This window comes from Pinus tabuliformis, chromosome 7, assembly GCF_031772625.1.
Source record: "Pinus tabuliformis cultivar Carrire ecotype Pingquan chromosome 7, CPIR1, whole genome shotgun sequence".
In the NCBI taxonomy this organism is placed as follows: Eukaryota; Viridiplantae; Streptophyta; class Pinopsida; order Pinales; family Pinaceae; genus Pinus; species Pinus tabuliformis.
Genome location: NC_142293.1, coordinates 1658460489 through 1658532577, shown reverse-complemented (window position 1 = coordinate 1658532577; position 72089 = coordinate 1658460489).

The window sequence follows — 72089 nt, the reverse complement described above, 5'->3', positions numbered from 1 at the left end:
CATCAAGATTGGGTAAATGTAATTAATATAAATAAATAATAAGAAATATGAACAGTCATTGGGAAATGAAGTGAATAGTCTCTCCCTCATGTGTATAATAAAGACCAACCTGAAGGAATAATATATGAATTAATTTGTGGAGTTACTATTTGGCCTGACACCGGTGATATAAATATTTCCTGATTCCAACCCTTGGATAAAAAAATATGGCCATTTAAATTTTTGGCCAATAACTTCTTGCCACATCATCAAGTTCTGCCATGTGGCATCCATTTGGTGCCCACATGGAACCCCATTTCACTGCCTTATTAGTATCCTAATTGTTCCATGTCGTATCTTTGTTTATATGGTGCCACCATGGCATGCCTATGTGGCATGTTGCCTCACCACATCATGGCACCACTGAACCTCCCCCCCTCCATAGCTTATGTTTTGAGAATTCCCCATCACACGAAATTTCACCTACTTTACACTTAGCACAAGGTGAGGCTGCCAAGCATTAACTTATAGGGCGAGATGGTAATTTTCTTGTCCTTTGCCAAATAAGAACTTTTGTCTCTTAGCCCTCACCCCTCAATGGTTTCCTTTGCCCTTGTCTTATGCTCGTCACCTTTGTACTAAGGCAAGACGAACTTTGTTAGCAATGCTTAATACGAAGTCATTTTTCCATCTTGGCACATTAATCTCATCTTGACGTCCCTAACTCTATTTGGAAATGCTCAAGGCCCTAGGCCCAAGATGACATCACCTTCTTTTTAGCTTAGGACAATAATCTTTGTTGTCATTTGTAGGAGGTATTTTTCAATCTCAAGGCTGTGGTCTCAACCCTTTCTTACTACCTCTCCTATTGAACCACCAAGATGGCATCAACATTGAGATGATGTGATGTTGACATCATCCTAACCACTCAAACTCCTCCAGTAGTGCCACATGTCACCTATTTTTTGCACACTTAACCCCACCAAAAAGCCACTGGCACATGCAACATGGAGGCCCTCTTGGACACCATTTCATCATTATCTCCACATCGTCGACTAGATGGTCTAGGTCCCACTAGGGTCTAGCCTTTGCGCAAACCCTAAAATTCCCATTGTAAAACAATTTAATGTTTCAAAGGTTTTACCATCCCTGAAGCCCAAGACAACAATTTTTTATTGTTGCCTAATGGCCTTGTCCTCTACCCTAGCCTCCATCTCTTGCTTGAATTCTTGTGCATGTAATAAAAAACTCCCAAGGTCCTTTCCATCTGACGGTTTTAGTGATCCAGGGAAACTAATGACCCATATTAGAATAAGGATCCCCCCCTTGACACATCACTTTTGAGGTGGGGCTAATGCCCTCACTTGTGGTTCCAATCCTCATTGCATGATATTTAAATCAACGATGGACATTCCTTCACATCAAATCGACGGAATGAGGGGGGGGTGACTCACCCCCCATGAAGTACAAAGAGAAGGAGGGCCCCTTGTCACTATTCCAACCTATCAAGGTTCTACTCTAGCCCTCAACCTGATATACATATATATATATATATATATATATATATATATATATATATATATATATATATATATATATATATATATATATATATATGTATCTATATATATATGTATATATGTATATATGTATATATATATATATATATATATGTATATATATATATATATATATATATATATATATATATATATAGATACATATATATATATATATATATATAGATACATATATATATATATATATATATATATATATATATATGTATGTATATGTATATATATATATATATATATATATATATATATATATATATATATATATATATATACATATACATACATATATATATATATATATATATATATATATATATATATATATATATATATATATATATATATATTGAGAAACCTTGATACTTAGTCATTCCACTGCCCCTCATGAACTTTGGTGCCACGCATTGGGGCTTATCTATGTGCATATATACAACTTGTGGCTTATCATCAACATGACTATCCCTCCTAAACTTAGTAACACCCATTCTCAACACTTTGAGAATTCTCGGGCTATCTCACCTGCACTTGTGATATATATATATATATATATAAAGCTACCTTTCATAAGCTTTACAATTATATACCAATTTTTGATGTTCAAGTCATTCAAACAAGAATTCAGTTACTAATAGAGATTTACCCATCTCTTTTAGATATAGGCTATTTAGATTGTTCTTAGGCTCATTTTCACACATAGATTTAAATATCTCTCAGGATTGGAAATCAATGAGATTCAAGCTCATAAGGAAAATATAGGAATCAATCATTCCACTGAGTTTACACAAGAAATCAACATTACATAATATTATAGGAAATCATAGTCCTTGGTATTAACATAAACATTTAATCAACACAAAAAACATATACATAATATTCAAATGCAAAAGACATAAGTGAACACTTATCTTAGGAAGAAGTCTAGCAACTGATATTGGGACTTCAACTCTCCACCCAACTTTAGGTTGCCTTGTATTTCAGTCTTTCTTGCAACTAATCACCCCTGATCCCAATTCAAACCTTGAGGAGGTATTCTAGAAAAGAACTGTCAACCGTCACTTACATATAGTGTTGGCTTAGTGGGTCCTGACCCAGGTTTAGAGTTAATTGCGCCAAACAAAACCCTACACTACTGGCCCTTTCAGCATCAACCTTCGTAGCGCAGGATGAAGTCTCACTTGAAGTAGTATGGGGGGATATTGGAACCAACTTCTACATCGAGATATCAGTGTGATGTCTTTAATTGCACTAGATCTACCTTCATGCAGATCTATAAGCCCCTAGGGCTCGGTGTTATAACTTCCTTTAAATAGCCTCTAAACCTTCGTGAAGGTCTACGATAGGTCTTTGTGGACCCTTAATTTTTGAATCATCCACTTATGTGCATCATAAAATAATCCTAGATCTAAGCTCGTGTGGATCTACTTAAGTATTTAATAAACATAACATAATGTATTATAATCTTCATGAAAGTACTTAACATGCATTGCATACAATTATTAGAACTTATCCCATAGAGTCACACATTAGTGGATCAATATTTCATAAAGATATTATTCAATAATAACATATATCGGAAACATAAATAACAGAAATAAATAGATAAAACACATGGATTCTTCAATAGTATTATTTATTGATCTTCAATATGTTATTACATACTCAAAACTACCCTACGCACTCAGCTGCAAAATCTACTTTAGGCCTCTGTGCACTCGGCTGCGGAGCATTTTTCCATCTATCTATATGCTCCTTACTTGCCCTTTTTCCTCTTTCAGACATAGACATGCCTTAGACTCTCTAAGACACACCTATTTATAGATTTTTACATACAATCACATTTCCACGGGCCAAGGGTGGAACTCAAGACCAACTCAAATTTCACATAAACAAGGGGCTAAAACCCCTTTGAATCCTAACTATCTACGCGCTATGCATCTGCAAATGATGGAGAATTTTCATCTTTTACCAAAATTTACATCAAAACTTGGGTTTTTTTACCCCAAAACTGACCCAGGGGACCCCATCCCAACAGGCCCCCAACAAAGGTCGTGACTCACCCTCGAGTCATTTGGCTAGCACTGCGATCTTGCTGTGAAGATCCCCCAGCTCCACCTACATGACTACGACTTCAGCAGAGCTCTGTGGAGCTACTTTCTTGACCTCTTCTACTATTTGCTCTGTAGTTGGTCCTTCTACGGCCAACTTCATCGTCTGTTGTGTCTGCTGCAAGCCTGCCATCTTTTCCCGAATGTTGTTGTGACTTGGTAAGCTTCCTCTAACCAAGGTCCCAACCTGTCCTTAAGCATGACCTCCTTCTTCTAGGCTGCTTCTACCTGTGCGACGAGTTGCTTCCCCTCCTGTAACTTGGCAAGGCGCTACGCTGGAGAAATTGAGTGTGCCATTGCCTGGACCTCATTATACTACTTTTGCAGCTCGTGAACCTCTGTGTTCAATATCTGCAGGTTTGGGTCTGCCTCCAAATTCATTACCAATTCCATTGCCTACTCAAATAAGGCTAAGAAGTCAATGACTGTAGCATCCAAAGTGGTCATCCCTTCTTTGATGTTGGCTCCAGGATCCTCCCTGATCTTGGGTGGAGTCGTAGGATGTAATTTAAGCTGCAGCTCTGTTATTTTCATGTTGAGTTCAAATTAAAATTGTCCAACTTCTGCCTTTACCTCACACATGCCAGCGACTAACTTCCTGATATTGGCTTCCAGTTGTGCATCCTCTGGAATGTGATGCTCTGACACTGTTTTTCATGCCTCTACAATCGCGGCCTCCAACCTGGAGCTCTGTGGCTGCAGTGTTTCCTTTTCCTTTAAAGCCTGTGTTTTATTAGAAAACATATTCTTGTTGTTCACCCTGTATTCACTGAGTAAATTGAGATCGCACTGCTCCCGAGCTCTCAATTCCTCTATCACCCCTACCTGCAACACATGAAGAAGCTCATTGGAGAGCGCTACAATTTTCAGCCCGATGTTCGTAAGGGTACTTAAGATGATGTAGTCATCGACCGACTCTGTCCGTAGGGACCCTTCTAGTAAAGCAACAGTTCAAACGCCCAAGGTCCTTACCAATTCCGCAACCTAACTCATCCCCGGTGCCAGGCTCACTTCTGATGCGCTCGCTTGACTCGCATCCACCTGTATCCTATTATCCTAGATCTGCAACTCACGTATATCCTTCTAGATGCTCCCTAGTGTCTGCATATACTGTATCTCGAACTATTGCAGCACTTCAGTTGTAGTGTCTCGTACTTTTTCGCCGATCTCATCGAGATCACTCTCCGTCAATACCATGGGATGACTCTACGAGTTATCTGATTTTTTGCTTTTTCCAGGGACGTTCACATTGCCCCTATCCACACTTCTTTAGTCAAAACGGGGTGTTTTGCCCCTCATATCCTCTCCCACCCTGTTCGAACTGTCCTTCCTCCTGAGTATAGGGCAAAGGGGATTTTCCACTTCACTCTGACTCGTGTTGTTCTTGCTCAGCACGCTCCTTAGCACCATGGTCCTTCTCCATCCTAGCCTTTTCTACGGCTTCCTTTTTCTGTTGCACGTCCAAATTTTGTGCAGCTTGCTTGGCTACATCCTCTCTTTTCTTTGTTGTTGAGCATTTTGTGCCCTTACTAGTTCAAACATCCAAGTCTGATGGGGCACGCCACTCTGCTGGCCATCGCTTGAGTACCTCCTGCATGTCTGTATATATGACCAAATATGGTAAATCATACCATTTATGCTACGGGTCCTTCCGTGCCTGAATCTAAACTTGGTGGAAGTTAGCCTTGAATGAGACATAAGCTGAAAATTGCTCGTAAAAGGTTGGGGACAACCTTGGGCTCTCATTGATGGCCATGCGGAGGCTTGATTCCATTAGAACCTAGAATATTTTGGTTTATGTGACCTGGCAGGGTCCTTTGTGGCCCATAGGGAGGGAAATTGCGTGGCCTCCAACAATCCTTCTTTCAAGAGAGGAAACTGGCTATCCTCCGGCAGCTCCCAAGCGACCAACACAATGGAGAGCAACAACCAATCATAATGAAATGGCTTGGTCTCATCCTGGACCTTGCGACAATTCGCGAGGAATTCACTGCACAGGTACCTTGACAGTTGAACTGCACACTCTTTGCGCATTGTATAGCTAGAGAAACCACATGCATTAGAACTTTTTCTGCGCGACATTTCGCCATTACCTTCTTGGCTACGATTTGTGTGGAAATTTGCACTGCAAATTCATTTATGGAAGTTATTGAGTATCCACCCGGCTTTTTCATGAGGGAAAATTCCTTCTTCATCTTGTCAGTCAAACCCTTTTCTCCTGTCTTTTCGCCAAACTCCTTGGCTAGATTCAAACCCTCATATGGCAAGTGTGTGATCCTGTGGATGAGAATGTCAATGATGGGTATAGACCCTCCTAGCCACAAGCACCCATCATGCACCAGAGTAAGTAATTTTCATACACAGGTTGTGTTGATAGTGGTGCGGTGATAATGGGGCACCCACAATAGGTTCAACAATCCTGAATTTTCCACTCCACAGATCCATTCCACCGTCTCTAGCTCAGTGACACCTATGTCCAAGTAGTAGACACGGTTCATATAGTTGGCTATCACTAGGTGAGGGAACCTATCATGATCTGCAAGGTCCCAATCTTCCATATTCATCAAGGGGATCCACGCAAGGCACAGACCTTCGAAGGGAACCTTCTCCGGCAGCAAGGTCATAGAAATGACAAACGTGTCTGAGTCTTGGTCCTTGGTGACCTTTTCCTTCCCCTTGTGTAGAGGGATATAGTCAGGTAACTTTGTAAGGGGCTCCATTTCCTCAGCGCCTATGTCCTCAGTGCCCTGTCCTTCCTCGGCCTCTAAATCAACAACCTACTTAAGCTACTTTTCTTTCTTCTCTTTTTGAGTTGCAGAATGTTTCCTGAGCAATTCACGCATTGGAACTAGCTTCTTCTATTTATCCTTCTTCAATTTCTAGTTTTCTCTAATAGGGGTAGGCTTTGTCCTAGGTGACCTCGACACCATCGGCACAAGAGCTGGAGCTTCCATACTCACTACCTCTAGAGCAGCTCCTTCAAATGCGACATCACCACCCATGTTGACAGTCTCTATAGGGCTTGGTCCTAGCATGGTTTCAAGGATGAATTTCTTATTCAACTTTGATCACTAGGAAAATGTAGGGCTCACAACCAAATCCTCAAAATACTTGTGGTTCATGGAAAATAGACAACATAACTCAAAGACTCTAAGGGTGCAAATTGTTCTCTATTGGGCTGGCATGCGTAATTTATAAGGGTTTTTAAATTCAAATCCAACTGTTCCCCTAAAAATTTGATCATTCATGTTGTTTTGGCAGCAGATCTTCAAATATTTTGGCCTTAAATGCCAACAACCCACTCCTCTTAAACTTCTTCTGGTTGTCAAATCATGAATAGTGACTCCAATGGTCACTTTTCTGTTGTGTTGCATGGTACCTCCCTCGATAGCATAGCTACCTGCGTGCAACTTCTTATACTACAACTTCACCATTTTCCATGCAACCCTTCTATCTCGTAGTCCTCCAACCCTGGCAGTGTAGTTTATAGTCCTGTGCTTCCTTGCAACTGCCTGAAGCACTAAGATTATACTACCACCATATAGTCATTGTGTCAAGTCCCCTGTACATGGATTCAATCGACTTCTATTCACCCTTCCTGGAAAAGGTTCTCCATTCAGCATTATGAGTTGAACTGCACCTCCATCTGTAATTTCTTTGATAATATATGGGCCCAGCCAGTGCATCTAAAATTTCTCCAGAAACTTAGTGAACTTACTCTTATATAAAAATACCAGATCATTTACCTTGAACGTGCACAACTTGATGTGTTGATCATGCCATGCCTTTTCACATTCTTCTTTACTTTTTGATGGAATCCAGCCAAGAATCATTCTTCTTCAATCTCCAGTAGTTGCGTGATTCATTCCTCCAAGGCTTCGCGATCTACCATACCTATGAAAGTTGCAATGCATAGGCTATGCCCTGTTAGTTGTTTACATGTAGTCTTGTACACCCATAGCACTATAGGTACGCGCACATCCCAAACGTTCTGTTGTGCATTGAAAATATTCGTCAGCGTGTTCTCCAAAATCTTATAAAAAGCCTCAACTGTTCCATTAGCCTGAGGATGATACGGTGTGCTCTTTTGTTGATAGACCTAGAACTCCTCTATCGACACATTGATTGTATCATTTAGGAAGTGTGTACCCCGATCACTCCTCAACGTTTTTGGGCAGCCAAATCTGCTTAACACATATTCAAACAAAAACCTTGCTATTGTAGCCCCTATGCTTTTGCCCATTTGGTTAGATACTCCATTGTGGTGATGATATAGCATGCACCTGTCTTCTTCCCTAGGGGATGAATTAGCCCAATGAAATCAAGTACCCATTTTTCAAATGGCTACAGTGACACTTGAGGATTAAGTTGCAACTCGTCCCTCCGCAATGGTATGCCCATTCATTGACATGCATTGCATGCCCTACAATATGCTTCAGAATCTTTATGCAAAGTAGGCCACCATAAACCTTCATGCAAAATCTTTTCTGTCGTCGTATTTCCTGCATAATGTCCTTCCACATCCCCTTCATGAGCTTTAGCGAGGATGCTAGTCTACTCAAAATATGGCACATATCGCCACAATATCTCATCTACACCCATATTATACAAATGTCCAGCAATCACTGAGAAATCCACCGTGCGCGCTACTAGTTCCTTCTTTTGCTGACTTGTATACCCGTCTAGTGTTGTCCCTTTAGTCAAAAAGTGAATAATATCTCCAAAGTGGTTATTTACTACGTGCACCATGAAGCGTTGCACATCGGGCAAGCCTTCCTCCAAATTAGTAGGCTCCTCTCCTATTTCGATTCATGATAGATGGTCAGGTCCTACATTCAACCTACCTGGCTTCATAATCACCTCAAAGTCATAGTCCTATAATAACAACAACCATCAACAAATCTTCCCCCCCCAACACAGGCTTATTGACCAAGTATTTCAAGGTAGAATGATATGTGTACATTTCAAAATGTCCCGCCAATAGATAGTGCTTGAATTTTTTAAGCACGTACACCATAGCCAATCCTTGACGCTTGGTTGTTGAGTAGTTCTTCTCGGCCTTCGATAATTTCTTGCTCACAAAGGCTATAGGGTGGTCCATTTCTCCTTCACCGGGTTGTGTTAGCACTGCACCCAACACAATGCATGAGGCATCGACATGTACATGGAATTCTTTCTTCCAATACGGGAAGACTTGCGATAGTGGTGCTCATCATGATCCACTGATTTGTAGAAGTCGCAGAACAACTGTTGTGGTGTCTGAATGAACTTTTGAAGAAAATGACAATTTTTCGTTATGTGTTTTCCGACTACCTAGAAAATTCTACACCATAGCGCAATCCCCATGCTCGGTCTTGCTGAGGCTTCTGGTCTCAAGGGATTCAGTCCCCCTCCTGTGATATAGTTCACAAATATGGGATAATGGTCTTTATCATGCCCTTGACTCTTACATTTCACACACCTGACTTCTTCGCACACCTCTGGCTAAGCCTCCTTATCCTTCTTCAAGCTCTACAATTCTAATCATAGGCTCTGTAACTAAGAATGGATTTGTTGTACCCCAAGGGTCGCATCCTACATAGGCGTCGCATGTAGCCTCATCGCGATTTCTAGGGCTTCTACCTGAGTCCCTATCTTTTGTTGTGATAGAGAAATTCTCATGTGGGGCAGAAGCAAGGTTATAAACCACTCACAATGTTGACCATCTATAAACTGCATATTAGCTTTGTGGATCACACATTTCACCCTTTGGTTTAGCTCCCAAGGTGTCTCATCAACCCTCATTGTGATCTCCTTAAACCCAACTACTGACTGTGAGTCAGACTTAGGCTTACTAAACTCTTTGTTTAAAGCAGCCTTGCTTTCTACTAGGGTTGCCACTGGATGATCAGAACAATACTTAATATACCACATTAGGGCACGATCCTGCAGAGTTGTAACTAACTGTGCTTTCTTTATGTTGTCATCAGTAATTTGCTTTATTGTCCATACAACATTCGTAACAAACCAAAATTGATCAATATCTTCACTCTCTATACCTTTGAAAATTGGCAAATTTCATTGTGTGCGACATGTTGAACAGAAGTGGTGGTGGTGGAGGTGTGGGCGAAGGTGCATGCGGTGGAGGTGGAGGTGGGGATGGAGTGGATGGTTGATGTGTCTGCAGAAAACCCTGTCTTATCAATTGAACAACACTCCACAGTGAAGCATATATCTCTCCCTCCTCGTTGCTTGAGGGAGGTCCAATCAACAAAATATGTTCTGGACCTAGATTTTCTTGATCCCTAAAGAGCTTTCCACTTCTCATAGCTCCAAACATTGAGGAAATGGCATAACACGTTTCTCACACAAGAGCATCTTAATCCAAGTATTCAAAGACCTCAGATACTTACCTCGCAGTCCCTTGAAGAAGCGTTGATGTGCTTTGTTGTAGCTGATTAAGGTGTCAACTGTGAATTCTATAACAAATCCTCCTATAACTCAATCAATCTTGTGGTCAAGACTGCGCATGATCTTGTCTTCAAAGGCCTTTAATTATCGTACCAGTTCAGGAGTCCACACTATTGGACCGTCAATCTTCCACCTCCCTTGGTCATTTTCTAACTTAGCTATCCACTCATATAATTCGATCGAGAAGGTGCATAAGAAAATTTCATGTATTTCTATATAAAAATATCTGTCTAACCACTACTACTTTGACAGGTGTGGATTCTTGTTCTCTTGCACCACGAATTCATGAATCTTTCTATCCAATTGCTTCTTAATTTCCTTCCTAGTCAGATTCCAGTGATACGACACCACACATCTTCTTAAGCAGATCCTGGTCCTGACAAAGGAACTATTTGTTGGCTTAGTGGGTCTTGACCCAGGTTTAGAGTTAATTGTGCTAAACAAAACCCTACACTGCTAGCCCTTTCGGCATCAACCCACGTACCATAGGCTGAAGTCTGACCTGAAGCAGTATGGGGTTATTTTGAATCCAAGTTTCTGCATCCAGAGATCAATGTGATGTATTTAATTTCCCTAGATCTGCCTTCACGCGGATCTATAAACCCCTAGGGCTCGGTATTGCAACTCCCTTTAAATGGCCTCTAGACCTTCGCAAAAGTCTACGATAGGTCTTTGCGTACCCTTAACAGTTGAATCATCCACTTACGCGCATCATAAAATAACCCTAGATCTAATCTCGCATGGATCTACTTAAGTATTTAATAAAAATAACAAAGTGTATTATAATCTTCATGAAAGTACTTAACATGCATTGCGTACCGTTATTAAAACTTATCCCAGAGAGTCACACATCAGTGGATCAATATTTCAAAAAGACATTATTCAATCATGACATATATCGCAAACATAAATAACAGAAATAAACAAATAAAACACATGGATTCTTCAATAGTCTTCTTTATTGATCTTCAATATGGTATTACAGACTCAAAACTACCCTGCGCACTCAGCTGCAGGGGTCCACAAACTCAGCTACGGACTCTACTCTAGGCCTCTGCGCACTCAGCTATGGAACCTTTTTCCATCTATCTATCTGCTCCTTACTTGCCCTTTTCCATCTTTCAAACATAGACATGCCTTAGACACTCTAATACACACCTATTTATATCTTTTTACATACAATCCCATGGTCCGCAGACCAAAGGTGGAACTCAAGACTGACTCAACTTTCACATAAACAAGGGGATAAAATCCCTTTGACTCCTAACTATCTACGCACTCCGAGTCCACAAATCATGGAGAGTTTTCATATTTTACCAAAATTTACATCGAAACTTGGTTTTTTAACCCCAAACCTGACCCAGGGAACCCCATCCCAACATATAGTGAAAAAAGCCCATTTTCTCAGTTGTTCTCAATTTTTCTCGATTATTACACCACATAGGTCATTAATCCAATCAACATCAATCGAAGTGTTCTCACATAACACAAAGAGTCTCAATTCAGTTTTGGATAGATATTTATAAATAATAAGGGAGACTTATCAATTGTGTTACTACTATAAGGGTGATAACACACTTTCCCAGTGACCTCTAAGTGGTGTTACAACTATGTTCTTAGCCTCAATCTGCACTAGGTGTTATCAGCTAAACTAGTCTTGGAGTGCCTCATCCTACTAAAAATTCACAACAAGCTAGTTCCTAGTGTTTTTATTAGCCTTGGAAGCAAGCCACTACTTCGTGATTCTTAACCAATAATCCCTCTTGGGTTTCTCAGCTAGGATACCACTAAAGAAATATCTTCCCTCTAAACTCTCCCTGCATTCTTCCCCTGTTCTGTGTCTTCTCACACCACTGTAACTACCCCCTTCTCGATGTGAATGAACATTTTTCTCTTCCCGCCTCCATTACCACCATTGTAACTGAATAGTCATGGTGTGGTTGTGCATCCTGGCATAGCCACGGGTTCTGTTTTTCATTGCAAGTGGTCCTCGGTGATATCATGCCATCTTCCCACGCCACTCTCTTCTAGTGTTGTCTACTCCATTTATTTTTTTATGTCCCTTTTGCTAAAGTAAACTTATTTAATATTAAAAATATATTTTCAAAATTAAATTACAACATAACATTCTTATAATTAACACATTTCCATTATTATGTTTTGAGTAATGAAAAAAAGTACTTTTAATCTTATTTTTAACGAATATTAAATTTTGAGTAATGAAAAAAAGTACTTTTGATCTTATTTTTAAATGATATATATAAAGTGATGTTTTCCATTTTAAATTTCATGACAAATATTATTTTTTATTTCGTATATAATATAAGTAATACTTAGCATTCAAAGTAATATACATTTAGAAACTTCAACCCAACCCACGGATCACTGCATTAAAAGTCAAATCATCATGGTAAATGAAATATATGAAGTGATGCTTTCCATTTCAAATTCTATGACAGATATTATTTCTTATTTCTTATATTATCAATAATAGTTAGCATTAAAAGTAATATACATTTAGAATGTTCAACCCAATTTAGGTATTATTATTATTATTATTATTATTATTATTATTATTATTATTATTATTATTATTTCTTCATCTGTATTCTATAAATAATTAATTATTTTACATTTTCTCTTGGTTAATATAATTTAATTAATAAATCTAGTTAGTTTATAACCTTGATATTAAATAAAAAATATTCAATAAATAATTATCACATCTTTATTTTTATTTTTTTGTAAGTTAGTAAAAGTATATTAATTCACAAAGTTACATAAAATACAAAGGTCTATAAGACTTGACAAACCATTTCGCTTATCGCTTGGTCGATCAAAAGTTGTGCTAAAAGTGTAGGAGAACTAGCCTGCAAACTGAGAAGACAGGCCTGACCAAGATACAGACAAAACAAACTAACTAAAATTTTCCATATAGTACGAAAAACTATAAGGGGCTAGCCACGTAGGGCTACCAGAAACCAAAGACAAAACTAGGGAGTGACTAGGATGATGAGAGACCCAGAAACAGGATCAAAATTCAGACAAGAAGACTTCAAGGCTAGCAGACAACTCTACAGCTCAAGCTCCAGATAATCTTTGAAGGTGGCACTAGGGCCCGCAGCTACTTTAACATGTTCCTCTTTCGGGGCCTTCTAGGCATTCTGGCGTTGCCCCACAGGAGCGTTGGTATCTTCTGCTAGAAAATCAACAACAATGTTCATACTTCGTTGGATAGAGAGTTTAAAGATACTAGTGAAGGCCCTCAAATCCTCTTCTAGCATTTTGATTTCCTCTGTGAGCGACTTCAGGCAGATTTCCAAAGCTTCAAGTCTAGCAGACTTTTTATGTGAATCCAGTGTAGTGGTGTAGTATGCTTCTTTCATGGCTTCCCCCTGCCTGACTAGAGCTTTGGCCAGTATGGTCTTCATTCTCCATGCCTCAACCTGAGTCCTAACAAATTGTGTGGCTCTTGTGGATGGGGTACCTAGATTTGCAATCCACCCAATTTCCTCCTCAATTGATTGCATATCTAGCTTCTCCTACTCCTCATTTACTTCGGCTTCCATCTCATCGATTATCTTCTTTCCTCTGGCTAAGACTTGAGTTTCATAAGCCTCCCTATCTCTTTTCAACTCTCTGTTCACTGACTCATTGTGACAACCCCCAGTTGACATAGTTCATTTGAAGGTGACAACGAGAGAAGGAAGCATTTCAGAGAACCAGATAAAGAACAAAGCAAAGGATTCAGGACGAAGAGTTGGGTGAGGAGCATAAGATGCAAGAGCTTTTCGGTAAGAACCAATAGTTATAGTGGATTGATGAGCGGAGAAGTATCTTTTTTGGCACGCCTTCCCCTACCTGCGATCCGAAGCAACGGATTTGTCAGGCTTGGGGTTTCTTATTATGGGCCACGTGTCATCCATTGGGCCTAGCATTCCCTGACAATCATTCTTCTGCATGATTTCCTTCATCTTTCACTGCAGGTGATGTTACCTGCCCTCCTCAATCCAATTTGGGGTATAATGATCCAGTAGGAAAGCCTTAATGGCTATCTTCATTCGTTATTAAGGCGTGTCCTGTCGCACTACTGCATCCCTCCTCCCTGTACTGAATGTCTTTTCTCGAAAGAAGTAAACACTAATCCCAAAGTTCTATGCATGTGACATCATGCCAACAGGTCTCTAGGTAAGTAATGTGGTAATCGATCCCGTAGTTGGCCAGACAATCAGCCACTGCATTTTCCATTCTTCTTACTACTTGCAGAATGATTCCATCGAGGCTTGAGAGGTGCTCTTCTATGAGCTCTGTGACCTTGGCCAACCTCCAATGCTTCATTACCTTACCCGGTTTTGAACCCATCTGCATTTTCCTTACGGCATTGATAGCCAAAAGAGAATCCCCTTCCACCACTGTTGCTCCTGTTCCCAAGAGAATTAGTATTCAGAGCCCTTGTTCTAAAGCTATGAATTCCATCTCATTGTTGGTACCTTCTCCCATAGCTTGACTGGAAATGTATTGAATGTCACCTTTGTAATTTCGAAGGACGCCTCCTATACCTGCTAGTTTAGGATTGCCTCGAGAGGCACTGTCAAAGTTCAGTTTGTGAAAGCCTGTTGGTGTTTGTAGCCAAGCATTCATGGAGGTGCCTTGTTGTTGTCGCGGTTCAGATGAAATGGAGATGGTACCTGCCTCAATTCCAAACGTCTGGAGAATTTGTAAGTTAGTCACCGAAAGATCCTTGTTGTGTTCTGCTTTCCATCTGGTTAAAGTTGTTTCCCTCATGTTTTGCAATATGGTGGCTTTGATAAGCTCAATGGTTTTAGCTTCATTTTGAAACACTCTTCTATTTTTTTCTTTCCATACCGACCACACTATGAACCCAGGGATCAATTTCCATAATGTATTGACTGTTTGGGATTTGGAAGAATTACTTCACTAGTTTGTTATGCTTTCCTGTATTGAGTCTTCGTTCCTGTCCATACTCTTAAAGATGGTTTCCATCCCATTCCAAAGACTTTCTGTCCAATTACATATATTGAGGAGGTGATTCATGGATTCCTCCTCTTTTCCACACAGGGGGCAACTTGAGGGGCCTATGAACCTTTTTTTCTAGAGGTTCTCCCAGGTAAGAGTCCTTCGGTGCATCAAGAGCCCTAGAAAGGTTTTAATCTTTGGCCATAGTTCAGCATCCCATACTCTGTTATACCAATTGAATTTTTCCTCTTGGTCTCATTCTTCAATACAAACTCTTGCTTCTTTGAGGGAGAAGGTACCCTCTTCGAGGTTGCCCCAACGTAGTTGATCTGCATCATGAGCGTTTCTTGTTTTCCTTTTAACCAGCTCTATTTGCAGCGCCATCATATTGTTGTCCCTTTCTTCTGGTTGCAAAGTATCGTTGAAGATCCATTGTTTCCATGCTTGATTAGTAGTATTAGGCTTCCAGTAATGATTTACGGTTATCTTCCCTTATTCCTGGTATCTTCTCTGGATGGTGAGGAGATCTGGGCTTTCAAGCTTAGGTAATTGCTGCCAAGAATCCTCCCAGAACAGAGCAGTCTGTCCATCATGGATTTCCCAAAAACTGTGTTCCTGAATGATGCCTCAGTTAGCACTTTCTAGGTTCCAAATTGGAGATCCTTTTGGAGGTTCCTGCAACCTGGTCAGATTCTGAGGGCCTTAATGAGCTGCATATTTGGCTTTCCAATGTTTAGCCCAGGGAGTGTTTGGTTCTTTAACCCATATCCACCATAACTTGGCTCCACATGCTCGGTTGATAGTGTAAGGGTCCTGAAGGTTTAGCCCACCTAGGTGCTTGGGCTTGCAAATTTTGTCCCAAGCCATTAAAGACCACTTCTATTTAACTGAGTTTCCCGACCATAGGAAAGCTTTCTGAATGAGTCGGATTCTTTGGAGAACACCTTTAGGTGCCGGGAGAATAGACAACATGAAATGCAAAATGGCTTGGAGTACAGATTTGGTGAGGACTAGGCAATCTGCAAAGTTCAGGGTTCTATGTGTCCAACACTGACACCACTTCTCTAGATTGACTAGCATTTTCTCCCAATGAATTTTTTGCCAAGGTTTATCTGTCAGCGGAATGCCTAGGTATCTGGAAGGGAGGTTGCACCTCTTGAACCCAAGGACATTAGAAAGATTCTTTTGGATAGCTAGGTGCGTATTAAAAAATAATATGGAAGATTTACCGAGATTGAGTTCCATACCTGAAGGCTGAAGCGATTGAGAATGCTTTTGAAACCAAGAGCTTCTTTGACTGAAGGCATACCATGTAGCATAGTATCATCGACAAACTGTTGATGAGTGGTTGCAGGGCATGAGGGCAAGGGTTGGAGTCCCTGAATTACGCTATCCTCTTTAGCCTTTTTGATCAGCTAGCTAAGACCTTCTATTAGTATGACAAACAGAAAGGGGGACAGGGGATCCCCTTGCCGTATACCTCTAGTCGGTGTAAACTGGGCTGTGGGAGCTCCGTTAACCAGGATGGAAAATATAGTGGACTTAATCAGGGCTAGGATCCATGTTATCCATCTCTTCGCAAAGCCAAAGGCATCCATAATAGCCTCCATGTAGTTCCAGCTGACTTTATCTTAAGTCTTCGAGAGGTCCAGCTGCATTAGCATTCCATCTTTTTTCTGAGTTTGGAGAGTGTAAATCATCTCTTGTGCTAGCAATATGTTATCCATAATATGTCTTCCTTCTACATAGCCAGATTGTTCTTCTGAAATGATCCCTGGAAGAATTGGCTTTAATCTGTTAGCTATGACTTTTGATATAATCTTGTATAGCACATTGCATAATGCAATTGGCCAAAACTTTGACGGTGTATTTGCTTCCTCCTCCTTTGGTATCAGGGTTATGAAGCTGGAGTTGAGGGATTTTAGGATGGATGAGGAGCACCGGGAATCTTCCACCACTTCCCAAACCTTTGTTTGATTATTTCCCAACATGCTTTGTGAAAGTCGACAGTGAAACCATCCGGTCTTGGCGCCTTACCATTGAGCATATCTCTCACTACTTCTTCCACTTCTTCCATGGTTACTGCTCGATTTAGAGCCTTGTTTTGATCCTCTGTGATAAGCTTGGGAATAGAAGTCGTTAAATCCCGAATAGCATCCTCTCTGTTAATGTTGGGATCCAAAGCAATTTGGCTAAAATGGTTTATGAGGAGGGCTGATATTTCATGATGTGTTTGAAAAGAAGTCCCCTTTTCATCCTTTATTCTCAATATTTTATTAGCACTCTTGTGATCAATGGTTGATCGGTGAAAGAATTTTGTGTTCTTTTCACCTTCCTTAAGCCACTGAATTCTAGATTTTTGCTTCCACAAAGTTTCCTCCTTTTGGCATCTGGCCTGCCAATTCTGCATGAGCATTTGTTCAATGTTGATTGTTTCTTGATTTATATTCCCCTATATCAATTATTTGTGAATCTATTCCAGTTGCTCCTCCAGTACCTTCTTTTCTTTAAATATATTGCCGAAGACTTCTTGATTCTAGGATTTTAACCTGTTTTTGATATGTTTAAGTCTATCTTGGAGAATGTACATCTTGGTTCCTCTTATGCCTGTCGGTTCGCTCCATGATTTTTTTATTTTCGAAGTGAACTCGGGATGACCTAGCCAGAACTATTCAAATCTGAAGGGTTTATTCCTTGGGGTGCCAAGGATTGCCACATTCATTCGAATCCACAGTAATCCCTTCTAGAAGGATGGTTTCTGTCACTAAAAACCTGTCCAGTCAAAAGACGATCTGCCTATCACCTCCTCTTTTATTGTTCCATGTGAAAGCTCCGCTCTTGGGGAAGATGTCTACAAGCCTAGCTGATTTGATAAAATCTTTGAAAGCTTTCACATCTTGGTTGAGCGTTCTGAAGCCTCCTTTTTTCTCTGTGAGTGAGGTGATCATATTAAAATCTCCTCCGAAAATTGCTTTTGATTCGGGATTTCTCTGATGCAAGTTGGATAGACTTCTAAAAATTTGCAATTTTGCCTCTAGTTTCTGAGCGCCATAGACATTTGTGCAGAGATAGGTATCTGGATTTCCTACCATTTGGAATTCTATTGAGATGTGAGATCTGGCAGCTTCTGAAGATAATAGCTAGAGAACCTGAGGATTCCAAAGAATGGTCAGGCCCCCTTCCATTCCACTGCTCTCTGTTTCTAGGTAGTCCATTCTTTTGCCCAATTTTTTACTGATGTTTTCCATTGTTTTTCTTGAGCATTTAGTTTCTTGCAAAAAATTCATATCTAGTTCTTCCTTTTTGACCTTTTTCTTTAATAATCGCTGCTTCTTTAGGCTGTTTAACCCTCTAGCATTCCAAGAAAGTACTTTCATGATTAACAAATTTTTAGGAAGTGAGTGTGAACACCTCAAGGGCTTTCATCTTACTTGAGTTTAGGAGCATTTGACCGAGCTCTTGTAATGCTTCATTGTTTGTTCTTCTTCCCTGTTTTTTCCAGTGCTTTGGGTTAGTTGTGGTTTGATGCAGTCCTTGGGCTCTCACCCCTAGACCTTTTGTTGTTCCCAAGGTTCTCATCTGCACGTCCATTTTTTCTTGTTGTCTTTCTATGAATAACGTGTTGATCGTGTTCACCTCCTCTTCAGATATGTGTTCTATGTCTTTCTTTTTCCATTGTTCTACCATGTTTGGCATATCCATACCTTCCTGTTCTAGAATGTCGCTGAGCTTCATATCCTCGAGCCCAATTTCAATAGCCATTATTTCTGAGTCTTCTTCCAGTCCTTCTATTGGGCCAAGAGCAAGTGGGATGTTGCTTGATGGATTGGAATTTTGGTCTTGTGTCCTTGGTGTGATTATGGTCTGGCTGTCTAGCAGTGGCTCTTGCTCTTGATTGGTGTCCTCTGGTTCCGTCTTTGATTCCAACACCTCAAATGCATTGTCTGTGCTTCTGATGGATGTGCTTGCTTTATTATGTTGCCTTTTGTTTTCTCATTGTCTAGCATGAGGTCGAATAAAAGCCTCCTTATTCTTACCCCCTGTGTTTTCCTTGGGTTTCTCCGTAGTTCTGTTCAATGGACATTCTCTAATTAAATGTCCATGTTCATGACATTTCCTGCATCGAAAAGGGATCTTCTCATAGTCTATAGCTTCAAAATACATTTCATCTCTGTATTCCAACCACAGACCCTCATGCAGAGCCCCCGAAACATCCATCTCGACACAGATTCTAGCACAGGAGGTGTATCTCTTCTGTAAAGTTGCCTATGAAGCTTTTATGAAGGTACCTAACTTATTGCCTATTTTTTCTAGTGCTGCCTGTCCCCAGTAGTCAATTGGTAGAGAAAACAAGCGAATCCAGACCGATAACTGTTTGAAGGTTTCCTATTCTAGTGCGAAGTTGGGCTTCCAAGGTCTCATGTATAGACCTGTTGACGCGAAGAAGTATGGGCCTCCACCAAAGATCCGATCCTTGTCATCCAAATTGGTGAATACCACCGTGAAGAATCCTTTGGCCCCTAGGTGGAGTCTTACATCCCCTCTGAGTTTCCATTGCTGCTTGATCCATAAGCACAGGGCTCGTTCTGTTGGCCAGAAACCCATAAACCTGCAAATCATTGCATGTTCTGCCATGTGATCTTGGTCCGCCTGTAGTTTTGGGTCAGAGATTATCACCCTTAGGTTTTCAATGGTTTTAGGCTTGCAATGTCCCTAGTTCTCTTTCTTTTTGGCACCCGTAGTTGTCCCTTCCTGTTCTGCTTTACCTTGGTTCAGATCCTCCTTTATCCTTGTCTGCTCATCCCCCAGCTCCTTCTCTTGTGATGTCTATTCTGGAAAAGGGTTTTTCCTGTCTCTATCAACTATGTTGTTGCTGCCATTGATTTCTCTTAGTTTCTGGGTTTCTTTGCCCTTGTCGTTTAGCTTTCCCTTATTGGACAGAAACTTCTTTCCCATCTTCTCCAAACCTGAGATTTGCACCCTGTCCAGCGTAGTTTTATCCTTGTACATCATTGCCTGTTTATAAGTTGGTGTCCTGTTGGACCCCACATTTTTCATCTGTTGGGTCATAACCTGCCCTCTTCTGCAAAGCTCTGCTGCTCTGGCACTGTCCTCTTCCAGATTTGGTACTGTGACTACAACTTGAGCAAGTTTCCTTCAAACCCTAGCCGCCATCGCTGCTTCTCTCCCTCTCATATTTTATTCATCTTCTCATCATACCTTTATTTATTATTATAATTATCATACTTTTATTTATTATTATTTTATATTATTTCTTTCTCATCTTTAATTTAAAAAAATAAAAAATAAGTAAATAAATTTCACAAAATAATTGATTTTTTAACAACCTTCCTAATGGCTAGTTTATAATTGCTATTTCTTAATGGCTAATTTTGGGTATGGATGCTTCTTTGCTATGTAAGTATTTTGGAAGATTGATTTCTTCACCTTTATCCCAAGAATTAACCACATGAGTTGGTTCAAAACATTGACCAAATCTTAAGAATATGGTTAATCATAAAAACAATACTATTATCAATATAAATCACAAAAGTCTAAAATCTAATAATAATTATATTATTTTCCAAAAATTTATTTTCAAAATAATACTTTGATTTTTGATCAACCTACCATTAATTCCAAATCAATCCAATTATAAATTACGGCATATATAATAACAATCCAAAAACAACTAATTCCAAATCAATCTAAATCCATCCAAATAAAGGAAATTATGAATTATGACATCCATAATAATAATAATAATAATAATTGGCGTAAAGTTTTTATTAAAATAACACTTTTACGGGCTCAACGTTTCGAATCCGATGTAGATCATAGAAGCAGTATCCAATTTTACTCAGAATGAGGCCTTGACCATCATTCAACCAGAGTAGAGTTTTCATTAAAACAACACTTATGTGGGCTCAACCTTATATCCTTCGTAGCTATTCAACTCTACTTAGGTTGAGGCCTTAACCATGTATGTGTTGTACATTGATGATGAGGATTGAACTAAAGTGAAATGTTTATGAGAGTAATACTCGTTCGGGCTCAACTTTTAGGGTCAAAGGTAGAGTATGGATGGTGCCTAAGACTTTACTCACATTAAGGCCTTAACCATGTGTGTGAGTTGTACATTGATGATGTCTATTGGAGTCATGATTGCCGTTACACCAAAACCCGCAAGTGTTAGTAAACAGACACATCGCTAGATTTAAGCTCATGCCATGAAACACACGGGGAGCATTGAACTTCTACACCACCAATAATGAGGAGCCAACAATCTCCCCCCTCCAACGCGAGCTCAGTGTGTTTCGAACTCGAGACCTATGGCTCTGATACCACTTGTTGGAGTCATGATTGTCGTTACACCAAAACTAGCAGGTGTTAGTAAACAGACATATCGCTAGATTTAAGCACGTGCCATGAAACACACGGGGAGCATTGACCTTCTACACCACCATTAACGGGGAGCCAACAATGTCGACAAAACTGTTCGCATGAATAATACTTTCATTCCAGCTCAACCTTTAGGGTTGACCACCAAACTTTACGCGAATAATAGTTTCTTTCCGGCTCAACCTTGGGTTGCAGACTAAACTTTACTCAGGTTAAGGCCTTAACCATGTGTGTGTTGTACATTGAAGATGAGGGTTCCACCCTAGTAATATTTTCGTGAAAATAACACTTTGAACATTTAGGACCCAATGTAGAGTATGGACTGTGACTCAGAATACTTGTGCTACCTTAACCATGATTCAGAATACTTATGTTGTTGCTCAACCTTTAGAGTCCAATTTACAGTATAACAGAAACTCAAGTAGAATCAAGGTTACAAAAAGTATTGTCACGAACAAGCAATTATTTGGTTTTGGTTTTATATAGATTGTTATTATTATTAGCTTATTTTGACATACATATTCTACTCAAATTATTATTTGTTTTTGGTTTTATATATATTATTATTTTTATTATTTTATTTTGACAATTAAGGCTATGAAGACATACATACTCTACCCCTTTGTGGTTTCGAACCTATGACCTCTTAGAAGGAAACACATGCTCTTAACCATTATATATATATATATATATATATATATATATATATATATATATATATATATATATATATATATATATGTATATATATATAGAGAGAGAGAGATAGATAGATAGATAGATAGATAGATGTATGATTAAGTAAAATATTGAAATAAAATTAAAGGGAAAAAAATAATTTACTTATAAGATGAATCAGGACATTCCTATTCATCTCTTGTAATATCTCTTTACTTGGTAATCTTTTTTTTTACATTTTCAAGGATAAGGTTTATATGTTTTTATGAGACATTTACTAAGGTATAATTGATAATTTTTTTGTGTACAGTGGGAGATTTGATTAATTAATAATGTCTTTATATAAGATTTGTTAAGATATAATTTAGTGTAATGGTTTTAACAGTTTTTTAAAACTGGAGAATTACCCACACATGAGAGTATTTTTCCAAAAATTGCAGTTATGAGATTATGAAATTATAGAACTTCATGAATACAAGAATATAAAAATTTATTAATATTACATCTTAGATACGATGAGGTTTATATAATTAAGAAATAGAGGATAAAGAAATTTGGAAACTTATTTATAAAAACAAAGAAATATGTGGGAAAAGGCATTTTAATAATTATTTTATATTTTATGTACTATTTTTCCTCAGCCTCGAGGCGCAAGATCCGCACCGAGCCAGATAGAACCACCAATCCACCGATCTTGAAAGAAAAAAACACGCAGGAATCACATCTACACCCACGAAGAAAAAAAATACAGCACCATGTCTTCGAACAGGGTTTTACCGCTGATCTAAAAGATACACAATAGTGCTGATCTGCTCGGCCACATTACAGTTCTCAGACAAATCCACCAACCTTTGGCGATCTGTGGAATTCGACCAACCAGCAAGACAACTGGCGCTGAGAGAAAGAAAAAAAACGATTCTCACCAGACCAAATTTCTCCATGCCCGACAGCTACACTGCAGCCAGAAACGCTTCCACCACACCTGCTCGACCTCCCGCACGAACGAACCTAGCATTGCACTACCGGATTTGAAGCTCGTCTCTCAACCAATCCGCTCAAGCTACACCTTCTGGTCTCTGCAACCAAACCAATCCGCTCAAGTTGTGGTATCGATCTGAGCCAAGCTTCACCAGCGATCCTAGTGATCCTCGCAGCCTGTGAAGACAGTTATGGAGCCATCAGAAGAACCACAGGCTAGGCAGAGTCCCACGGTCAGCAGTCGATGTTGAATTCTCCACGCTCACAACACTCGAACAAGGATCGAGATGCACGCAGCAACTCCACAGCAGTTCGACCACGATCCGGTTATGCACACACTCCGGTGATCCACCATAGGTTGAACGCTGCCTCTGCAGCAACGCTTACTCTGCCTCCCGCATGAATGTCGTTCCTCCTGAGATCAATACCGTGCCTCCTCCTATCAACGTTGCCACTGCAACTGCGGATCTATATCGACCTTCGGCTCCTCCGGAACAGTCCACACGACCTTCCACCAACTGCCTCTCTCTTCACTCGGTCACCTGCCACTTTGTCCCACTCACGACCGTCCACCAACTGCCTCTCTATTCACTCGGTCACCTGCCACTTTGTCCCACTCAATCTACTCAGCAACCTGCATGGTGACCCACGAGAAATACACGACATTTGAAAAAGTCAACCAGCGCGAATTTCGGGATGGGAACCCTTGCTGACGAGGATCCATCTAAGTAAAGGAGGATAAACACGTATTCTGGGGTAACTGACGTGGTTCTTTCCTACTTTAACTATCTTTGGTAAAAAGTTATGGGGAAAAGAGTTGGGTAGAAAGAAGAAATATTGCATTGAAGAATTCAACCCTAAGTGTGATTTACAACAAAAAGAGTTTATTAGAGCTAGCATGTCGTAGAGGGCAAAGCTTTTTATTGCTAAATTAAGGACCAATTCACATCAACTTCGTGTGAAACATGATGGTGGAAAAGGCCTAAAGAAGTTTGGGAAGAAAGGGTGTGTACATTTTGCATGTCAGGGGCTGTGGAATCGGAAAAACATTTCATTTTGGAATGTGATACATTTCATTTTGGAATGTGATGCATTTAAAGACATCAGAGAAAGTTCTGAGAACATGTTAGCACTAGTTTCTTGGCATTGTCTTTTTAGTTAGGAAATTGTTGGAAGGTTGGGTCAGCGCATCATCAATTTGAATCGGAAAAGGACTAAATTGCAAAGACCCAAAAACAGGGAACTAATGGTCTCATAGACTATTTTTAGTCTCGTGGACCTTAAAATATCATTTCATTTCATTTGACAAACGCGGGATTTGAAGTGATATATGCGTTGATCCTCATCTGTATGAGAGGAATTTTCTTTTATCTCTGGCTAGCTACCACAATTCCATACTTGAGCTTTTCTTCACCACCAAGGGCACTCAATTATTTGGCCACAACTTGTGTTCTGATACCACGTTAAAAAAATGAAAGAAATCAAATATATTTTGAAATTTAGCACCTCACAGGTGAACGAGTTGTGTCTCGAGACTCCTCTGCCTCAATGAGAATGTTGTACTCATTAATCATTAACATCGAGAATATATAAGTTTAAGAATATGAGAGTTAGAACTAACTCCTAGAAAGTAGGAACTAATCTTAAACTATGACACACACAAGTAATGAACAAACTCTCTCCAATAATACATATTGTCCATTAATTTCAACAAGTAGTTGAGTTTATTACACAAGTACATTGTTTTATGAAAATGAATGATCTTAGGTGAGTTTAATATTATCTATGGTAATGTATTGTGGAGATATTGTGTCATTAGATAATAAATATTTTAATAAAAAAATATAAAAGAGTGGGAGAGTGTACATTGTTTGTTTAATGATTAAAATATTATATTGGGTGATGTATTTAATTATAATTATGTTTGTTTATTTAATTAATATGATATGATAAGATGGTACAATTATGTTTTTTCAGGGGTTTCTCATTTTTTTTATGGCAAGGTCCATTGAAAGTATGCAACTTAGATACTCTTTATATGAGGAATTAAATTCCACATCCAACGAGTACTCCCATTGAGTAAAAATGTTACCTGTATAAATATACCAATTTTTATTTAAAATAGATACATTATTTCATTACATTAATAATATGTTAAAAGAATATCTCAATTACACAACAAATTAGAAGCTAATTACTTCAGAAGAGTCTATTATATCCAATTGAATTTAATAAATTTTTGGAATCAAAGTGCTCAAATAGAAACAAGCTCTACATTGCAATAACCAATACAATAACAAATCAAAATCTTCTTGTATGTTTAAATAGGACACATCAAATTATAAGACAAACAAAACTTAATAAATCTAACACTTGCCCTTAATAAGTACTTCTTTCAATTTCTACAAAGTCAAGTCTTCATCAAGATCTAGTCCTTTGCAACACATGCTCCTCTAGACGCAACCCTTTTTAAAAAAGAAAAAAGAGGAGGAGAAGAACGAAAAAAAGTTATTCAAATAATTTTGAGGTTTATGGTCAAAATCATATGTGTGTGTGTGTGTGTGCACTTGAAAATAAACTAGGAATTTTCCAATTATCCTTAATGGTACACATAAAAAACTCAAATAAATACATTATTATGAGCACAAGTAAATTAAATTCCCTCGTAGATGGTTACAAAAAAAAGTGATTGGAAAGAGGGTGGTTCCAAGTGCTTCTAAGTGAAGAAAGAAACCTAGCGTGAAGGCATTATTTAAGTCCTATAAGGTGGTATCAATTTGATGTTATGTGGAATATTTTGGAAAAATGGATTTTAATAAAAAGAAGGAACGAAGGTTCTCTAAAATGAGTAGATAAATATAGAACTTTGGATTCTTAAAGCACAAATAGACTATTCAAAATGAAGGCTAATCATTGATATTTGTTTAGAAAATGAAGGAAAATATATTGATGTCAACTTGACAAATTGATTGTTATTTCCATAATCAAGTATATTTGTAAAAAAAATACATATATGGGTACAAACAATTTGAAATTCATGAATTACTACCATCAATTAATGATTATATAATCACATCTCAATTTAATGTTGCAAATTTTAATAGTTTAATATTTCTAACATTGTTCTAGGTTCTAATTGGATAGAAACATTAAGAACATTCTTTCTAAATATAAAAAAAAAAAAATATTTGACAATGTCCTAAGAGGGAAACAGGATAACTTTACATGATTCTAGAGTGAAGTCATGCACAAAAAATCCATTGTTAGAATATATATACCTATACAAATTGTGAGAATCCAATATGACAAGGAATCACAACAAGAGAGTTATGATGACTTAGAAAGGAAAATTAAAGATTTGAATAAAACCCTCTTCAACAAAGATGGAAAATTTGTGCATACTTGAAGGGAATTGGAGAAGAATGAAAATTTCACAAATTTCAACAACAAATAATCTGGTTACAACAAATTAACAACATAAAAAATGCTCTCAAAAGAGAGATTGAAGGTATCAATAAAAATATTTCAGCAAAAAATGATGAAATCTATCAGAAGAAGTTAAAGAAAGAGAAGAAGGAAGAACAAAAATCCCAACAAAATGATATAAGTATTGAGATTGACACAATTAGCATGGAAAAACCTAATGTTTTTATCAATGAAGTTGTATAAGTAGAAGAGCCTCCAAAAGTTTAAATTGACGATAAAGTGGCCTCATAGAATAAGGGAGTCTCAACATCACCTAATAAAGGTGATATTTTCCACTTGTTTCAACAATTTAAGTCTGATATTTTCAAAAGCCTCTCTCTCCTTGAGACAAGCCTCTCCATTCAAGCTTAGAATCTAAGAGTGTAGATTTTAATAAGTAGACATAATGTATGTGATCTGGATATGATCAATATAATATTTTTCATTAATCTAGGTGATTTTGAGAGTGGAAAACTTGGAGGAGTCAACTTGCAAGGTCATTTCTACCAATGATCTTGATTTGGAAACTTTAGGAGCCATTTTGAGGCCTTAAATGACCACCTTTTGTTGTCTAATTCTAACTAAGCACCTATATTCCATAATATACACATCGATACTTTCCAAGGGCATAAGAATCAACTCAATAAGAGCTTGTATGAGAAAGATATGCCTCCTAGAAGTTGACATATTGAAGTTGAAAACCATAATTTGAGAGGATGCCACATCATCCCCCATTACTCATGGAAAAGGGGCACTACGAAGAAGACTGTAGAAGTTTTGAGTTGGGACTCATATTAAGAGTTGAATTGGTCAAAAACCATTAATAGGTTTTCATCCAATATTATAACTGGACCACTAGGAGGAAAAGGAGTTCCATTCTATTCAAGTTCTTTTTTTTGCATAGATGAGAAAAGTAGCTAAGAGCAGATATGTGTGTGTGTGTGTGCGTGTAACAACCCTAGTGAAAATTCCATGTAATAAAAGTTAAAAACAATAACCACGGTTGATGGGACACTTATTCCAAGCTGAATGTTGGGAAAGACATCCTAGGGGGTGTTCATTTGGTTGTTTATGGCTAAGGAAATTGGAAAAGGCAATGACTAAGGCTTTGGAAAGGCAAAATGGAATTTTTGGCACAATTATTTATGAAAATAATGGAAATTAGGAGAAAAAGGAGGTGAAAGGTCACAGGTTGCATGTGAGGAGAAAAATGAAGGAAAATAATGGAAAATGAAGAAAATAGAGGCCTCATTCATAAAAAGGCTTCTGAGGATCAATTGGTAACCTTTTGTCAATTGAGTTTTTGAGCTCTCTCATTATTATGTCTCTCTCTCTCATACTCTTCGACACTTCGAGTTTTCTTGGAACATTTTGGTATTGGAGCAAGAAAGGAAAATAATGAAAGAGGAAGAAAATAGCAAGCAGGGAAAGGCAGGATCAATTAGCTACATCAAGATTGATTGTAGGTATCGTTTTTCATGTGTATTTTACTTCCTAGATTTGGCCTGCATGTGGTTCTTTTGTTATTGTGGCATGGGATTTTCTAGGTGTAACATTGTTTTTAGCCTAGCCTTGTCATTTCTGAATAGCCATGGTGTGACGGGGTTCTCATGTTTTGGTTGAGGTGGATTACCAGATGGATTCGAAGCTGAGTGGGGCAGATCTCTGAATAAAAAGCATATGGTCTAGTGGTCCCTAAGTCGGACTGTGGATCACGGTAAAGCCACTGACCTAGTGACCCCTAAGCCAGACTATGGGTTGTGGTAAATCTAGGATTGTGCTGCCTGAGATGGCCTAGGAATCCTTCCTGGTCAATGGCATGATATACGGTAAAGCCTAAAGGTGGTTTTCTCTATGTTGGGATTAGTAATCCTAGCTTTGGGATATGCGGTAAAGCTTGGAGAGTGGGTCTCGGTTTAAGACCTAGTGATCCAAGTTTGGATTGCGGTAAAGCCTGAGAGACTAGGAGATAGGAAAATTCCTCACAGTGTAGGTGGAAAAATCTGGTGGCATCCATGCTTGTTTAGCCTAGTGATCAGGTGGAGGTCATGGTAAAGCCTATTATGAAGTGTTCATTGTGTTGGCCTAGTGATCTAGGATGGATTGTGGTAAAGCCAAGGTTTCTATTGATGAGGGTGAGGTGGTTTAGCTTTAGTATGCCTTGTTCGGTTCTTTTGGTTTGAGTCCCACATTCATGCTTGGAATATAGCACAGAGGTGAATGGCTGAAGAGAGATTTGGCTTAGCCATTCTATGGTTGGGTGGAACATGGTAGTCCCATCTCCGAATGGTTTATTACATTCATTAATGAGAAATTCATTCCCTTGATTTTCATGTGTAAATATATTAATGTATGTGGATTTTGATGGGCAGTATGTTTATCGTATTTATGTTCCTATTATGTTGCTTATATGTATATTTTACGACAGTAGTTATGTATGGATCTCATCATGTTTTCATTTGTATATGAATGGATAATGTGTCTATGACCTAATAGATGATAATGCGGCAAATGACATGAGGGAACAATGGTTCATAGCGTTTCTCAAATAAGTATGAGATCCCTACACCTAATTATGTTGCTTATACCTGTAGGTTACATGTTGATGATATGTTTGATGAAATGCTTGGCATGGCTAGTAGGGATCCAGTTATGGACTTGTTTAGTTTATTTATTTTGCATCATTATTTCCTTGTACTTTTACTAATTTCAAGATACCATTCCATTCTGGGTAAGGGCCTGGGATCTGGGCCTAAAAAAGTGGCTTAAACCCCGGGATCGTTGGCACAGAACTGGAAATTTTGGTCTTTGGTCGCTGGCAGACAAACCTGTGAGAGCGACTTTAGGTTGCTAGTCGCCCCCTTGCACATAGCATGAGAGTGACAATGGCCTGAGAGATCCAGAACAATAGTGGGACCAAGGGACATGCTATTTAAGTGGCTGACTTGTCTCGTGAGGGTTCTGTTGATGACGTTAGATGATTATGTGTGATGTTCCGTTGATTCCACTTCCTTAAGGAAACTTAAGAGGTTGAATCTGATCATAGTAGCCTCTTGTCTCATGTTTACCCCAGTTGGCATGGTTACTTGGGTGGATGTGGGGGGAGGGTGTTACAAAGTGGTATCATAGAATTGTTCAACTCTCAGACTGATGGGCGATGTGTGTGGGTCATGCATGCATGTCAGTTGCATGTGTGTCTATTACACTTTCATTCCATGTGCTTGTTGCATTTGCTTGATGATTGATTATGGTTGTAGTAGTGTTTCTATGGATAATTTGATATTGATTTCGTGAAATGTATTCTTCAAGAGTTTTTGATTGGTTTCATATGGATTATATGCCACTTACATGTTGATTTTATGTCACCTACTTACATCCTTGTATGTTAGGTTACATTATTGAATATGCTGATTACATGTATCAGTCTTGTAGGTTGATTATAAGAATTGATCGCTTATGTTAGACTACATGTGTTTATGCATATGTGTAGTTGATTAGGAATTTCTCATGCATGTTTTTGGTTGCATGTGGCAACATGGACAATGGAGTAATGGTTGTTCTCATGCACGAGGGCATAGCATGCATTGTTGATATGGCCTTGTATTAATGACTGGACCCTAGCTAGAATGATGTAATTTGATTTATCTAACATATTATGCATTGTAGGAAGAAATATCAAATGGCTAGAAAGATGGTCAACTACGAAGACTCTCCCTATGAATCAGAAAAGCGGCATGGTGTTGGTAACTCTTCCACTTTGGCAGTTACATTGAGAAGTTTGAAGGAAGAGATAAAGAGTTGTAAGGCAGATAATGACTGGATCATACAGGCACAAGAGAAACGAGTAGAGGTTAATGCTATACTTATTTAGAGATTGTTAGACTTGCAGCGACAAGGGCCATTTCTAATCATCCATGTACATGGGGACGGAACTAATGGGGCACATGGCAATAGGTCCCCTGGTGGACACAAGTTAGCTAGATCTGATATAGTGAGACACGACAATTTTTTGGACACTTCGGATAAGAGGGGTGATGATTACAAGTATTATTCTAGTTCTAGTTCTGATAGACATCATGATCATCATCGTTATCATCCTTATAGGAGGAATGATAGGGGATACTTGTTGGATGAATTCAAGAAAGAAAAACCACCTACTTTTGATGGAGATGTGAAGAAGACGGAATATGCAGAGGCTTGGATACTAGGAATGAACAAATTCTTTGAGTTGCATGAGTACACATATAACATGAAGGCCATAGTAGCTATCTTTAGCTTGAAAGGTCAAGCAAACATCTGGGGGAAGATGTGAAGCAGGTCAGAGACATCAAGACAAATGATTTGAGTTTGAGGGAGTTCAAGAGGATTTTCAAGAAGAAGTATTTGTTACAAAGGTACTACGATAGTAAGGCTAACGAATTCTATGAGCTAAATATGGGATCAATGACAGACGAAGAGTACACGACCAATTTTCTAGAGTTATTGAGGTATATACCATATCTTACTGATGAAAAGGCTAAATTTTAATGATTTGTTAGTGGTTTGACATTAGCATTTAGAGATCAGATTGAGTATGACGAGCCTTACTCACTTGTGTTGATTTGGTGTAGCATCGGATGTGCTCTAGCCACGAAATTTGGTGGAGAGGTTGGGGCACACGAGACCTCCAATACATAGAAAGGGCTTGGGAAGATTCTAAACAGATCAGGAGATATTAAAATAATTAATATTTTTAGTGGAGTCCCTAAGTCTAAACTTAGGGAAAATAAAATATTAATGTGTATTAATATGAATATGTGCTAGAGTGGTCCAAAAGACATGGATCAAGCCAGATCTAATATTATCCATTGATTAGGGAATTAATCTCGGCCATTGAGATGTCAACAGGAAAATTATAAGAGCAGGCTTGAGGTCACTTGGAGAATACACTAGAGTGATCAGTCATTCTATTCTTTAGAATGGGGTTTGCTAAGAGAGATAGAATCAGTGATAGGGAGAGTAGCTGAGGGGCATTGATTACAGAGAAACAGAGAAGGTAGAGAATGTGTCAGGAGATCAACACAGCAACCAAGGAGAGTGACACAGAGCCAGCAAGGGCTCACTCAGGGCCACACAGAGGCAGCCGAGTGTTGCATAGAGCACCAGAGAGGCCAGCGTATCTGACGCAGAGGCCCAAAAAGTTGATGCAGGGCCTCCTTGGGATAATGCAGGCCAAGAAAGGCTGATGCAGGGTGAACGTGAGACAGAGAGGGGCTGACGCAATCCAGATTTGGAAGATGCTGGGGTTGCAGAGTAGTTTTGTGCCGAGGAGCTGCCAGAAGGATTTTTCGGGGTTTCAGCGAGGAGATTTCTTTTAAAGTGTGAGGTATAGTTGCTAAGGAAATTCTCTGTTGGGTAGGCTAGTTTTGGCACGCAGAATGTACTCTGATATTGCTTAATAAGAAAACCCTCAAATAGCTACATGATTTTCCCGCATTTGGTTTTTCCGGGGACATTGGTCCAAAAATAAAGGTGTCATGTGGTGTGTTTGTTCTTGTTTATTTTAGTTGCTGATCTGTAATATCTTGAGCATGCACTGGTGTTTATTTTCAGTATTTATTTTGTAAATAACTTGTTAAAGAAAAAATAACAAGTAGGTAGGAATAAATCATAAAAAATGCATGAAGGGTTTCTAACTAAGTAAACTTAGAAACTTCAACATGGTATCAGAGGGAAGTTGCAAATCATAGGAGGACTAAAAGACATCAGCCAAGTGGAGCAATAGCAGCAGAAAACAACTATCCTGAGGTGAGAGAAGTTGTTTCTAGCAACGCAGAAGTCGAGGAAGTGTGACGCAGAGCTAGCCAGAGCCTCACAGAAGAAGTCAAGAATTGAGTAGAGCTTCAGAGAGGCTAGTGTTGTTGACGCAGAGGGCCAGAGTGTTGACACAAGGCATCCTAGGGCTGATGCAGACCCATCAGGGGTGACGCAAAGCCAACGTGAGGTAGAGAGGGGTTGACGTAGTTCATAGAGAGGCAGTTGCTGGGGTCTAGAAGGCTATAGGAATATTGCAGAGTGGAGCTAGTGAGGTACTATAGTCAGAACAATACCTGACAGAGCAGGGCCAGAGGAGTTGTTGCCGAGGGTTTCTAGCTGAGGAACTCAGATCAGCAGTGTAGTTGCACAAGATGATTAGAGAAGGGGGCATCCCGACAAGTGGCAGAAGGATTTTCGGGAGGGAAATCAAGACTCAGAGGGAGTCCAGAAGAGAACTTTCAGATAGGAAGTAGAGACTCAGAGGATTCGAACAGAGAGCTTCCAGGAGGGAAGTAGAGGAGCATCATGGCACTACAGGGGGTAAGAGACTAGGATATACTAGATGGAGCATCGAACTTCGTAGTTTGGAAGGCAAAAATCTTATTAGTGCTTGACAGAAATCATGTCAAGAACTTCGCCTTAAAGGTAATAATTGTCCCAGTCGACCCCAATGATAATGACAGGTATGAAGAGGCGATGGCGAGGGACAAGTGCATTATCCTTGACAGGGTCAAGGATCATGTGGTACCATATATAGCCGAGAAGGAAACAACAGTTGAGATGTGGGAGGCTCTTAAGAACCTGTACCAACATACTTTTGTGTAGAGAAGAATGCTGCTCGAGAACTAGATGAGGTCATATCAAATGAATAAGGGTAAATCATTTGACACCTTCCTTAGAGAACTGAATGAGATCTGAGACCAGTTGACTGCTATAGGTACGACACTGGATCAGAAGCTTCTGGTGAGGACAACCCTGAATGTTGCCTCAGAAGATTGGGAAGTGTTTGTCCAGAGTATCTTGGGCAAAGGGACTCTCCCACCTTGGGACGACATGTGGGCAGCTCTTCTCCAGGAAGAGATCAAACGACAGTCAAAGACAGGTAGCAGCAACAAAGGGATCAAGGTCAAGCAAGAGGAGGAGGATGTGGCCCTAGCATTGTTGGAAATAATACTGAGAGGGGGGGGGGTGAATCGGTATTATCAAATTCTTATCAATCTATCTTCCTTATTTATACTTTGAATAATTCTTCAAATATTGATCATTACTTTGTATGTCAGTATCATAAAATAATGAGCAGGAACAAGAAAAGCGAATAGTCACACAAAAGAACACCAGATATAAGGTGGAAACCCAATGTGGGTGAAAACCACCTGCTGCAATATGTCTCTGTCTTCTTTCAATTAGAAACTCCTTTTACAATGATTTTGTACTGGTGCAGTCCTTTACCAGTACGCAGGCTACAACCTGCAGAGAGCTACAACCCTCTCTCGTTCTCCAGCTTCTCCTAGAAGGGAGCTACAACCCCCTTAGCTCTTGTACTAGCCAAGATACTAGTACGTAGGTGCTGGCCTACTGAAGCCTACAACCTTCTCTTTCTTCCAGGGACACGTTTCATAAATGAACATCAATCAATCATCAAGTATATTTGCATCAAACAATCTCCTTTTCCCAATTAGCACTAAATCAAGTAAACACTTCTCTGACAGTTGTACCCAGAACACAGTAACAGTAACCACACACCAAATTCTGAACCCAGAATACTACAGCAATAGACAGAGGCAGCTAGATCATAATTTAAAGATATACGCTACTTCAACAACCTGAAACCTGTGTGCAGATCTATAAAGGATAATTCCTTCTTTCAAATATTTAGACACTAATTAACCCAGATTGTCAGATTTATAGATCAAGCATGTGCCTCATATAACAGATCAAAATCATGCAAAGATACTATTATTCAAGCATAAAGATTATGACCCATCAAAAGAACGTATCCTTCTTTATGCGCTAAAGTTCCTCCATTCAGATCCAGATCTGCACCATAACCCAATCACAAATATTTCAGATCTAGCACTTATTAGATATTCAATTCATTCGATGATGCTTTGCCAAATGATCTCCTTCCTCTTTTATAGTCTTAGGCCTTCCACAATACCACGGTCCAAAACCATAGGATCAAAAAACTGTTGGACTAATAACATGAACCAACCATGAAAGTGCATGAGATCAACACTTTTGGATGCAACACCACGAGCCAAAACCATAGGATCAAAAACTGTCGGACTAATACCATGAACCAACCATGAAAGTGCGTGAGATCAACACTTTTGGATGCAATACCATGGACCAAAACCATAGGATCAAAAACTGTCGGACTAATACCATGAGCCAACCATGAAAGTGCGTGAAATTTTCTCTTCATGAAAGGAACTTTTCTCTGCATGAAAGTGCGTGAACTTTTTCTCTACATGAAATAAACTTTTCTCTGCATAAAAGTGCGTGAACTTTTCTCTACATGAAATAAACTTTTCTCTGCATAAAAGTGCGTGAACTTTTCTCTACATGAAGTAAACTTTTCTCTGCATAAAAGTGCGTGAACTTTTCTCTACATGAAATAAACTTTTCTCTGCATAAAAGTGCGTGAACTTTTCTCTACATGAAAGAAACTTTTCTCTGCATATAAGTGCGTGAACTTTTCTCTACATGAAGGAAACTTTTTTCTTCATGAAAGAAACTTTTATCTTCATGAAAGTGCGTGAACTTTGTTGCACTATAATTTATCATCTGAGATGAGTGGGTTGCCATCAAGTACAACATATGTGTCATAATGCCAAAAATCTCCCCCTTTGGACTTGATGGCAACAACAACCAATCATTCTCCCCCTTTGACATCAAGGGCAAAGGGTTATGCTCCCCCCAAGAACATGCTCCCCCTGACTATAAACCAGATCTGCAAAGAAGAACCATAATCCATCAAACACCATAAATGACCATGAAAGAGATAGAGACGTATTGCAGCAATATTCAGACCAGCATCCATGATCTCCTTCTGTACTTATTCCATAATGCCAACAATGCATGATATGCTCCCCCTGAACCTGTGCCATTTGATCTTTGACCAATCCGCAACCCAGCACATGTACGCATATACTTCAGATGAACCTTGCGTACAACTAATAATCAGAAGAGATTCAACAACAAGATGATGCATCAACAACCCCCAGCTTTTTCCTGAGGTATTCAAAGGTCTCCCTAGGAAATGGTTTGGTGAGTATATCAGCAACCTGTTCCTTAGAAGGAACATACTCCAACTTGACCTTTTGTTCAAGCACTTGTTCCCGGAGAAACTGATACTTGATTGGTATGTGCTTGGTTTTTGAATGCATGACTGGGTTCTTTGAAATGCTGATTGCACTTGTATTATCACATAAGATGGAGATGGGTGGTGTACAAGTGATTTGAAAATCCTGCAAGGTCTGCATCATCCAAAGGAGTTGAGTGCAGCAAGATGCAGCAACAACATATTCTGCTTCAGCTGTAGACAAGGCAATCGAACTCTATTTCTTGCTGAACCAAGATACTAATCTGGAACCCATAAATAATGCACCACCACGTGTGCTCTTCCTGTCATCCACGCTTCCAGCCCAATATGCATCAGTATAAGCATGAAGTGTGAGATCTGTATCTCTAGGATACCATAAGCCATAATTTTGAGTCCCTTGAAGATATTTGAATATTCTCTTTACTACCTGAAGATGAGTTTCCTTTGGATTTCCCTGAAATCTTCCAACTATTCCGACTGCATGCATGATGTCTGGTCGGGTACCTGTCAAATAAAGTAGACTTCCAATCATAGATCTGTAGGTTGGTTGATGTACTGCTGCTGATTCATCATTTGCACTGAGGCTACATCCTGTGACCATGGGTGTACATACTGGTTTTGCATCTTCCATGCCATATTTCTTCAAAATCTGCTTGAGATACTTGGTTTGAGACAAGAATATCCCTCCTTCCTTTTGTTGGATTTGCAGGCCAAGAAAATATGTCAATTCTCCAAGCAAGGACTTTTCGAATTCTTTTTGCATCACCAAGGCAAAGCTTTGAATCATAGATTCTTCATTGCTGCCAAAGGTAATGTCATCTACATACACAACAAGTATTAGCAATTTGTCATTTTCAATTTTTATATAAAGATTGCTATCTGCTGATCCTTTTGAAAAACCTTGTTGATGAAGATATTTGTCCAAACGATAGTACCAAGCCCTTGGAGCTTGTTTAAGACCATAGAGAGCCTTTTTCAGTCTGCATACAAGATTTGGATCATTTCCAAGAATGAAACCATTTGGCTGCTCAATGTATACTTCTTCTTCTAAGTCTCCATTCAGAAAGGCTGATTTCACGTCCATTTGAAATACTTTGAACTTTTGAAAGCTTGAGAGAGAAAGGAACATTCGAATGGCCTCAAGTCTTGCAACAGGAGCAAAAGTTTCCTCAAAATCTATTCCTTCTTGCTGCCCATACCCTTTACAAACAAGTCTTGCCTTGTTTCTAATTACTTCCCCATTTTCATTCAACTTATTTTTGAAGACCCATTTTGTCCCTATAACATTCTTATCCTTTGGTCTAGGAACCAACTCCCAAGTGTTGTTCTTTTCGATCTGCTCAATTTCTTCATCCATTGCTTTGACCCAACATTCATCTTTGCATGCCTCTTTTACATTTTGTGGTTCAGTGGAGGAGAGTAATGCCAAATAGCTTGAAGCTTCTGAAATTGTTCTTCTTGTCTGTACACCTGCTTCTTTCTGCCCCAAAATCTGAGATTCTAGATGATTCTTCTTAACGTACCAGGATGGAGTCTTCTCTTCTATACTTATCTGTTCCTCTGGTGCTTCTTGAGGTTCTTCTTCTTGATCATTCTGTATTTGAGGGTAGTCTTCATCTTCTTCGATATTTTCATGATTTACTTGCCTAGGAATGTATCCCTTTTCATCAACCACTACATCAATGTTGTCAACAATTCTTCCAAGTCTTTTATTGTAGCACTTGTATGCTTTGCTGTGTGGAGAATAACCAAGAAGAATGCCTTCGTCTGCTCTAGGTTCAAGTTTGCCAAGTTGCTCATCAGTATTCTTAATATAGCATTTGCTCCCAAAGATTTTGAAGTGCTTTACCGAAGGAGTCTCACCATACTAGAGCTCATGAGGAGTTTGAGTGCTGTTCACTCGGACATTTGTTTTGTTGAGAATAAAAACCACAGCATATGCGGCTTCACCCCAGAAAGCTGCGGGAGTTCCAGACTCATCCAGCATAGCACGAGCCATTTGTTGGACTGTTCTGTTCATCCTTTCCACCACTCCATTTTGTTGAGGAGTTCTAGCTGTAGATAATTCTCTTCTTATCCCATGTTCTTCACAGAAATCGAAAAATTCATTTGAGGTAAACTCCCCACCTCTGTCAGACCTGAGGCACTTAATTTTGTAACCTGATTCATTTTCAACCAAGGCTTTGAAGGATTTGAATTTCTCAAATGCCTCATCTTTGTGCTTCATAAGTCCTAACCAAACAAACCTGGAGAAATCGTCAATGAATAATATCAAGTATTCTTCTCCTCGAGGTGTCCTTTTCCTAAATGGACCACATACATCTGTATGGACTAGCTCAAGAGGCATGCTAGCTGATCCTTCCTTCTCTGGAAAGTTAGTTCTGGTTTTCTTTCCAAACTGACATGATTTGCATATGGTGTTGTCTGGAATTTTGATATCTGGAAGACCACGAACTGCCTGATATTTGCATGCTTTCCTTATTTGTGAAAAGCTTAGATGCCCCAACCTCCGGTGCCATAACCAGTGTTCATCATCCTTGCTCAAATAGCATTGTTGTTGTCCTTCTTCAAATATGTATAGATTATTTGGAGTTCTTCTACCTTTGATCATTGTTTCACCTGTATCAAGATCACGAACACGACATCCGTTTGATCTAAATATCACCTCGGTTCCTTGATCACACATCTGGCTGACACTTAGAAGATTATGCTTCAATCCATCAACATACAAAACATTTCCAGCTTTGACCTTTTCTTTTAACTGAGAAGTGCCTTTTCCTTTTATAGCTGCAGGAGTATCATTTCCAAAAGAAACTTTCTTTCCCTTTTCTAAAGCAGAATATGATTCAAGTTTTTCTTTATCACCTGTCATATGTTTCGAACATCCACTGTCAATGTACCATAGATTTTCTTGTCCTTCTGCATAAAATGCTATCCCACATCTTTCTGTTTGTGGTTCCTTTATTCTCCATGTTCTGGTGCTTGAGGCTTGTTCCTTTGTCTGCTGAAACCTGCTCCTGCATTCAGAATCTTCATGACCAAAGTTATTGCAAAGAGAAAATTCAACTTCATTTTCAAGAGCCGAAAAGTTGTTATAGGTCCTTTTTGTAATCCCGATCATACTTCTTTGTTTTTGAGCTTCTCTAGTCATGATTGTTTTATATGCAACACATTGAGCTGCTTTGTGACCAAAGTTATGGCAGGAGAAACATTGCCCATTGAAGAAACTTCTGCGATTATCAAATCTACCAGCCAAATGATTGTAATTTCTATTGTCATCCATTCTTGAAGCAAATTGAGAAGATTTTACCTGTGGCTAGTTGTAGCTTTTGTTCATCCTTAAGACAAATTGCCCCTGGTTTACTTGATAGTCTTTGTTCGTTCTTGATGTAATTCATCCCTGCTTTACCTGGTGATCTCCATTGTGCTTTTGCTCATTCCTTCTTGCTGCATCAAGATAACTCTTTGAGGTGGATGCTTGAGATGTTTCTCCATTATACCCCAGACCTGTCTTGTTTAGCGGAGAACGTTGTACATTGATGATCTCATCCAGAGTTTCAGATCCTTTGACAAACTTAAGATTAATAGCCTTTGTTTTCTCAATTTCTTTTCTAAGGCCAACAATTTCACCTTCTATCTTTTCAAGATATTTTTCTTTTTCATCAATTTGAAATTGTAGAGTATCAATGATCATATTATTTTCTTCTATACATGTCTTAAGTCTAGAAATCTCTTTATAAAAGCTATCCACATCTATAGCATCCATGTAATCATCATCTTCAAATGCCATTAAAAGTTTATAGTCATTACCTCGTTCATCTTCATCACTATTTGATAGACCATCACTGTCTTCATGAGTGTAGTAGCTTTTCTTATTTGCATTATGTTTCTTGTTCCATCTAGCAGGTTCCTTTCCTTTGTCAATCTTATCCTTATGAGGACATTTGGCAGCATAATGACCTACTCTTCCACAAGAAAAACATTTAAAAGGTAGCTTACCTCTGAACCTTCCAGTACCCTGTTGAAGATTTCTGACAAAATTTGATTCTTCTTCTTCTTCTTCTGGCACGTGACTTGATTCATAGTAGTCTCCTCTGCCTGAAGCCTTAAAAGAAACTTCTCTCCTGTCTGATGGACCTCCTTTTCTCATTTCATAAGCAGTTAGGATTCCGTGTAGCTGAGACATAGTAAGAGTTTGTAGATTTTCCTTTTCTTCTATTGCAGACACTTTAGATTCAAACTTGGGGGACAATGATCTTAGGACTTTTTCAACCACAACAGCCTCTTTTATTTCTTCACCCAAGTTTTTCATACAATTAACAATCTCATCTACCCGAAGGAAATAGTTAGCCACACTTTCATCATTATTGATGAGCCCCAAATTTGGTAACATTTTGGGCTCATTTGGCCTAACTACCTTTGCTCAATCCTTCATTTTTCATAACTTATGCATCATTTTTTAGTATGTTTATGTCGTTTGTACGAATAAGGGCAGTCACTATTCCTAGGTGGCTAACACGTGCTCATTTCAGGTTTTTTGACACATGATTGGAACAAAACCGATCTGATAAGGACCAGGAGACAGCCAAGATGGGGTTGAGGATTCGTAGGAGGGTTGTCTAGCATTAAATGGCGTTCCTCGGGATCTTCACCCCCAACTCCGAGCTCCAACAGCCACCACAACCGGATTTAGAAGGTAGCGAAACAGATTTTGAGGAAGCAGCAGTTCACTCCTAGTTTGGTCAGCCAAGTCCCACTGATTTAGGAGGCCAACTTGGGGCCTCGTGATGTATAAATGATAAGGCCTTAGCCTTCGAAAAGGACTTTTTGAAACATTGTTGCACATTCTGCACTTCGAGCTGCTAGCTTGGTTTTGCTCTTTTGTAGCCATTATTGGCATGCTATTTGACTTATGATTATTATTTTTTAATGGAAAGCAGTCAGATTTGATCTCAGTTCTGAGCTTTTAAAGGAGCCATAGCTCTCGGGGTTGGGCCCAACCTGAGAGCCTAAGGCCTCCTTCTTCTGTATTGTTATCTTTTCTTTCAGCATTATGGTTTTCTTTACATGCATTTGAAATGCAGTTTGTTGAGTTAGATTTCTTGGTGTGGTTAAGTAGGTCATTGTTAGAAGATAGAGTTGCTTCAGCTGTTTAGAATAAAGTGAAGATATTAGAGTTGATAAAAGTTCCAGAAAAGGGTTGCCTGCACACTCATTTTCACCTCTTTCTAGGGGCTGGAATTGCAGACAGTGCTACCCACCAAAAACATTAGTTTACGTACTCATGCAATCTTTGGTGCAATATTTTCATTTGTAGGAGTTGTCCATGCGTTCAGACCTCTTGGAATGTTTCCTTGCTTCAGTGCCATACATCGTTTTCCTTAGAAATAACGTTGTTGTTCATTGGTTCCATTAACCAGTTAGGAATGTTTTGATTACATGTAGGACGTGGATGATTTGATTCAGTTTACACTGTGCAGTGCTACTCCCTCACCCTCTCATCCTTCTAAGCCTTGCCCAGGCCAACTGCTCACCTCCCAATTAGACCCCTTGTCTCTCAGCTACTCTACTGCCCACGTTATCCTCCCTTTTCGGCCTTCCATTCCCTCTACCCTCCTTTAGACAAACTAGCTTAGCACACCCCCTCATCATCTCATCTCTCTGTCACTAAGTCATTACAAACCCCTCTCCTACCTCCCTATTCACCCATGCAGCCTCTTCCACTCACCCATCACCCAAAATCCGATTGTAGAACATCTTGTAGGAATTACTGAACATCCTATAGAAATTCTGAAACATCCTGTAGAACCCCTGCAGACTTCCTGTAGAAGCTCATAAACGCGATCTCTTGGTAGCCAAACTTTGTGAAACTCTCTGGAAGGGTGTTAGGGACCCCTTAGGCCCTCTCTGAACTTTCCCAACCTTTTTCAAGCCTTTCTCCTCCTTGATCCACCTCTGCACAGTAAAAAGCTAGTTAAAGGCACATGCATGATAATTCTAATAATTGAAACAAAAATACAAAAGATGTTTTCTTCAGATAGAGGTAGTCTAGACACATGCATTTTACCTTCATAGAAGTAATGGCATCTCTTTCAGTAGTTTGCATTCCCATCTCTGCATCAGTAAGACTAGCTGGTAGAATTAGGGTTTGCTAGGGTTTGCGTTTCTTGTTGGCTTTCAGTTCCTTTCTGCAAATAGATTAGCTTCCTTTGAGATTAGCTTTCGTCCATCAGTTAAAAAGCTTCTTCTAAGAGCTCATAGAAGTTGTCTTGAGCCCCTAGAGGACTTGTGCCAGCTGACCAAGTGACAGCTGCGGCAAGAGCTAGTACTTGTGCATACAACACCGTCGCTTCCAAGTTTGTTACGAACTACCGGGTTGATAAAACTAAAGAAGGAAGCTCCAGGAGTTGTAGCATTATTGCTACAATACTGGGGCCCACCAATTATACATTCTGAGATTCTCATACTGAATCCTAAGGGTTTGGATTTTTGCACGTTTTACCTGTTCATCTCCTTCATAGCTCAAGACAATCTTGTCCCATATTTCTTTTGCGGATTTATATTGCATAACCTTCACGAATTCAGATTGAGATAGACATCCTAGAAGAGTATTAACCGCCTTTGCATTTGTTTCATATTTCTTCTTCTCAGCTGAATCTGTAGGAGTAGCTGATGGAAAAGTATACCTTGTTTCTATAATGTCCCATACTTCTGTACCCAAATATTGAAGATAGGCAGTAACTCTTACCTTCCAATATACGAACTTTGTTCCATCAAAAATCGGTGGCTTGATTGATGCTTCCCTCTCGTAGTTGCTCATGATGTTAGATATTCCTTCAAGCGATCAAGCTTCTTCAGAAGGACCTGCTCTGATACCAATTGTTGGAAATAATACTGAGAGGGGGGGGGGTGAATCAGTATTATCAAATTCTTATCAATCTATCTTCCTTATTTATACTTTGAATAATTCTTCAAATATTGATCATTACTTTGTATGTCAGTATCATAAAATAATGAGCAGGAACAAGAAAAGCAAATAGTCACACAAAAGAACACCAGATATAAGGTGGAAACCTAATGTGGGTGAAAACCACCTTCTGCAATATGTCTCTATCTTCTTTCAATTAGAAATTCCTTTTACAATGATTTTGTACTGGTGCAGTCCTTTACCAGTACGCAGGCTACAACCTGCAGAGAGCTACAACCCTCTCTCGTTCTCCAGCTTCTCCTGGAAGGGAGCTACAACCCCCTTAGCTCTTGTACTAGCCAAGATACTAGTACGTAGGTGCTGGCCTACTGAAGGCTACAACCTTCTCTTTTTTCCAGGGACCACGTTTCATAAATGAACATCAATCAATCATCAAGTATATTTGCATCAAACAATCTCCTTTTCCCAATTAGCACTGAATCAAGTAAACACTTCTCTGACAGTTGTACCCAGAACACAGTAACAGTAACCACACACCAAATTCTGAGCCCAGAATACTGCAGCAATAGACAGAGGCAGCTAGATCATAATTTAAAGATATACGCTACTTCAACAACCTGAAACTTGTGTGCAGATCTATAAAGGATAATTCCTTCTTTCAAATATTCAGACACTAATTAACCCAGATTGTCAGATTTATAGATCAAGCATGCGCCTCATATAACAGATCAAAATCATGCAAAGATACTATTATTCAAGCATAAATATTATGACCCATCAAAAGAACTTATCCTTCTTTATGCGCTAAAGTTCCTCCTTCATTCAGATCCATATCTGCACCATAACCCAATCACAAATATTTCATATCTAGCACTTATTAGATATTCAATTCATTCGATGATGCTTTGCCAAATGATCTCCTTCCTCTTTTATAGTCTTAGGCCTTCCACAATACCACGGTCCAAAACCATAGGATCAAAAAACTGTTGGACTAATACCATGAGCCAACCATGAAAGTGCGTGAGATCAAAACTTTTGGATGCAATACCACGAGCCAAAACCATAGGATCAAAAACTGTCAGACTAATACCATGAACCAACCATGAAAGTGCGTGAGATCAACACTTTTGGATGCAATACCACGGACCAAAACCATAGGATCAAAAACTGTCGGACTAATACCATGAGCCAACCATGAAAGTGCGTGAAATTTTCTCTTCATGAAAGGAACTTTTCTCTGCATGAAAGTGCGTGAACTTTTTCTCTACATGAAATAAACTTTTCTCTGCATAAAAGTGCGTGAACTTTTCTCTACATGAAATAAACTTTTCTCTGCATAAAAGTGCCTGAACTTTTCTCTACATGAAGTAAACTTTTCTCTGCATAAAAGTGTGCAAACTTTTCTCTACATGAAATAAACTTTTCTCTGCATAAAAGTGTGTGAACTTTTCTCTACATGAAATAAACTTTTCTCTGCATATAAGTGCGTGAACTTTTCTCTACATGAAGGAAACTTTTTTCTTCATGAAAGAAACTTTTATCTTCATGAAAGTGCGTGAACTTTGCTGCAATATAATTTATCATCTGAGATGAGTGGGTTGCCATCAAGTACAACATATGTATCATAATGCCAACAAGCATCTGAGGGAAAGTAGGAGAAGCGAAAGAAGAAAGATCTCTCCAAGATCAAGTGCTTCCACTATGGGGAGATGGATCATTATGCAACCCAATGCCCAAGGAAGAAGAATAAGGGAGAGTCTTCCGAGACTAAGGCAGCACCGGCATGGGCAGAGAAGGAAGTTTTGACGGACGATGACTGTGTCATGAGTGCACACACACCACTTGAGCGAAAGTGGGGAGACATCGAGTTGTAGTCAGATGGACTATAGGCAATGACGGGTAGGATCCTTGAGGTACCCAGCCTCTTGGATTATACCTTGCTATAGGAGCCCCGACGAGGAGTAGTAAGACTAGCTAAGTGGGTAGAGATGGATGCGGATGGAGCAGCAAAGAAAGCTACAGTGAAGGAGTCCCGAGACAGTGCAGAGCTAGCAAGCTGCAGCAGTGCGAGAGGCACATGAGTGTTGCACCAATGCAGGAAGGCACAAAGAGGTGTGCAATGGTGTGAGATGCAGGGAGTTGTTGCAGCAACGCAGAGGTCAGAGAGAGGGAGCACTTGTCAGTGGCAAAGGGAGCTTTAGCATCAGTCGGTGTTTCTAGCCCAATAGGGAGGTCAACTAGGAGATTAGTTACTTACTTCTTAGTAACTGAGTTGTAGTGCAATGGTGGGAAACACGATGCAACATGATGAGAGGAGGTGTAGTGCGGATGCATTGCTGGGAGAAAGGACCAGCAGCAACACGGATGCAGAGGGAGTTATCATACAGATGCAGCAGTGGAAGTGGCAGAACCATGGGCAGCACTACAGGAGGCAGCATTGTAGAGGATGTTGGGCAGGAAGGCCTAACATCCGCACCGGTACCGATGCCAAATGATCAGAGTAATACTCAGTGAGGAGTATTGCTAGAGCATAGTCCTCGCTAAGAGGGAGTGTTGATTTGGGGTAGCATCGGATGTGCTCTAGCCACAAAATTTGGTGCGGAGGTTAGGGCACATGAGATCTCCACTACCCAAAAAGGGTTTGGGAATATTCTAAACAGATCAGGAAATATTAAAATAATCAATATTTTTAATGGAGTCCCCAAGTCTAAACTTAGGGAAAATAAAATATTAATGTGTATTAATATGAATCTGTGTTAGAGTGGTCCAAATGACATGGATCAAGCTAGATCTAATCTTAGTCACTGATTAGGGACTTAATCTCGGCCGTTTAGATGTCAACAGTAAAAGTATAAGAGGAGGCTTGAGGGTCACTTGGAGAATACACCAGAGTGATCAGTCATTCTATTCTCTAAAGCGGGGTTTGTTAAGAGAGATAGAATCAGTGATTGAGAGATAAACTGAGGGGCATTGAGTATAGAGAAATAGAGAAGGCAGAGTGTGTGCCACAAGAGCAGCGTAACAACCAAGGAGAGTGATGTATAGCCAACAAGGGCTCACTCAGGGCCACGCAAAGGTAGCCAGGTGTTGCGCAGAGCACCAGAGAGGCCAGCGTATCTACTGTAAAGGCATAGAAAGCTGACGCAGGCCAAGAAGGGCTGACGCAAGGCCAGCATAAGATAGAGAGGGGATGACGCAGTCTAGATTGGGCAGACGCTAGGGTTGCAGAGCAATTTTGTGTTGAAGAGCTATCGAAAGGATTTTCCGAGGTTTCAGCCAAGAGATTTCTCTCAAACTGTGAGGTATGGCTTCTAAGGAAATTATCTATTGGGTAGGCTAGTTTCAACACCTATATTATACTCTAATATTTCTTAATAAGAAAACCCTTAGATAGCTGCACTGGTTTCCCCGCATTAGGTTTTTTTGGGGACATTGGTCCAAAAATAATGGTGTCATGTGGTGCCTTTGTTCTTGTTTCTTTTAGTTGCGGATCTGTAATATGTTGAGCATGCACTAGTGTTTGTTTTCAGTATTTACTTTGTAAATAACTTGTTAAAGAAAAAATAACAAGTAGGTAGGAATAAATTAGAAAAATTCCATGAAGGGTTTCTAACTAAGTAAACTTAGAAACTTTAACATGGTGTCAAAGGGAGGTTGCAGATCACAAGAGGACTAAAGACATCAACCGAGCGGAGCAATAGCAGTAGAAAATAGCTATCCCGAGGTGATAGAAGTTGTTTCTAGCAGTGCAGAAGCCAACGAAGTGTGACGTAGAGCCAACTAGAGCCATGCAGAAGAAGTCAAGAACTGCGCAGAGCCTCAGAGAGGCCAGTGTTGTTGACGCAGAGGGCCAGAGGGCTAATGCAGGGCATCCTAGGGCTAACGAAAACCCATTTGGGGTGACGCAGTTCACAGAGAGGCAGTTGCTGGGGTCTAGAAGGCTGCCGGAATATTGCAGAGTGGAGCTGGTGAGGTACTGTAGTTAGAACAATACCTAAAAGAGCAGGGCCAAAGGAGTTGTTGCCAAGGGTTTCTAGCTGAGGAACCCAGATCAGCAATGCAGTTGCATTAGATGATCAAAGTAGGGGGCATCTTGACAAGCGGCAGAAGGATTTCCAGGAGGGAAATCAGGACTCAGAGGGAATCCAGAAGAGAACTTCCAGACGAGAAGTAGAGACTCTAAAGAGTCGAATAGAGAACTTCCATGAGGGATGTAGAGGAGCATCATGGCACTACATGAGGTAAGAAACTGGGATAGACTGGACGGAGCATCAAAATTCACAGTCTGGAAGGCCAGAATCTTATCAGTCCTTGACAGAAACCATGTCAAGAACTTTGCCTTAAAGGTAATAGCTATCCCAGTCGACCCCAACGATAATGACACGTACGAAGAGGCGATGGTGAGGGCCAAGTTCATTATCCTTGATGGGGTCAAGGATCATGTGGTACCACATATAGACGAGAAGGAAACGATAGTTGAGATGTGGGAGGCTCTCAAGAACCTGTACCAACATACTTCTGTGCAGAGAAGAATGTTGCTCGAGAACCATATGAGGTCATATTAGATGAAGAAGGGTCAACCGATTGACACCTTCCTCAGGGAACTAAATGAGATCCGAGATTAGTTGATTGTATAGGAGTGACACTGGATCAAGAGCTTATGGTGAGGATAGCCCTGAATGCTGCCTCAAAAGATTGGGAAGTGTTTGTCTAGAGTATCCTGGGCAGAGAGACTCTCCCACCTTGGGACGAGATGTGGGCAGCTCTTCACCAGGAAGAGATCATACGACAGTTGAAGACAGGTAACAACAGGAAAGGGATCAAGGTCAACCAGGAGGAGGAGGATATGGCCCTAGCATCTAAGGGAAAGCAAGAGAAGCAGAAGAAGAAAGATATCTCTAAGATAAAGTGCTTCCATTGTGGGGAGATGGGTCATTATGCGACCCAGTGCCCAAGGAAGAAGAATAAGGAAGAGTCTTCCGAGACTAAGGTAGCGCCAACATGGGTAGAAAATGAAGTTTTATGCCATGAGTGCACACGCACCACTTGAGCAGAAGTGGGGAGAAATAAAGCTGCATTCAAATGGACTACAGGCAATGAGGGGTAGGATCCTTGAGGTACCCAACCTCTTGGATTAGATCTTGCTATGGGAGCCCCAACGAGGAGTAGCAGGACTAGCTTAGTGGGAAGAGATGGATGTGGATGGAGCGGTAGATAGAGCTACAGTATAGGAGTCCTGAGACAACGCAGATCTAGTAGGTTGCAGTAGTGCAAGAGGCACAAGAGTGTTGCACAAGTGTAGGAAGGCATAGAGAGGTGTGCAACGATGCGAGATGTAAGGAGTTGTTGTAGCAGTGTAGAGGTCAGAGAGAGGGAGAACTTGTTAGTGATAGAGGGAGCTTCAGCATCAGTGGGTGTTTCTAGCCCAATAGGGAGGTCAGTTAGGAGATCATTTACTTACTTCTTAGTAACTGAGTTGCAGTGCAGTAGTGGACAACACGATGCAACATGATGAGAGGAGGTGCAGTGCTAGGAGAAAGGACCAGCAATAGCACGGATGCAGAGGGAGCTGTTGTACAGATGAAGCAGTGGCAGTGGCAGAACCATGGGCAGCAGTATAGGAGGTAGTAGTGCAGAGGATGTTGGGCAAGAAGGCCTAGCATCAGCATAGGTACCGATGCCGGATGATCAGAGTAATACTCAGTGAGGAGTATTGCTAGGGCATAGTCCTTGCTAAGAGGGAGTGTTGATTTGGGGTAGCATCGAATGTGCTCTAGCCACAAAATTTGGTGGAGAGGTTGGGGAAAATGAGATCTCCAATACCCAGAAGGGCTTGGGCAGATTCTAAACAGATCACTAGATATTAAAATAATTAATATTTTTAATGGAGTCCCTAAGTCTAAACTTAGGGACAATAAAATATTAATGTGTATTAATATGAATATGTGTTAGAGTGGCCCAAAAGACATGGATCAAGTCAGATATAATCTTAGCCATTGATTAGGGACTTAATCTTAGCCGATGAGATGTCAATAGGAAAAGTATAAGAGAAGGCTTGAGGGTCACTTGGAGAATACACCAGAGTGATCAGTCATTTTATTCTCTAGAGCAGGGTTTGATAAGAGAGATAAAATCAATGATTGGGAGAGCAGCTGAGGGGCATTGAGCACAGAGAAATAGAGAAGGCAGAGAGTGTGCCAGGAGAGCAGTGTAGTAGCCAAGGAGAGTGACACAGAGCTAGCAAGGGCTCACTCAGGGCCATGTAGAGGCAACCAAGTGCTGCGCAGAGCACCAGAGAGGCCAGTATATTTGACGCAGAGGCCCAGAAAGTTTACACAGGGCCTCCTGGGTCTGAAACATGCCAAGAAAGGCTGATGAAGGGCCAACATGAGATAGAGAGGGGATGACGCAGTCCAAATTGGGCAGATGTTGGGGTTGCAGAGCAGTTTTGTGCTGAAGAGCTGCCAGAAGGATTTTCCGAGGTTTCAGCCAGGAGATTTCTCTCAAATTGTGAGGTATAGATTCCAAGGAAATTATCTGTTGGGTAGGCTAGTTTTGACACCCAAATTGTACTATGATATTGCTTAATAAGAAAACCCTCAAATAGCTGCACCAGTTTTCCCGCATTGGGCTTTTCCGGGGACATCGGTCCAAAAATAATGGTGTCATGTGGTGTGTTTGTTCTTATTTCTTTTAGGTGTTGATCTATAATATGTTGAGCATGAACTGGTGTTTATTTTCAGTATTTACATTGTAAATAACTTGTTAAATAAAAAATAACAAGTAGGTAGGAATAAATCAGAAAAAGTGCATGAAGGGTTTCTAACTAAGTAAACTTAGAAACTTTAAAAACTTGAGGAAGTCATTAGGAAACTAAAGCATTTCTATGAACAATCAAAGCGTAATAATGAATCTCAGAATAGATGGAAAAGAAGGGACAAAGGTAAAGGTAAATGAGAGCCTAAGAGGACAAGGCCTTCACATGTAGATGAGAAAGAGAATTTGGCACCGCAAAAGAGATTTAATGTAGCTAGACAGGTACATGGGTCACATTAGCAACAACCACATAGAGGTGAGGGCACTGGTCGGTTGGAGTGTTGGAAATGTGGCAAGGAACACCTTAAGAGAGATTGTTCACATAATCAGGGGAGCAGACGCAAGATATAAAGTGCACAGGAGGCGCAGACTATTGGGTATGTTGGTTAGAGTGTTCCACGTATCAATGTAGCAATGGACAACATGTAGGTAGAATACTAGGCATTTATCATTGATATGGATGGTAACCTTTGTGATTAAGTTATTTATATTTTGATTGGCCCTGATTTCAATATTTCTTTTGGTCTTATTATCGTTTGCATTAAGTGATGCTTTTCGCCTTCAACCCTTTTCTCACATGATGCCACTTGTGACACTTGACATGATTATTCATCTCCTCAAAGCAACGCTTGCATCATTGGTCTCATTTTTCCATATCACTTCACATTTTGGATTTGGTTTTCTAGACTATTTCATTTCCTCCACATCAGCTCAATTGGCTTCGCCTCTATCATCGCCCTTTGGTCACCTAATTCTTAACGGTGAATAATCTCAATGTTTTATTTGATACATGGAATCTAGGCACATCCCTTTGAAAACTTGATTATTTTTTATGACACCTCGTTGCACATAATCATTCTTTTTATTTTCTTGGTAGATTTTAGTATGACTTTCATTTCACATGGCTTTTCATTAAACTTAAAAACATGTAAAAAAATTTTATATTAATAATTTCATGTACCTATATTAATTGTAACATATTATTATATATTAGTTGTATTATAATGTATATAATGTAAATATATTGTATTATAAATATTGTAGCAATAAAAGTAATATAACAACATGCTAGATATATTGTAATAATGTTGTAAATATTATACTTTAATGTGAAACGTTATTTTTAATATATTAGGAAATTAAATTATTACATATATCCTAACGCATTAAAAAGGCTTACATTAAATCTAATACTCAAATTCATGCCTTCAACCAAAGGAATCTTATTGACACCATATTTCAAAATTTCAAAGTAAATTTTGCTGTACATTTCAAGTCACACTACATTCAACACTTGTCAACTCTCCAATCAATTCCATCCCACTCCACATTGCATTTTAACAACAATTAACTCTTCCTTGTTGTCATCAACTCTACGTGGAGCATTCCATGGTCATTACACTCATTTCTTTCCATCAGTTGTTTAAGATTTTAGAAGTTATTGCATAACAATAATTGTTGTTCGGTGGTGCACCTTGCATTTTAATGGTGCACCCTTCATTTTAATGCATTTTTAACATCCACAACTCAAACAGAATGGTTGTCTTCATTCGAGGAGAGATGTTTAAAAAAAAATCGTAGAGAAATAGAGAGTTCTGATTTGTTTTTTCATGGCGCGCCATGCATTTTGATGCAATCCGCACCAGATACATTCTGATACATTTTCATTTGGGAAGAACCATGAGAATCTCGACAGTGAACTGGCACAAGACTTCGAGTGTGCTCGATCTAGGGACAGACCAATACATTGACCTCACTTAGCCTTCTTGAACTACACATTGCAGAGAAGCATGCCTCAAGTTGATCCCGTGCATCCTGGAACTACGTAAAGCATAGTTTTTCCCTCCAAGAATTGCGTGTTGCACATTCATAGTGCTCAAGGATTGCCTCTTGACCTGCACAACTATGCAGTTTTGTGTTCCAACCAATCTTTGTGCATTACACAATGGAAAGCAACAAGTTGTCTCCATGCCTTCATGAGTTGTGCAACTACAAAATATTTGGCCTCTCTCTCTTCTGAACTGTGCATTGCATAGTCTCAACAAGAAATCCTACCCCACAGAGCTCTTCAAATGCACAGTTTTCCTTCCTAGGCCTCTAGAACTATGCATGTCTTAGTCATAAGCCTCAATCCTCCTTTCCCGACCTATGAAGCTATGCAGTGTGTAATCCCTGAGCCTTTTCCTTAGTCTAGTACTCAATTCTAGTTCATTCAATGATTTTCTTCAACCATGTTATACCAAGAGTTTTTCGGGTCAATGTCGTCTTGTCATGAGTGATTTCCACTTACAGGTATTATATCTCAACATGACAGGATCATGATTGAATAAAAGGAGAAGGATACTAAGATAGAAGACACTCACAAAGTTGTAAATATAAGTGTATCATCTGTTAGATCCCTTTACGGCTTCCATAATGGCTGCCGATGATTTAGAAACTTAGAAACCGACTGTTGTTCAATCGCCAATGATTTAGAAACTTGTTGTAGTTGATTAGTTTCTTGTTGGGAGCTCTTGTAGTGGTCCATTACTCCCTCTGTAGTTCTCTACCATGTTTTGTGGAACACTTGACACATAGCCAACAAAATCTTGATGGAAGCTTGGCTATAAAGACTTTTGTTTGGTCCCCAAACTCACCACTCAATCCCCTTCAGCCTTACACCATCAAATCAAAGTGTGTAGAGCTTGAAAGTACCAAATAGGATTTGGAAACGATCTGCCTGCCTCTATATAATCCTTTAAGCCCCCCGGTCTTCTACATCTCGCTTTACTTCACTTCACTGTTTTCTCAAAATTAGTGGTTTTCTACTCGGCTCGACACTTGCTGACGAGCAAGCCCTTTTAGCATTTCTCGTTTAAGAATATGAGCCATTCCAAGCTCTTTCTGCATTTGCTTTTTAAGCTTCAAGTTTTAAAACATTTGCCTTCTTATGCAAATTTTGAGCCTTTGAAGTGCCTGGAGGCCAAGGAATTTAAAGCAAAGCTCTTTATTTAGGAGAGAAGAGAGGCCTACAGTTGCATTGGAAATTTAAGTGCAAGTTTTGTTTTCCGATCTTGTATATTGAGGGTTCGAAGCTCCGAAAGGTAGTTGTTGGAGTTTTTTCAAAGGCAGTTGATGCTGGAGGTCCGGGTAGCTTTATTTCGGCGCTTCTATTATCCCGTACAGCAGAAAATTGGGGTAACTACCGTGAAAGAGCAAGTTACAGGCAATCTTGCTTTTATTTGATATCAGAGTGTGAGCAAGCATCAATGGCCGGAGGTATAATTTCTTGGGCATTAAAGTTTTTTCGATTCTTTTAAGTGTTTATTCCACATTATAGAATCGTTATTATGCTTTCATTTGGTATCAGAGCATTTTTATCTCTGCCTTGGTGTTTATAGACATGCTCTATTTGGCTCAATGCCATATTTTGAGAATTTTCTGAATTAAGGCATTTATTCGGAAATATGTCTAAATTTTTGCTCAATTTTTATGCTTATAATATTTAATTTTGTTTAGTTTAAGCAATTTATAATTATTCTCATATCAAGTTAATTTTTATGCATAAAAGAAATAATGTCTAGTGATCCATATAATTTTTAATTGATTAGAGAATAGCCACAACATCTCTAATTAAATAATATTATATATTATGATTTATTAGGATCACATAAAGAATATTTAGACATTAATCGTAATTAATTATACTAAATATAATAAATTTTATCCCACGGGAATTTTATTATATTTATATAATTAATTAGGATAAAATATCAAATTATTCATAACTTACCCACAACAATTATGAATTAATAGTTTTATCATAAAGTTCAAATCTAAGATAGAATTTATACCAAATTATAATCATAATATACCCTTTAGAATTATGAATTAAGTGAATAATTGGATAAATTCTATCATAAAGAATAATTGAATTTGCTTGAATTGAAAATTTAGTCCACAAACAATTTTTATGTCATTAGATTCAATTTTAAGCATGATCTACATTGGTAAAGCATGAAATTTTATTTTTAGGCCTCAATTTTAAAAATAAGCATGTGATCTTTAATTTTATGCAGTTGTACAACCTGCAAATTTCTCTAATATTCGTTGTGATATCCCTGAACTTAAGGGAGATAACTATAAGGTCTGGAAGGAGAGAATTCTCCTTCATTTAGAGTGGATGGACATAGACTATGCTATTAGGAAAGATGAACCACCAGCACTGCAACGGACATCATGCTTTGTGAACAATGGGAGCGATCTAATCGCCTAAGCATGATGTCCATTAAGACTAAAATTTCAGCGGGTACTCGTGGTTTCGTTGATCAGCATGAAAAGCTCTGAGACTTGCTGAGAGCCATTGATGATCAATTCGTCACTTCAGACAAGGCACTAGCAAGCACCCTAATCATGAAGTTCTCATCCCTAAGGCTCACCAGTGTGAAAGGTGTATGCGAGCACATCATGCAAATGAGGGACATTGTGGCTCAATTGAAGAAACTCGAGGTTGAAATATCTGATTCTTTCCTAGTGCACTACATCCTGAACACCCTTCTGCACCAATATGGACCCTTCGAAATCGCATACAACACACATAAGGATAAATGGTCAATTAATGAACTCATGACCATGTGTGTTCAAGAGGAAGGGAGACTGGTGATGGAACTGGGAGAAAGTGCAATGTTGGCAACGTGTGGAAAGGGAAAATCTCAAGCCAATCAGAAAGGGAAAGGTAAAGTACCTCCCTAAGCCGATATCAAGAATGATTCCAAGTGTTTCTTCTGTAAAAAGAAGCGACACATGAAGAAGGAATGCACCAAATTTCAGAAATGGCTTGCGGACAAAGCTAATCCAATCTCGTTTGTTTGTTATGAATATAATATGGTTAATGTCAATATTAACACCTGGTGGATTGATTCTGGATCAACAATTCACATTTCGAATGGGTTTACAAAACCTAAGGAAGCCAGTGGGAAGTGAGAAAAGCATCTTATCAGGAAACAAGATGGGCTTGCATGTGGAAGCTATAGGAACATACTATTTAACTTTAAGTAGTGGCTTTGTTTTAGAATTATAAAAGACCTTTTATGTTCCAAGTGTTTCTAGAAACATGATTTCAGTTTCAAGGCTTGTACATTTTGGATATTCCTTTAACTTTTCAGAAACATCTTTCAGTTTATTTTATAAATATGATTGCGTTGGGAATGGTATTTTGTCTAATGGTCTTTACTGCATTAATTTACAAAACAATGTCACTTATGGTTCAATGCATGTTCACACTAGCACTAAAAGATGTGTTATTAATGAGGATTCTTCTAAATTATGGCACCGGAAATTAGGTCATATCCCCATAGAAAGAATTAAAATATTAGTGAATGAAGGGGTACTTAATACTCTATATTTTAGTGATTTTGAGACTTGTGTGGACTGCATAACTGGAAAGCAGACCAACAAGTCAAATAAAGGTGCCAATAGGAGTTCAGACATATTAGAGATCATACATACTGATATATGTAGTCCAGACAGGGACTCACATGGTCAGAGATACTTCATCTCTTTTATAGATGATTACTCACGATATATGTATCTCTACATGCTTCATAAAAAGAGCGAAGCATTAGATGCCTTTAAGATCTTTAAGGTTGAAGTAGAGAAACAATGCGGAAAGCAAATTAAGATCATGAGATCAGATAGAGGTGGAGAATATTATGGTAGATACACAGAATATGGACAAGCACCTGGGCCATTCACAAAATTCCTTCAAGAGCGTGGGATTGTTGCCCAATACACCATGCCTGACCATAATGGTGTAGCAGAAAGAAGAAACCGAACATTATTGGACATGGTACGGAGTATGCTTAGCAGCTCCAATCTTCCAAAATCCTTGTGGACTGAAGCACTTAAGACGACAGTGTATATACTAAACCGAGTTCCAACCAAGGTTATTCCTAAAATGCCATTTGAATTATGGAAAGGTTGGAAATCGAGTTCGCGACATATGCACGTTTGGGGATGCCCATTTGAAGTGAGAATATATAATCCACAAGAGAAGAAGCTGGACCTAAGGACCATTAGTGGGTATTTCATTGGATATGCTGAAAGGTCTAAAGGTTACAGAGTTTATTGTCCATCTCACAACTCTAGGATTGTGGAATCAAGAAATGCAAAGTTTCTTGAAAATGACTTGATCAGTGGGAGTGATCAAACTAGGAACATAGTTTCTGAGAAAGATCTTTCAGAATCTCAACCTTCCACCTCAAGTGATAGATTGGTTATTGTTCACAGTTCCCCTCAAGTACAAACTGGTATTGAATAACCAATCGTTGAAGTTCCACAAGCTGCTGATGACATTCCAATAGATCAGGTAGTTCAAGAGTTGCCAAGAACATTTGAACAACGAGTTGAACCACAAACTTCTTAGGAAGATGGTGGTACAACATTAAGAAGATCGATTAGACCAAAGTGATCAGCAATTCCTAATGATTATGTTGTGTATCTGCAAGAATCTGACTACAACATTGGAGCCGAAAATGATCCCGAGTACTTTTCATAAGCCATGAGTTTCAAAGAACCAGAATTATGGTACGACACCGTGAAGGAAGAGATGAATTCTATAAAGAGTAATGAAGTCTGGGATCTTGTTCAGTTTCCTAATGGTGCAAAAGCCATTGGATGTAAATGGGTCTTTAAGACAAAGAAAGACTCATTGGGCAACATTGACAGATAAAAGGCAATACTCGTTGCTAAGGGATTCACTCAGAAAGAAGCAATCAATTCCACGAAGATTTTCTCTCGTGTATCTAAGAAAGATTCCTTGTGCATTATTATGGCATTAGTAGTCCATTTTGACTTGGAGTTGCAACAAATGGATGTGAAAACGACATTTCTCAATGGAGATCTAGAGGAGGAGGTTTACATGAAACAACCTGAAGGATTCCCCTCTAGTGATGGTGAGCAATTGGTTTGCAACCTCAAGAAATCATTATATGGTTTAAAAAAGCATCCCACCAATGGTATTTGAAATTCCATAATGTAATTTCTTCATTCGGTTTTGTAGAAAACATTATGGATCAATGTATATACCTGAAAGTCAGTGGGAGTAAAATATGTTTTCTTGTTTTATATGTGGATGACATTTTGCTAGCAACCAATGATAAGCATTTGCTGCATGATGTGAAACAATTCCTCTCTAAAAATTTCGATATGAAGGATATGGGTGAGGCATCTTATGTCATTGGCATTAAGATCCATAGAGACAGATTTCGAGGCATCTTGGGTCTGTCTCAGGAAACCTATATTAATAAAATTTTAGAGAGATTTCAGATGAAGGATTGTTCACCAAGTGTAGCTCCCATTATGAAGGGCGATAGGTTCAATTTGAACCAATGCCCGAAGAACAACTTTGAAAGTAAACAAATGAAGAACATTCCATATTTTTCTGTTGTCGGAAGCCTAATGTATGCACAACTCTGCACAAGACCTGACATTGCATTTGTTGTGGGAATGTTGGGACGATATCACAGTGATCCAGGTTTAGATCACTGGAGAGCTGCAAAGAAAGTAATGAGGTAACTTCAAGGAACCAAAAACTACATGCTTATGTATAGACGGACGGACAATTTGGAAGTAATTGGCTACTCAGATTTTGACTTTGTTGGATGTGTTAATTCACGCAAATCAACATCAGGATACATTTTTATGATGGCCAGTGGAGCTGTATCATGGACGAGTGCCAAGCAGACCTTGACTGCCACTTCCACTATGGAAGCCGAGTTCGTCTCCTGTTTTGAGGGTATTTTACATGGTGTATGGCTTAAGAGTTTCATTTCTAGACTTAGAATTATGGATTCTATCTCTAAGCCATTGAGAATGTATTGCGACAATTCAGTTGTTGTTTTTATGGCTAGAAACAACAAAAGTGGGAGTCGAAGTAAACACATCGACATTAAGTATTTAGCTATAAGGGAACGTGTTAAAGAAAAGGAAGTGGTCATTGAGCACATCAGCACTGAGTTGATGATCGTTGATCCTTTAACTAAGGGCATGCCACCATTTAAATTTAAGGATCATGTAATGAATATGGGACTTGGTTCCATTATGTAGTTTCTCATTGGATGGACAATGTTATTTTAGTGAAATTCTTAATTATTGTGATGTTTTCCTCATATTTATGTGCACCTTAATTTGATTTGAGAGAATTCATCTGTGTAGGAGCAAGAATAAACATAAGGTTTATTCATTAAGAAATTGTTGCCACATAAATTATAATAGAAATAAATACATAGTAATACATGGAAGATAATACTCGTCATTAGAGGACTTATCGCCATGATTCATGTATCTATTACTTAATACAAATTTTCAGTGGGTTTTAAGATGAGACGTTAAGATTGGAAGTATGCACCAAGTGGGAGAATGTTAGCTCCCTTTACGGCTCCCATAACGGCCGCCGACAATTTAGAAACTCAGAAATCGACTACCGTTTAGCTTCTAATGATTTAGAAACTGATTGCAGTTGATTAGTTTCTTGTTGGGAGCTCTTGGAGTGGTCCATTACTCCCTCTGCAGTTCTCTACCATGTTTTGTGGAACACTTGACACATAGCCAACAAAAGCTTGATGGAAGCTTGGCTATAAAGACTTCTGTTTGGTCCCCAAGCTCAGAACTCAATCCCCTTCAGCCTTACACCATCAAATCAGAGCGTGCAGAGCTTGGCAGTGCCAAACGGGATTTGGGAATGATCTGCCTGCCTCTATATAATCCTTTAAGCCCCTGGTCTTCTACATCCCACTTTACTTCACTTCACTGTTTTCCCAAAATTAGTGGTTTTCTACTCGGCTCGACACTTGCTGGCGAGCAAGTCCTTTTAGCATTTCTCATTTAAGAATCTGAGTCGTTCCAAGCTCTTTCTGCATTTTCTTTTTAAGCTTCAAGTTCTAAAACATTTGCCTTCTTATGCAAATTTTGAGCCTTTGAAGTGCCTAGAGACCAAGGAATTTAAAGCAGAGCTCTTTATTTAGGAGAGAAGAGAGGCCTACAGTTGCATTGGACATTTAAGTGAAAGTTTCGTTTTCTGATCTTGTATATTGAGGGTTCGAAGCTCTAAAAGGCAGTTGTTGGAGTTTTTTCAAAGTCAGTTGATGCTGGAGGTCTGGGCAACTTTATTTCGGCTCTTCCATTATCCCGTACAGCAGCAAATTGGGGTAACTATCGTGAAAGAGAAAGTTACAGGCAATCTTGCTTTTATTTGATATCAGAGTGTGAGCAAGCATCAATGGCCGGAGGTATGATTTCTTGGGCATTAAATTCTTTTCGATTCTTTTAAGTGTTTATTCCACATTATAGAATCGTTATTATGCTATCATCATCGAGCAATAAAATGAAAGGGCACTAGATTGCAATGAGAGTTGGAAGATCAAGATCATAGTAAAGACTCCATATCATTCAACCACTTGGAGGGTGATGATGAAGAAGAAAGAAGACCTCTCATGAAGATTAAAGACAAAGAAATAAGAATAACAACTTGGCATTTCCATCTCATCATGAAGTCCATGTCATGATTGTTAAGTTGTGACTTGTGCCAATGCCATCACAATGACATGTGTGTCCATGTGTCTTGCAACATCATTTGTGGATGTAATGATGTAATTATAAAAAGGAAAGGACAAAATGTAACATATGTAGTTCCAAGAGTCATACGCAGAATATGAAAAGTCACATAGTCATATATCGAAAAAAAAAAGTCTTTAGGAAATGTCCAAAATTCATATAGAAGTCCAAAGGTCAGATTAGAAGTCGAAGAGTCATGAGGGAAGCTCAAGAGACATGGGGATATGAAATTTCATTCCTTTTGTTATAAATACACCCGTGTAACTCAAACAAAGAGTCTTTTCAAGGCTTAGCCTTTGGAGAGCTAGCCTTCGCTTCTCGAGCTTAGCATAGTAGAGAAGATCATTCCTTGGAGAAGGAAGAAGTGACATAATGTTCCACTATTGGAACTAGTGGTTCACTTTAGTAACTGTGTACTAGGATCTTTCACCTAATAATTAGAAGCTCGATGAGCCAACATATTTTCATGCATGTATCATGAATTTAGTAAGATTATCATTTATATGTTTTTTTCATATGTACTAAGGAAATTGAACTATTTCATTGGCCTTGGCACTTATCATGTTGAATGTGTTTTGTATTTTCTTTAATGATCGTTGTGTCAATGTGAACTACTTCGCTAGAAAAACAATGAATCTTTTCATGATCTCGTGTGTCTCTCTTAGGTTAGTATTATTACTTCCTTCCAAAGACTCACTCCTCTCTCTCCCCTCGTGAAAGTTTCCTTTTACACACTAAAATTGGTGTTTCATAGTGTCAACTTTCTTGTTGATTCCAAAGGTTATGTGCATACTCTCTTATGTCATTCATTTCAGCTGAGGAAAACTTTTAAGTTATGGTGGCCAGGACGATACTCTAAATGGGACTCCTACTCCAAATGGCGTGAGGTCTAATTGGGTCTTCACATCATGGAGACCCCCTTAGTTAATGAATTTCCAGTACTGTCAACACCAATATAAATGATCTATTGGACCAGTTGTACCAAGAAAAATCCTTCACCAAGATGGATTTAAATTTAGGGTATCACCATGTTTGAGTCAAAGAATAAGATCCAAGGAAGATTTCCTTCAAAACCAAGCAATTTTTGTATGAGTGGTTAGTTATATTATTTGTCCTGTGTAATGGACTAGCTATATTCATGACATTAATGAATGATACACCAAGACATTTTATAGAATCATTTATTATTATTTATTTGGATGATATACTAGTATACAATGTTACTTGGGAGGAGCATATCTCACATTTAATTCAGGTGCTAGAGACATTGAAGAAGCACCAACTCTTGGAAAATATCATGAAGTGTGAGTTTGCACAATAGTATTTATTGTATTTAGGATACGTGATTCACAAGATAAATGAAGACATATCTTGCCAAGATGGGGCCCATCATGAACTGAATAGTTCCTACTAATGTTTCTGAGGTCAAAACTTTCATTGGGGTAGCACAATACTTGAGGAAATTTGTATCCTCATTTTCCGTAGTTGTAGCACCATTCACACCATAATAACAAGTGGTAAGAGTTTCCATTAAGGAAAGGGTTAGTGGAAGGCCTTTAAGGAGTTAAAGAAGAAAATCATTAAAACACTGGTTTTAGAATTATTAAAGTTACAATAACCCTTTGAAGTGCAGACAGATGTGAGTGGATATGTTATGGGAGTACCCTTGATGCAAGGAGGAAGGCTTGTGTGTTACAAGTATTTCATGGGGAAATTCTCAGCTACCCAACCTGCAACAAGGAGATATATTCCTTGTTGAAAATTGTGAAGAAGTGGAATTACTAAATGATGGGAAAGAATAAAATAATCCACACAGATCACCATCCACTAGAGTACCTGCAAGCCTAAAGTAATCTACCATAGACTAGGCATTACAAGTGGATGGGATTTCTACAACAATTCATTTGGAGATCAAGTTCAACAAAGGTAGCACAAATAAGTTGGTTGAAATTCTTTCAAGGCCACCCACATCGAAGATCACAACTTTGGGAACTCTAGTGCACATGGATCCTTTCATCCATGATGCATATAAAGAAACATATACAAAGGATGATATATGTGCACGATGGTGATAACACAATTGACTACCATCTCTAGAATGGTTTATTTTATAGGTTGGATAAGTTACATGTTACTAAACAAGATCAACCACAACTAATCATAGAGGTTCACACCTCTAAGGTTACAGGACTTTTTTGTGTATGGAACATAGTGGACACCTTGCAAAGGAATGTGTACTTGCATACGATGCAAGAAGAGGTAGCTAGGTTCATAAGAGGATGCATGATTTATTATACCAACAAGCCTAGTAATCAGAAATGTGATCTATATCATCTCTTTCTTGTACCCAATTATCCTTGGTAAAAGAATTCCATGGATGTTGTGGGAAGTTTAACAACAACGGGAAGGGACATGACAACCTATTCATGGTAGTTGACAGGTTTTGTAATATATGTGTTCTAATGCCTTGTAAGAAGACCATAAGAAGGTAAGAAGTAGGAAACTGATTCTTTTGACAAGTCTACGTACACATTGGGATACAAAGGAGCATCATTGCAATAGAGACACAAGATTTTTCAGTGTATTTTAGACTACATTGTGGGAGAATATTGACACAAAGTTTAATGGGTCTATACATTTCATCCATAGAAAGATGTACAAACAAAAGTAGTCAACAGGACTTTGATGCAACTTTTGAGGGGTTATAATCAGAAGCATTCAAAGGCATGGGTTGAAATTATGGTATATATACAACACTTTTATAATAGAGAAGTCTACACTTCTATTGGTAAGTTCCTATTTGAAACTTATTCTTGATATATACCACCTTCATCTTTGGATATTACATATGGGAAACAACTAGGAGTGAGGGAGGATCTCATAGGGATTTTTTAAGGGAAAAAAATTGTTGAGAAGATATGAAAAATCCATCTATAGGTACAAGATATGTTGTAGAAATCACGGGAAAAGTACAAGGCTGAGTATAATCAATATATAACAAAGAAGTCATTTAGAGTAGGAAATAGAGTATGGTTACAATTGAACAAGGAAATATTATGTAGTCCTAGTAAGAAAATTAAGACTTTGTGATATGGTCCTTTGAGATAACGGAAAATTTTGGAGATAACATGCATATATTCAGTTTACCCCAATACGTGAACATGTACACAGTGGTTAACATAGAGAATATAAAAATCTCTTAACCTTCCACTCTGAATGAGAACGAGGAACAGGTTAGGATACTCCTTTTTCCAATTTTGCTATAGAGGAAGAGGTCACTATAGGACTCAATAATTCTACTTGAAAACCAAAGTCCCCTTTGATGGATTCTCCCATTGGCTAACCTTAAGTATCCATTGACTCCATTGCTACCTTTTTCTCTTCACACCTCGGCCTCTTTGTAGATTGGTTGTCTAAATCATTCTCTAAATACTCTATTAATAACTATGTTTTGACCATCCAAATCAATCTCTATAGGTTTCTCTAAATTTGATTCTTCTTCAACCCATGAATCCTTGTTTGCTATTTTTTCAATATCTAGCTGGGTATCATGCTCATATGGGGCTGACTGAAACTTCAATCGTTTTTTGGAGATAATATTGTATGGATCATTAGCCCACCCTTTTCCTTTGGCAAAATTCACTAAGGCTAGCATTTGAGCACAATCTTGAAGGCGTGTCTAGTGTTCACAATGATTGGACCTGACTCTTGATTAAGCTTTAAGGTAACCTCCTCCTTCCTTGAAACAAAATGCACAAAACCTAAATTTATCATTTTCTTGATATATATTATAATGGAAAAAAATTAACCAAAAGGAATATAGGAATGATAAGGAGGCACTTATAAACCATATATTCTTATTTTGTTGTGGTTTTTATACATGTACTAGTTTCCCACACTTGTAGCAGGACTTAATTATATAATTTGTTTGATTTCTGGAAAGAAACTTTGGGGAACTTCGTCTAACAAAATCACAAATGATGCATACATAAAATGTGTGAGATACCCTAAAAAAAACTTCATCGTTCTTCTTTCTTATCATAATGGAAATCTAGTAGATCACTGATTGTTGATCACCCTTAGAATTATGAGCTTGTAGGCTCAAAATAGAAAATTTTACAACTTCGAAATACAACATGACGTATACAAGAAATGATGGATACATGAAGTATCTTGTATCACTAAATCTAGAGAGCTGAAAATTAATTGCATGTCAGATGTACATAGTGAAATCAAAATTTACATTTGTCTTTCTTAAGGAAGAAAGAGCATTGGAAAATCCTAATAATTTTTCATCAACAAAATGTATATCATCAAGCCCCAAAATAAAACAATGGTACAGAGGAATTGTTGAACAAATTCAGAGAACATACTCAATTGGCATGTTGAGGTTAATTATGGGATAGGGGAACCTATTAGTGCCTAGATTTACCTCAGGCTGAAAAGGTAGGATCCAGGGCCAACATCAAACCACGCTCAGCCTCGTAGCTAGCCCTACGAGGACAGGAGAGGGCTCTCTACGGGTCAATCTCAACAAAAGATATTCGATGGGGCTTGAGATGACTAAAATAAAAACTAATTTTTGGCTAGGTATGAAGTGCAAGGATTTGATTCGAGTTTTTTGGGGGATTTTGTTGGAATCAAGGGAAAGGCAAATTTTGGGGTGCGGGGATTGAGGCTCAGTTCTGCAGAGATCTCGATGGGGCAAGGTAGGCGATCATTTTAGGACTTAAATTTTAATGAGATGGAGGGAAAAGACAGTTGAGGTGTTGAAGAGGGAAAGGGAAATCAAGAATCCTCCCCAAACAGCTGAAAACATCAAACAACTAAAGCAAACTTCAAGTAGAGCATTCCACTTTCAATGAATTCTACTCACACTCTTGTTTGTTTAGTTTAGAAGAAATAAGATAGATGATGGAATGGATAAACAAACTTCACAATTACAAAGAGAAGCAATGTACCAATACAAATTTCCACATGAATCCCAAAGAGTGTTGCAAATCCTGGTCTCAATTCCTTAGCCAAAATACTGAAAATGAATGTACAATGAAGCTCAAGGCTTTCTCAAGAGTCCAACCATGCTAATGACTGAAAAACAACATAATATAGACAAACCGTAGCTCATCCTAGCCTCTAGGGGTGGATCTCACATGTTTAGGAGCTAATCCAACTGATTCTAAACTAGGAACTAGAAATTAGCCCCTGAAACTGCCTCCCTCTATAAACTAGGGAGCTGATTCATTCAATTTCAAACAACTTTTTAACTGATGAATCTACCTTACCAAGTGAGAATTTGACATATTTACATAATGATCCATCAACATACATGAAATTACATCAAAAATTTTCCATTAAGGAAGTGAAGAAGTCAAACTGGCCAAAACTGGGCGAAAAACAGAGCAATACTTGGTCAAACTGGTAAAATTTCCTTTATGCTTCGCGCCTGATTCTCTACGCATAGTTCCTATTTGGACCCATATTTGGAGGCCTTCCCAATGTCAAAATGAGCTCTAGGTGTTCTTGTTGAAAAGTTATGCCTGTATACTTTCTAACCCAAGTGGCATTTTTCAATTTCTCCATTTGCCCCTCCAAAAGTCCATTCTCCCAACACTGCTTCATGTGTGTCAAAATAGGGGCAGTGAGGTCATTTTTTGAGTGTTTTTGACCTTTTGAGGGCTCAAAACCTGCCCAAATTTCTTGGCCATAGGTAGGAAAACATAAGTTTTCATGAAAAATCCAGAAATGCAAAGTTTTTTTTATTTGGAGCCCTCTAGCAAAAGCGAGCGCCACGTGGCACGGCGCATAGGGTAGAAAACCCTATGTTAAAAATTTCTGTGCATAGCGCCTTTTTGCAGACCAGTTTTGAGGGCCTTCCTGGTGTCCAAATTGGGTTAAAAATAGCTCGTTGGAAATGGTATTGAGTCTAATTTCCAACCCAACTTGAATTTTTCAATTTGGAGTTCATTTGCCTTGTCAAAAGTCAAATATCTCAAGACTGGTCAAAATGTGCAAAATGAGGCTGCCTAGAGAAAGAGTGTTGTTGCAGTCAACTGTCTAAGGTCTTCCTCAACTCCAAATTAAGCTCATGTTAGCTCATTGGAAATATATTTGTGTCTAATTATCATTTGACTCATCAACCATGTAATTTGGCCAACCAAGCTAGAAGAAAAATTGATTTTTTGAAGGTCACTTCAGAGGTGCATCAATTCTCCTGAGGCAACTGTATTTTTGACATTTCTCTCAAACCATGACACCTGTGTAAAAAGTGAAGGAGGTTTTTCTTCCTTACCATATTTTTGGAAAAACCCTCTCTCAGTTCTCCCAAATTCATCTTTTATTGCTCGAAAACATCATTGGAGTAAAACCTATCCCGATGTGTGGAACAGGGGATTTGTCGAAATGAAGGGGATAAGGGGCTTCTAAATTCCTGGGAAAATACTTGGAAGTAGGGAGGGATGTTAGGAAGTAGGGGAAAGTGGAATTTCCAAGATTGATTGAGGGAAAGGGGTCCAAAAGGGAAAAACACAGACCTAGCACAGAAAATTGTCAAGTTGTAGCAAGAAACTAGGGTTTGTACGAAAATGAGGAATTTGAGGGATATCAATGATGGGAAGTGCTTAATAAGGTACATTAAGGATAGGGGAAGATGTATGAACATCAGGATACAAATTTTGCTGACGATTTGACCATCCAAGTGAAATTACTTTCAAAACCCTAGGAGAGGGAAATGAACCTTACCTAGGCACAACTGAAGTATGAACAAGGTGTAAAATGACCCATTAGAACCTGACATGACAATAACAACCCTCTGAATGATGGTACACTCAGACGAATGGTGACATGAAGCTCTTGGGACAGCCATTAGGGTTTGGGAATTTACACTTGGGATTTTGGGAAAGGGAACTTGTGATAGGGGATTAGTGAATTTAGGGGCGTTGGGGAACTTAGGGAACAATGAAATTCAAGGATAAATGGGATAGGGGAGTAATGGAGGGATGATGAACTTGGTGGAAAAATAGGTTTTCAAACCCTAGGTAGCAAGTTTTTTTTTTAAATAGTAGGGTTTGATTTTTTTAAATACTCACCATTCATCAATCACCATGACATATACACCAAACTTGGATAAAAACAGAGATGGAGGATCTACCTACTTGTATCAAGACCAATTCATGCGATTTGGGGCGATGAGAGCAATTTTGGGCAGTTTTTGGGCTCTTTGGCAGTGTGCGCCGCGCATCCAGCCCAATGCGCCGCGCCCCACCAGTGCGTCACGCCTGTGCAAAAATACACTGAGTTCTGAGGCCCAGTGCGACGCGCTTCACCAATGCGCCACGCCTCCTTCCCAGTGCTCCGCGCCAATCACCAGGAGCGATTTTCACCCAATTTTTCCCTCTTGCTCAACAAAATCACTTTGCTATACTTGTCTTTTGAAAATGAACTTTACAAATGAAGGCATTGCTTATAAACCAAGAGCTTTTGAAATGTTGGCTCATGAAACCCACTTTTATAATGTTTTGGATTTGACTTTATCTTTAAACTCTGTTTTTGAACATTTTCACTGCTTTTTTCACTTTGTGATGAATTTAATGACCTAAGCTTGCTTGTTTTTGTAGGTGTTGGGGCTTTTGGGCTAAGGAAAGAAACCAGGATGTAGATGAATGGATTTACAATGAGGAAAACAAAAACTTTTATGATTTTGTACAATAAATGCTAAATACTCTATTTTTTCCTCAAAAAAAAACATTTTCAAATGCTTGATGATAAAATTTATTGATGTTACAACCTCCTCATGGCCTGCTGGCAATTATTGGACATTTTAACACATTTTTTATGAAACCCTAATGAAACCCTTGACCTATTTGACAATGAAACCCTAAAGACAACCTTTGCAATTTTCAAGATAAAAAGAAGACTGTGTATGTTTCTAAATGAACAAACATGAGCCAACAGGTAGATAACATGAGGGAAACTGGAGGAATACCACTACCGTTAGATGATCTATGCGCCTAATGGAATGCAAATGACTGGGCGGGACACCTAATATGAAATGCAACAAGAGGATTTGATCTCTGACGGAGGGATGACAATATCGACTCTAACATTGGCTCCAATGGGGATGGTAGCTCCTTGGAGGTGCGAATAACTATAGATCTTTGGAAAGCAGACAATGCCTTCATCCATTAGGCAATGGAGTCAAAAACTCAAGCTGAAATGCATGACTAAAACCTGATGACTCGACAGCGCAAATTAACTCTCACTCAACTAAAAACCGACTCGATACTTAAACACAACCGACAAACTGGAAATGATGCTCAAAGTAGAGCTTATTCATCAAAACCTACTCTAACAGTTTCATTCATCACCTGATCAAGTGAAATGAAACAACCAATGCAACCAAGTAAGTATTCCGGCTGCTGTTTGAATTCTCCGCAAGTGCTCGCTTATGAACAACAAGAGAGAACTACTGAAAGGCAACTCCCATGAAAACTTGGAAACAAATCTGTTGAATGATATGGATTCTCTATCTGCCTCCAAAAACACTACATAAGGATATTGAAGTTCATGCACACTGGGACTTAGCTCATCCAATGAATTACTTTTCTTCTCCTCATACCATGAATGCAAACTTTCATCTAAGCTTTGTGACGAGACTCCTGCTAAAAATGACAAAGAAACCGGCTGCCAGATCAAGTTTATATCAGCACTTTTGTCGAGCTCATAGATAGGAGAAGGACTTTGACTGTAGACATCATCCAACACATCAGCTATTGGATCATGAAAAACTTGAAAAGATTGCTTCAACCCATTTTCTATTGTTTCAGATGAGATTACATGATCTCCTATAGGCTGTTGATTTGAAGATATACTATGCAATTTACCCTTCAAAAACTGAAATGATTCAAAATAGAACGGTACAGAATCATCTTGCATTATTTGATCATATGTTCCAGCTTCCAAGTCTTCATCTGCAACTTGACAATCAATGGGATTCGGGGGTTAGAATGCTGGATATGAAAAGTCTTGAACAAGGTTTTCATTGCTCTTAAGATGGTCCAAATCAAAACTTGTCAACAATTGATTTCTGATTGCATGAATGTTGTCTCTGATGAACTGAAACGAAGCAAAACAAAAAGGCAAAGATCCTACAATGACTTCAAAATTTGTTTCACTTTCCTCGTCACTGTCATAGCTGATATGCATCGGCTGATCACTGTATTCAAGTTACTGAAAGTGAACTTCTTCCTCCCACAAACTAGCTGTTGGTTTGTCTGCAAGATTAGCTTCTGTTTGGAGAACATAATCATCGTCATACTAATCAAACTGAGGCAAATCATCACTATAAAAGACATCATCAATCATACATGTCATATCAATAGATCTCTCTTCTGCAAGATGATATAGAAAAAAATCATTATCAGATCTATGACAACTAAGATAAGAAATAAAATGTTTTGGATCAGCAACTTGTTCTTCTTCAATCAGCAAGCCATGGGCTTGAACATCATAATCATTCCTTTCGGTGATCTTTTGCATCATCTCTTCCACTGCACTTGCCAAAATGTCAAGCTTTACCTCTAAAGATGTTGATTCCTCCGAATCTATGTTTTTCAACTCTTCTTCCCTCAACTTTGCCCTTCGGATCAGCAAATGAGCCTCTACATCTACTGCACTGTTCTGCATCTCTTCAAGTGTTGCAGGATTCCATTCTCTTAGCTGAAACTCCATTTCCAGATCAAAGGCACCCGGGTAGTGCAAGAGAGCAGATCCAAGAGGAGGTCTTATATTAACCGGCATTGAAAAATAAACTTGGTTAAATCTGGCAGAAAACTGTTGTACTGTCTCCCCTGGTATTTTTTTCAGCTGGTTATACTCTTCTATAATCAAGAAAGGGTTTTGTCTTACCACCCACCTGTCGAGGAAAGCTTTGACAAACTATTGTAAATCTGAGATGCTCGCATTAGGCAGGGTTTTGAACCAACTCTTGACTTTGCCTTGCAAAGAAAGAGCAAAAAGCCTAATACTGACATCTTCTTCATCAACTTCAAAAAGGTCAAGAAAAGACTCAAAATTCATAACATGTCTCTCAGCAGTGATATTTTCTCGTTCACCATCAAATCTTGGTAGATATAGATCATGATTTTTAGGGAAAGCATGGGATATAGGAGGTAAAATCAAAGGCTTGTATCGATCTGGAATTTTACAAGGTAGTGGGGTATGTACAGAAAGTATAGAATCAGTCTTGGTCTCTTTAGGTTCATCAGTTTAAAGATGGTCATCAGAAGATTCAGAAAAAGGGTCATGATCAAGCTCAAAGGCATGCAAACCTTTGGTATTTACAATCTTCAAAGGGAAGGAATCAAATGCAGACCGAGGATCTTTTCCCAAATACAGTATACTTTGCAAAGCCTTCTTGACATTCTCGGGAAAAGAGAAGAAATAATTTAGAACAAAGAGCAAAATGTCTTGGATGAAATTCCAACTTGAATACCTGATATGTCCATATTGTCCTTTCATGTTTTTACTTGTTGGGTTCATCCTCCAGTGGAGTCTTTGGATCTGATCTCGAAAATGATTTGGAATCACCAGGTGAATGATTTCAGTCTTGTTGTGTCTGATCGTTGTCCACCATCAACAATCAGATCTAACTTGATACATGTTACTGGGGCAATTTGCAAGTTAGATATTTTGTTTATAAGACTAGACCGGAGATTGACTGAAGCAGCTTTTATCTACTTTCGCTAATGCAAAGCAAGAGCGTTTCGAAGGCTACCTGGCTAAGTTCAGGCTCAATCTGTAGTCTATAAAACAAAGAACACTAACAAACAAATAAATTTTTCTTCCACAGTATGGTCGCCACTATGTTAGTGCCTAGATTTACCTCAGGTTGAAAAGGTAGGATCGAGGGCCAAGATCAAACCACGCTCAGCCTCGTAGCTAGCCCTACGGGGACAGGAGAGGGCTCTCTCCGGGTCAATCTCAACAAAAGATATTCGATGGGGCTTGAGATGACTGAAATAAAAACTAATTTTAGGCTAGGTGTGAAGTGCAAGGATTTGATTTGAGTTTTTTTGGGGGTTTTGTTAGAATCAAGGGAAAGGCAAATTTTGGGGTGCGGGGATTAAGGCTCAGTTCTGTAGAGATCTCGATCGGGCAAGGTAGGCGATCGTTCTGGCACTTAAATTTTAATGAGATGGAGGGAAAGGATAGGTGAGGTGTTGAAGAGGGCAATGGCGATCAAGAATCCTCCCCAAACAGCTGAAAACATCAAACAACTAAAGTAAACTTCAAGTAGAGCATTGCACTTTCAATGAATTCTACTTACACTCTTGTTTGTTTAGTTCAGAAGAAATAAGATAGATGATGGCATAGATAAACAAAATTGACAATTAAAAAGAGAAGCACTGTACCAATACAAATTGCCACATGAATCCCAAAGAGTTCTGCAAATCCTGGTCTCAATTCCTTAGCCACAATACTGAAAATGAATGTACAATGAAGCTCAAGGCTTTCTCAAGAGTCCAACCATGCTAATGACTGAAAAACAACATAATATAGACAAACCATAGCTCATCCTAGCCTCTAGGAATCGAGCTCATATGTTTAGGAGCTAATCCAACTGATTCTAAACTAGGAACTAGAAATTAGGCCATGAAACTGCCTGCCTCTATAAACTAGGGAACTAATTCATTCAGTTTCAAACAACATTTTAACAGATGAATCTACCTTACCAAGTTATAATTTGACGTATTTACATCATGATCCATCAATATACATGAAATTACATAAAAAAATTTCCATTAAGGAAGTGAAGAAGTCAACCTGGCAAAAACTAGGTGAAAAACAGAGCAATACTTGGTCAAACTGGTAAAATTTCCTGTATGCGTTGCACCTGATTCTCTATGCGTAGCGGCTGTTTGGACCCATTTTTTGAAGCCTTCCCGATGTCCAAATGATTTCCAGGTGTCCTTGTTTGAAAGGTCGGCCTGTCTACTTTCTAACCCAAGTGGAATTTTTCAATTTGGCCTCCATTTGCTACTCCAAAAGTCCATTCTCCCAACACGGCTTCCTGGGTGTCAAAATAGGGGCAGTGAGGTCATTTCTTGAGTGTTTTTGACCTTTTGAGGGCTCAAAACCTGCCCAAATTTCTATGCCATAGGTAGGCAAGCATATATTTTCATGACAAATCCAGAAATGCAAATTTTTTGTGATTTGGAGACCTCTAGCAAAAGCGAGCGCCATGTGGCGCGGCGCATAAGGCAGAAAACCCTGTGTTAAAAATTTTTGTGCATAGCGCCTTTTTGAAGACCAGTTTTGAGGGCCTTCTTGGTGTCCAAATTGGGTGCACAATAGCTAGTTGGAAATATTATTGAGTCTACTTTCCAACCCAACTTCAATTTTTCAATTTGGAGTTCATTTTTCCTGTCAAAAGTCAAATATCTCAAGACTGGTCAAAATGTGCAAAATGAGGCTGCCTAGAGGCAGAGTGCTGTTGCAGTCAACTTTTGAAGGTCTTTCGCAACCCCAAATTGAGCTCATGATAGTTAATTGGAAATATCTTTGTGTCTACTTATAATTTGACTCATCAAGCAAGCCATTTGGCTAACCAAGCTAGGAGAAAAATTGATTTTCCCAAGGTCACTTCAGAGGTGCATCAATTCTCCCGAGGCAACTGTATTTTTGACATTTCTTTAAAACGATGACACCTGTGTAAAAAGTGAAGGAGTTTTTCTTCCTTGGCCTATTTTGGACAAAATCCTCGCTCATTTTTCCCAAATTCATCTTCTATTGCTCAAAAACATCATTGGAGTAAAACCTATCTCGATGTGTGGAACAGGGGATTTGTCGAAATGAAGTGAAATGAAGGGGATAAGGGGATTCTAAATTCTTGGAAAAATTCTTGGAAGTAGGGAGGGATATTAGAAAGCAGGGGAAAGTGGAATTGCCAAGATTGACTGAGGGAAAGGGGTCCGAAAGGGAAAAACACAGGCCTAGCCCAGAAAATTGTCAAGTTGTAGCAA